This window comes from Xiphophorus couchianus, chromosome 2, assembly GCF_001444195.1.
Source record: "Xiphophorus couchianus chromosome 2, X_couchianus-1.0, whole genome shotgun sequence".
Taxonomy (NCBI): Eukaryota; Metazoa; Chordata; class Actinopteri; order Cyprinodontiformes; family Poeciliidae; genus Xiphophorus; species Xiphophorus couchianus.
The window spans coordinates 14736523-14808611 of record NC_040229.1 but is presented as its reverse complement, the minus strand read 5'-3'; the positions used below and the strand labels follow the sequence as shown (position 1 = coordinate 14808611).

The 72089-nt window shown below is 38.1% G+C and overlaps 1 protein-coding gene and 2 long non-coding RNA genes across 6 annotated transcripts in view; 1 reads left to right on the top strand and 2 right to left on the bottom strand.

Moving 5' to 3' along the window:
* LOC114151918 (uncharacterized) overlaps positions 1-12931 on the top strand; it is a 13181-nt gene extending 250 nt beyond the window's left edge. The window contains exons 2-3 of the long non-coding RNA XR_003597046.1: positions 3784-3876; positions 11536-12931. This is a non-coding gene — a long non-coding RNA (uncharacterized LOC114151918). The remainder of the gene's footprint in view (positions 1-3783; positions 3877-11535) is intronic.
* A 9111-nt stretch (positions 12932-22042) lies between these two features.
* Positions 22043-28455, bottom strand: LOC114157430 (uncharacterized). The gene is made up of 2 exons (XR_003598154.1): positions 23824-28455; positions 22043-23742 (listed from the first exon to the last, which is right to left on the bottom strand). It is a non-coding gene; the product is annotated as an uncharacterized LOC114157430 (long non-coding RNA).
* Positions 28456-33245: 4790 nt separating this feature from the next.
* Positions 33246-43267, bottom strand: nr2f2 (nuclear receptor subfamily 2, group F, member 2). Of its 4 annotated transcripts, XM_028038387.1 has the most exons (4): positions 43006-43267; positions 42781-42971; positions 37737-38264; positions 33246-35977 (listed from the first exon to the last, which is right to left on the bottom strand). In XM_028038387.1, exons 2-4 carry the CDS (start codon positions 42818-42820, stop codon positions 35703-35705), a joined length of 843 nt encoding a protein of 280 aa, XP_027894188.1. In that variant the 5' UTR covers positions 42821-42971; positions 43006-43267; the 3' UTR covers positions 33246-35702. The 4 variants fall into 4 exon arrangements, with proteins under 4 accessions (XP_027894188.1, XP_027894178.1, XP_027894162.1 ...); XM_028038377.1 differs by having other exon boundaries at positions 42781-43267; XM_028038361.1 differs by lacking the exons at positions 42781-42971; positions 43006-43267 and adding an exon at positions 39155-40210 and having other exon boundaries at positions 37737-38282.
* Between the last annotated feature and the right edge of the window lie 28822 nt (positions 43268-72089).

Sequence of the window (72089 nt, the reverse complement as noted above, 5' to 3'; positions counted from 1 at the left end):
GGACTCAGAAAGTGCTTTGTTGATCTGAGTTTTTTTGTTTGTTTGTTTTCGAACCTCAATGTAGATAGAGCTTCATTTTTTTTTTCTGAAAACAGACATTAATACCCCTCCTTACTTCCAAGTTTACAGATTTCACAGGGTACAGAAATTTGCTCTGAGTTTAAATTTGTGGGAGGTAAGTAGGATAATAATCAGGCCACATTACGAGGAACCGATTGTTCATTTTCTCCGTCAGCAGCAGCAGCGGAGCTTTGCCCAGAGATGTGCCGACCTGTGCAGATGGGGTTCAAAGCCAATTTCCATGTTAAAAACTCTGCATGCTTCAAAAATCCTTTCTGACTGACTCTTGTTGATCAGAGTGTGCGACAAGGCTGTCTTTTTAAAGCTAGCAGAGACAGATGTAAGCGAACAAATGTACAACAAACAGTCTAGTTCTGAGTGTAGTAATGGTGTTGTTTTCATGCATGCCCTGAGGCGGTGACATGAAGACAAAAGATGGCTCTGAAGCGTGCCGTCAAAATGCAAAAAATGGGCCATTACATGTGTCATACAGTAATTACACAAGCTGTAAAAAAAAAAAAAAAGAAAAAGTACGTCCTTATTTATTCTATTTTTTCCTCATTTTTCCTTCATCCAATATGTGTCAAGTGTCACTACAAAGCATTAATTCTTTTCAGAAATTCAGTTTAGCCATTCATCATCAGCTCACATTTACATTCGTTTTCCTTCATACACTCTGCAAGGAGAAGAAAGCGAGCACTGGAGTGGGGGAAATTTGTTTGATGAGTTATGAGATGAAAATTTCTTTTAGTATCACTTCTTCCGTTCTGTTATGTTGTTCTTTATATTGCTGTCATTTGCAGCCTTATTTGTTTGTTTTTTTTGTTTCATTTTGTTTTCACTGACACAAATAATTTGCAGAAAAATATAAGTTGAGAGCTGAAAAATCTTAACTACAGTCACATTTTCTTTTAGAGGAAAAGAAAACCAGAGAACAGACCCATTTTTTTCAGTTCTTTGTTCACTGCTATCATAAGACTCTAATGGTGTCTCTGCTATAAGCTTCCAGCCCCCTTCGACGCCGTGCTGGTTATAATATAGCCATTGAAACGCTTGCTTGCTGCAGAGTATTAAGCAATGGCGGAAACACAATCTTTGGTGGGCTCCTAACAATAGATAGGAGGCATGATGACTTATTAAACACAGCCAACCTTGCAGCATAGCTTTTCTCATTATCTTTTCAATTCCCAGCCTCTAAAGCCTACGGGTCTGGCGACAAAACTCTCCGTCGTGTAATTCTCTTGCAGGCTCCTTTCATCAGCCGATTTCGCGGAGAAATATGAAGCTGATTTTATCGCACTCTATAAATTCACAAAAGGCCCCCTCGAGTTGCCCCCATGGAAGGCATACCTCATCTCAGTGATGTGCCACCACTATTGCTGATCCCAGGCATTTGATAACAGAGTCTCTCCTTTTTTTTTAATGATTTGACAGACATCAGACATGAGCCCTACAGACACAGCATTTTTAATACACTTTTCTTTGCTTGTTTACACCAGGCTGCTCAGATGAAAAGAACATATCTAACAAATCTTTCTCACAATAGGTGATATATATATTAAAAGGTACTGCAGCTTTAAGATAATAATCAGTCATGTGACTTTGTCACAAATAAATTTTGCTTTATTTTTGCAAGTAAAAAAGAAAATTAGCTCTGCAAAACTAAAAATATCTTGTTTTAAACAAATTTTCCTGAGACCTGCTGTCTTTAATAATGCCGGTATGAAAATATTTAAACTCATATGTATTCATACGCTGAGCATCTTAAAAGATTTTCATTCAAGCACAAACTTTCTTTTGAAATGGAAATGATAAACATATTTTAAAAGAAAATAAAGCAATGTAAAATGACTATTATTTTTTTAAATCTATATTTGTTCCTCTTTTTCATTAATAGTACTACTTAGCTTGTCAATAATCAATGCAATAATCTAAATTTGGATGTAGAAAGTCCAACTCCTATTGTAATTGCTGATTAACTTTTTCTGTGTATTCACTGATAATATTTCACAATTTATTTTTTGTTTTTGTGATTAGCCCAAAATCTTTGTTTGGAAGAACTCCTTACAATGACCCTAATCTTTGTCTCCTACCACAGAATTTTTATTTTATTTTAATTTTTTATTTATTTATCTATATTATCAGATTCAATTTGTCTAGGCCACTCCAAAAAATTAATATTATTTCCATTCAGAAGAAACGAGTATAAATAAATATTTTTTTTACACATTCTCAATAAAAAAGCTGTGTTTTTAAAATATATTATCACAAATGCCTATGTTTTAGTTACAAAACATTGAAAACAGTCCATTTTGTGAAAAGCACCTGATAAATAGTTTGTTTTTTGTTTTTTTCAAGTATTTCTTTTTAAATAATTTCCTGTTTGGAATTGAAAGTGTTCACATTTAGATTTTTATTTTTTTTAAATGCTACAAAAGTCTTCCCGCAATGCACAAATTGAGTAAATAATAATAGATTGCTGCTATCAAATAATTTAGATGACTAAAATGACATCTTACACAGACGACAAATTAGTTGCCAGGGAATCAGAAGGACAGCTACTGTCACATAATTTTAAATGCAATGCTTTTAAATGTTTCATCTGTTTTTCTCACGTGGGTTCTGGCATGTTTTTTGCATCCTGGCATGTAGCGGAAATTGTTGTCTTTGAAATGCTTTGACTGTGGTGTCACTTTTTGAAAAACTTTCATCACGCTCAGATACCTAATCAATTGAAATGGATCTGCCTTAGCCTGGAGCCCAGGTGTAACTTTGACTAGCTTTCATCAGCTCAGCCCTCGTCTCTCTCTCTTGTTTATGAAAAAAACAAACAAACCAGAAATCCATGCTTTCATGAAAATTTTAGTTTGAAATGGATACTCAGCTTCCCCACCGGGCTGGAGCTGAATTTAAAGTGACAGCATTTAATGTGAAAGCATTTCAGATTATAAACAAAGCTGCATGCATATACGTCTGAAAATGTTTAAAATATTGCTGATAATTGTCACTTCTAACACGTCTGTCATTCAGCACCTCAGTACTAATTAGATTTCCTACATTATAATGTTTGATAATGGTACCGTCCAGCAAAACATTTGTGTGAGCCTTGTGTTAACTCTTTGTGAACCTATTTCATATTTGCTATTTCACCTCCACAGGGGAGAAAATATTATCTGCAATAATCACTGTCATCGTGGTCTGTTGGCTCCAAATAAGTAATTTAGTTGTAAAGCAGCTTCATTTATTTTGCCTATTCATTTCTTCTTCCTATCATATATCTAAATACAAATCTTCATTTTATAACTGACAGCTTATTACCTCTGAGCACATGCTGATAAATTTAATTCCAATGAGTTAGCCTCCATTTTGCCATCCCATTATCCACTAATGTGGCAGCAGGCTGGCAGAGAGGAAACTTGCAGGAGAAGAACTCAGAAATTTTTATTATTATTATTATTATTATTATTACTATTATTATTTTTATTTTATTGTATTATTATTTTAAGTATTTAGTTTATTCTTTATCCTATATTTGTTTTATTACAAAATAAATGTAGAATAAATAAAGATACAAATGCACAAATAAAACACAATTTTTGACATTAAGACACTTTTTAAAACATTTACTTACTCATTTCCATCCTTCCTTAATTGGTTAATTAAAATTCAGACACATCTGAACTAAAAACAGCATTTTTAATGATCCATTTTTCTTCCTTTCAGTTAATTTTGGAGTGGACATCCCTGTCTGAATGCACACTTTCTAACCAAGCAACCTTCCACCTCAGTTGGGTCTATTTTGGTGAAGCAACTAAAGTAAGTAAACAATTATTATTAGCTTTGATGTTGGCCTGAATGGCACTCAATTAACAATGTGGCTAATGAGCCCATTAAGGATGAAAGTGTTCTCAACAGGTATGAGAGGATACTGCTGTTTTTGGAGGCTCAGTTCTCAGCACTGAATGCAGCATAAATGACGGAGCTCTTTCTCAATCGCTTCAAAGGCCAAAGCTCCACTGCCCAGAGAGCAGAGTTAAATAAAGGTTTTCTTGCAACATAATAAAAAAGGAAGAAGAAAAAAACCTAATAAATATTTTACATTTGGTTCAGATTGACAATGTACAAAAGCAACCGACTAACAAAGTTAGGTTTGCATAAAAATTTTCCTCCCGTCCCATTGAAAGCCAAATATTTTTCTTCCTCTCTCACAGCTCAAGGAGGAAATCCAGTTGTGTATTTTTTTATTTTATTTTTGTGCAAAATTTGTTTCAGTTTTGTTGAGCAAATGTTGAGTTTCCCCCTCTGTCTAAGAGTGATTACGTCGCAGTGCAAACAAGGCTTGTCTGTTGTAATGAAAGCAAAGTGAAAGAAAGGGGCTGGGAGCCCTTTTTTTCTGCAGCAGCAGCGTTTCCTCTGAAGGATTTCCCACTAAAACACACTGAAAGCCTCATGTGTGGATTATTTCCACATAATTTGCTGCTGGAATCCAAAAAGTACCCATCAGCTAGCAACAACAGATCTTTTTTTCTTCTCGACTGTTTTTAATACAAACTGTTTCTAACTCCATCAAACACATTCAAAAATGTTTTAATTTTCAATTCTCTTCTGTATTAAGAGTGCAAAAATGCACGTTGTATAAATATTATTTTGCGTTTTAAATGTTTACTGAAGGAAAAGCTGTTTTGATTCCTGTTGTTGAGTGGCAACAGTGTTTCTATGCATTCAGGCAGAAAATGGAACCATTTCTTTAAAAAAAGGCTAATTTAATTCAAAAACATTCACTTTGCACCAAAACGTAACACAAAGTAACAAATAAATATGTCTTTTTGTAAAACCTGCTTGTCTGCAGAAGTTTCCAAATGTTATCACTAGTTTCAGCTCAAGAATACCTTGAGGTGTTTTTTCCCCTTCCTTTTCTGTGTAAATCCGTCTAAAGCTGCCAGCGCTGACATACACAGCATATGCTAAATACAGATAAGAGCATTTTTTTTTAATAGATCGGCAAAAAGTCTCCCCCACATAGCTCAATGGATGTGCTTTGAATGCAGTAGATAAGTTGGCTTAAGCTGAATGCTGTATCCCAGTGCAACATTGTGCGACTGGGTGAGCCCATCACAAAACTAGCCTTCCAGTAAAGACCACTTCCAGGGGAGGGATTATAGAAAAGCCTTCGAGATCAGCTTCATGTCTTGCTGGAGTTTATGATTATTAATAGTGCTGTATGACAGGGGAAGAAAATAGGCGTTGGCAGGGATCATGTGGCAAAAAATCTTTAAGCCATTTATTTACCTACAATGTCAAATGAAATAGAGTGGAAGGAGTTTGTTTGGATGTCTTGCTGCTTTGTTTAGTCAACTTTTCAAGTGTTTTTTTTATGTGTGTAAATATTGATTTCTTCATGAATTGTGTTTAGACTATTAAACTTTACGATAAAAAGTTCACATTTTCACGAAAAGAACTAACTAGAAATGTGTCAAATAAATTATTGCAAATGAGGTTTTCTGGAGAGAGTTTTATGGGTGAGCTGAGGTCATAAAGTTTGATTTTTACTTTGTTACATTACCTCTAGTTGGATTTGTTTAGATAGATAGATAGATAGATAGATAGATAGATAGATAGATAGATAGATAGATAGATAGATAGATAGATAGATAGATAGATAGAGTAGGGACTGTTGGACTGGCTTTGTTTCTTTAAGCTCTCCTCAGGTCATCTGATTATGTGGCCGAAGAAATGAGAGGGGCCAGATAAGCCTCTTTTATTCCTCCAAGCCACTCAAGAGCTGAAGCACCAGCTTCTGTCGCCGCGCTGTGACGAGGGAAGAAAACAAGTCATTTGTGAACAACAAAATTGCTTCTCTCTAAAATGTGCTTGTTAAATCCCAAACACGTGGTTGAGCCACTTTGATACTGTGTCTCTTTAACTTTTATTTCTTGTTTAAAATGAAATTAACTTTCCATACAGTTTCACAAGCTCAACGTGTTTAGAGACACTGTGGGGTTTTAGACTGCTATCTTATGTTTTGAACCGCAGGATTAAGCTTTAAAGATTTCAGCTCCCTTGATTATGGTGCTTTGCAAAAAAAAATAAAAAATCTAAAATTGCATCTCATTCAGTAATATGGAAATGTCCCCAGTTCCTACTACGTGTCACGAGGGCATCTTTTCTCTGCCTCCTTAATAAGGCTGTTCTGCAGGCCTCTACTGTAATATATTTCCCCAATAAAGCAATTCCAAAGCCAGTCTGGCCTTTTGACCAGCGCTGAGAATGTGGAAAGCAGCAGGCTGCCTTTGCTAACTAGGCTTTACTCTCTAATATTAGATACCTGTCCCTTGGCTTTTTCAGAAGGGTGGTGGTGGTGGGGGTGAGCTTAGCAGTTGATATTTTCATTTGGTCCTGCCAAGATGCGACACCCCTGCTTTAATCTTGTGTTTGACGCTAAGCGCTCTGTTCATGAAGAGTCTCGCCGAACTTCAACCTCCGGGTGCTGCTGTCACATAAAAAAATGATGCGAGAGGAGGCGGGGTGAGTGGAACTGCTCTGTGTATCCTTGACCTCTCCCGTTGGCCCGCCAAAGTCTTTCCCCTGCCCTTTTTAATCAGGTGGGACCTTCCCTTTTAGAGAAGAAGATTGTATATTCTCTGCATCGTTTGTTCTAACTGGCACACATACCTACAGACGGAGAGTTTTTAATCTAAACAAACACAGATAAAAATGTTCTCTTTAATTTCATCCTTGATGAGATGCTTGAATCATGTAATATACAAAATGAAAAATTCTGTATTTTGATTATGTCTTCAAGACCAGAGCTGCAGGATTATCAAGCAAACTCTTAGAAACAAGACCAGGGAGTGGTCTGTAGAATTCCTCATTATAAGCAACTACCTCTTCAGTCAGTGACGCTGGCATTGTGCACCACTTCCGTGTTAGCGTTTATCGTGATGTTGAGGACAAACAAGCCACTTCTCTGCAATCATTAAAGGTGTGCTTCCCCTACTGATTGATGTGCTGGAATCAATTGCTCCCCATAGCATCCATGTCAGTCTATTACACCACAGCCGGGTAATGACAGGCTGTTCTCCGCAAGATGAGCATTGTCACAAAGCAACAAAGACTTGCTTCCCTTTTGTCTGACCTGGTCTGTGATAATTGGAAAAAGCTTCATTTTTGCACCAAAGGAGAAAAAAAAAATGCATTGATGGAGGTGTGTTTTTATTAGAAATACTGTTGATGCAGTTAATTGCTTTAATGATTTATGCATCTGAATAAAAGTCCAGAAAATAGTATTTTTTTTTATTTTATATTGTAAAGAAGATTAGTGCATCAAAAATAAAACTGAAAGGTGTGATGTGCAATCACATCCACTCCCCTGTACTCTGATCCCCCAAAATAAAACCAAGTACAAACACCTGCCCTTCAATTCAAAGCTTGGATTCTACTTTATAACCTAATTCTGCTCTAAACTTCCCCACAACTTTGTCCCTGACCTGTCTGGTGCAGTTCTTTGATCTTCGTCATGCTGTTTGTACTCTAATAATCTTTTGCAAGCCGTTGAAACCTTCACAGAACAACTGAGCTTTATTATACAAAACTGGGCTTTGTTTAGGAGTTGGGTGAATTCTGAGGGTAGATGAGGTGTAAGACTAAAAAGGCATGAATATGAATGCACCCCAAAATCTGTAGCTTTTTTTTTTATTTCAGAGTTATATGCTCTTTTGTATTGCTATATAGCATGCAACATTTCAAAATACATAAAAATTCATTTGTCCATTATCTAAATCTGCACGACACTTTTTAAGGCTCTTCTTTTGATGAAACCATGTACCATTTTTCTTGTCAATTTTACACTACTTGTGTTAATCTCACATGAAATCAGGATAAAGTGTATTGACGATAAAAGGGTATGAAATTTTTTTTTAAAGTATTTTCCATCCTCTGTACAATTAAATACTTTGAAATTCATACAACAAAATGTGAAGAAGTTCAAGTTGTGTTTGTAGTTTCACAAGGCACTGCTTTTCTTTAAATTTCAGCAAATGCTTTCCAATCCAAACATATTTGAAATCTCCAAAACAACAGGTGTTTTCTCCCTCTGAGTAACTGTCCTTTTTATTGTCCTGTGAATACCCTGCAGCTCGGTCACTGCCAAGCTGACTTCCATCCAAACCGCCAAGTGCCAACAAGCAACCCTGAAACTCAGTGATGCAGCAAGCAGCCCTGAACCTGATTACACATGATCAAAGACAAATTCTTCAACAATTTGATTATGTTTTTAAGCTTGAATAAGATCAACATGCTTGCAGCTGCAGCGTTCCTCTGAAATACCTAATTGAAAAGACTTTTTTTTTTTTTTACCTTTGCTTGGTTTAATGCAGCAATTGCCGTTTTCCTCAGGTTGACCTCAATCACTGGAGCAGGACTACAGTGTGTGCTGCATTTAATTACCTACAGTGAATTTGATTATCAGGAAATATGGTGCATATCAAGTGAATCCCTGCCCTCGAGAAATATCTTTTCTGTATAGTTAAAGTTGGAAAAAGATGACATGGGAACTTCAGTCAAGACAAAAGGCGCCAGCTAATGAGACTGGTTAGTGATTCAAATTTATGGAAATTTTATTAATTACAGAAACCTATCTTTCATCCGTACCATTTGGTTCGTGAAGTAATTAAAGCCAACAATGGCTGTCGCCGCAGTCAAGGAACCAAACAAGATCAAAGAAGACGGAGCACTGAGGAGAAAGTCCTGCGTATCCTGATCCGGGCCTGGCCATGGGCATCGTGGCCTCATTAAAACCCAATCGTGCTGATCATCAATTAACCTGCTTTGTTTTTGCTTCTGATTTGTAACTTGCACAACAACCGTTCCCCAGTGTTAAAAGTTTGTGCCAGAGGGGAATGAGGCTCATCATAAGTGCTGCCTCTGTGGCATAGAGGGACAACTTTTGATTGGTTGACTGGAAAGAAAAGCTTGACCGATACGTCTCTTTAGTCCAAGGAAATTCTAAACTCTCAGAAGAATCTTGTATCATAATAACTGATATCTGCAGTTACTTTTATTTATTTATTTATTTTAGTTTTGGCATAGCAAGTGAAAATAAGAACAGAAAAAGAAAAATCTTTTATTTTTAATGGGGGGGGGGGGGGTTGTTTTGTTCTTTGTTTTGGCCACAGCAAAAAATTTTATTTTGTAAAACAATGTGTTGTGAATTCTATTATTGTCATAAAATCTGCTTAAATCTTTACATTCAGGCAGAGAGATCTGTAAATTGGTGGAAAATATTTTTTGGTTTTGTTCAGCAATATTTTAATTTTCTTGGATCTTATTATGGTCAAACATTGGTTTACATACATATATATATATATATATATATATATATATATATATATATGTGTGTGTGTGTGTGTATAAAGAGCTAACTATAAGTTGCAACAGAACTACTGCAATTCATGATACAGATGGCATTAATTTCTTTGAGATCACACTAGAGGATTAATCAGCAGTCTCTAAATATTTTGGACAGCGTCTAAAGGAGTTATGTGTACTATTTTCATAGAAAAATATAAGTCCACATTCTTACTCATAAGTAATAAGTTGCCAATCAAACATGTTAGTTCAGACATAAAAAAGAGAAAATCTTTCATTGTAACTTTTAGGTTATTTAAATCCTTTATGATTTAGACTATTGGTCAGAATCTGTTGTCTACCTTCTATTGAACAATCACTTTATAATGTAATTTGAACTATGTCTTTAGACCTGAAGAAGATATAACCCAAAGTTGATCAGTCTTGATGTCAAAATTGTGAAAATTCAGTATGTCTGAAATCATTATCCTGCTGTGAGTGGTTTCTAAAATAACAGTAGATTGCTTTCTTTTCAATAAAAACTGGAACAGAAGTTTGTCAGGGAACTATATTAGGTTCTCTGTTCTTTATATTACTCTCAATCTTCCAGATGTGCATCCTCATACTGACATGCAAGCATACTGATAACAAAGTTGTCAATCTGCAAGGGTATTGCAAAAATGAGAATGTCAAGGTTTTTGTTAAAAATCTATGTAACCTAAACTCAATCCAGGTGAGAATTAATTTTTATAATAAGAGGATAAATACCTGGGTATGAGATTTTGAACAAATTTGAAGAACTTTGTTAAAAGGATTTTTTGAATATCAAAAATGAATCTTAATATTTTAGATGATAAGAAACTGTCTGATATTTAAATGTTCGATGTTTAAACATTTTGAGATAATTTCACATTTGTCTTATTGGTCTCCAGTCCGGTTTCAAACAAACTGATAAATGAGCAGAAATGTGGAGTATGTTTATATCCAAGGATTAAAAATTGTTTCTACAGAAACAAAAGTTAAGAACAGGTCTACTAAGACTGGATTGGTTTAGAAACAAATATTGACTCATGTCTAATTCTTTGTACCTTTCTATCTTCTTTTGCCTGTCTTTTTTAATGATACCCTCAATCTAGCTGCAGCACTTTTTGCAAGTAATATGTTTTCTGTATTTTATCTTTATTTTTGTTGCAAAATGTGGAAAGTCCATCTGTAACAAAAATGTGTTTAATGTGTTGCATTTTTTACCCTACAAGTGTATCCTTATTGTTCTTTTCAACAGAAAAGCTCTGCCTGGAATTGCATCTACAAATTGGTTCTCTCCTGTCAGGCCTGTCTCCTTTTTAACAGTTACTGTTTGTTGTCCCTCTTCAAGTAATAAAAAAATGAACAAATCATTTATTTTTCTTCAACTGAACAGTTATGTCTAAAGTTCTCCACCTAGCTACTATGAACAAAACTTTTTCTTGACTGAAAAGTTGTAAAGATGAACTTAAAGCACTGTTCATCCAAACACATCTCATGACCCCACATTCTGTTCAGATAACAAATGACTGGCCAGTCTTTACTTTTATTATTTGCAGTGGAAGTCATATTTAAAATAAGAGATTAGCTGCTCATCACAATATTGGTGGATTATCAACAACCTCCAATGAAAGCAGCCCTGGCTGCGGGTCGATAAGAGTTTGACTGCATTTCGAATTAATTTTCTTGAGCTTAGAGAGCCGGCCTCCTATCTTGTTATTGATCAAAGCCTTAATCCATAAGCAAGCTCATCCTCTCCTTGTGGAATGAGCTGTAAAATATATAAAACCATCACTATGAGGGGGTGGGGGGAACTCTTGACTGTTTTAAAAAAATGAAGTGATTTTGATTGTATTATTTAGGAATTTATTCCCAGAGCATTGTTTCACTCCTCTGTTGAGGTCGTATTAATTGTATTTTTGTGTGATATCCTTTTAACTTTGTTTGTTTTTTGGGGTTTTTTTTGCATGGGGGAGGTAATATTCATTCAGCTCCATCCTCCTTTTGGGCTGGGCTTGTGTTTACATGATGACAGATTGATTTCTAGGGAAAACAGGATTGGCCCCCAACACACCTCAGCTGCTTTCTGTTTGTCTTTTCCAACAGAGGGACCTCCACTGTGGATGAAATTTAGCCACAATCCCTCTGACCTTTTGGGTTCAACGTTTGTCTCCAGTCCAGTGACCACAAACAACTCCTGGATTGCTGTAAATGTCAGTGCAGCGGTGTCCCCGCCCTATCCCCTGTGAACCACAGAGCTGCACTCAACCTGCACTAACAGGACAATTTCATGAGGGCTCCATTATCAGTTAGACCAGGTTTGATAACTCAGGTTTCCTTCTAATGATGTCTCTATAACCTGAAGAGCTATCATCAGTCAGGCAGTAAAGAGTCTCTTGTACTTTTTTTTTTCTTTTACTTTTATCCAGCCAAAAATATCATACGAGTCAAAGGTAGAAATTATTAAAAATAATTTTGACCTATTTTGTGTACCACCCAGTGTGCACCATCTATCATAATTGTCAGATGTAATAGATTGTAATTTATATCCTGAAGACACTGGTTGTAATGCATTCCATTTTGAAGCACTTTGGCTCACACTTCCCCCCACCCATAAACAGACACGCTCCCTTTTCTCTGCTCCCTGGGCCTCCTGAGGTTGGTGTCTCTGCTTTAGAACTCCATTGTTGCCTGCTGCTGGATAATGCCCTTATTAATTGTACCTCTTTGTAAGGTGTCAGCTGTAGCCTCAGATTGAGATGGATGGATCTCTGGAGTCTGCTTCCCTGGCCCTCCATAGACCCTCTATCTCTGCGCAACACACAGATGCAACAGCGAGCTCTGCCACATATCACTAAAAGCCTTGATAAAACAGGCATTTTAATTGCTGCACCAGAAAGGAAAAGGTATCCAACTAAAACCTAATAAAGGTAATTTTACCTATTTCTAAGGTGAGTCGGCGTCTTACGTAGGATCCATAACAAAGCTGAATTATATCTAGATTTCTTTTCTGTATTGATTATTTCAGTTTATTGCAGATATGCTGCTTAATTAAGCGCATTGAACTCTTTGTGAATTTAGCTTCATTGACATCAAATCCTCCAGCTCTCATTAAAGGAAACAGAGTCAGTTTAATTAATGTATATTAAGCTCCACTGATACAATTTTTTTTAGCTTTGAGTAAAGTGTGGTGGTGCCTCCATTGGGTCCTAAAAAGAAAGGTTTGATTGCTTCCTTAAGAATAAGACCTTTATTTGTTTATTATTATTATTATTATTATTATTGCTCCTTAATCATTTGCAGATGTATTAATTAAATTGCAATATATTGAAATGGGTGAAATAATAAATAAGGATTACTAACGGTATCTCTCACATTAGTTTGTTTTGATTTAAGACAACAACCTACAAAATAATAGTAGTAGCTCTGTCTCCCTCATGTTTTACTGCTGTTAGGGTGTAAAATGTGATTGCTATTTTTTCAATTAAAAAAATTTACTGTGTATGCTGTACTTTTGGCCTTTTTTTATACTAGGCTCCATAGAGTTCACTTTTTTAATATGGCTTTACGCTTGCCAGATTTTGCAAATCAACTCTTTTCTGACGGAAAATGTTGATCTTCAGCCTCTTTGGTGACATGTACTTTCATGACTTCCCTGAACAGTTTTAACATTTTGCAGAATTAATCTCGTGAGATTTATGTGAGAGGTGAGAGGAAGCAGGTTACCCCACACACCTTCAGTCATCCTGTCTTATGTCCATGATTTGTAGTCCACTTTGTTGCATAAGTAAAGCTTGAATACAGATTCACATTTCACCATAAACTGTTGTCAAATTGCTTCTATTGCGTCAAGATATTAGAGTTAAAAGAAAATAAGTTGCAAAAGCAGGATGCTCAAACCTCAGTTTCCTAATTAAAACATCACTTGAGAAATTGTTGCTCTTTAAAATCTCCACAGTTTGAGCATCAGCTCAGAGAGGAAGAAAGAAGCGGCAGGGGATAAAAAAAAGAAAAGAGAAAGCGCACAGAAGAAAATAGAGATCCATTCCCTTCAGATCCCATTTAGAAAGGGCCCTGCACATTTTTAAAGTGTCAATTGTTTTTGGCTCTTGAAGTGTAGATGGAATGTTTGAATTCCAGTATTAACTGTAGTGCCTGCTGAGTTAAATTATGGTCCCTGGGCAGTGGGGTGGGAGTAATCAATAAGAATACACGAGGCGGTGTGTAATGTGTCTGCTCCTAGCAGCAGGGACACCGTCCCCCTTAGCCTGTCCCCCAGCAGGTTAGATAAATATGATACTGAAACAGGGCACACTGGATTATATGATATCAATGTAGAATCAGGGAAGTGCTATTACACTCCCCTAGCCCACTGTGAGTACTATTGACAAGGTTGGCTTTGAACACTGTAGTGTATTCCTCACTCTTGCCACTCTCCGTTTCCTCGCTTTTTTTCCCCCCTTTTCCTCCCTGCATAATGTGAAGAACCCCGAGAGGAGAGGGATCTATATTTCACTTAGCTTTGATTAAAATGCCTGTTTTATGTCTCCGCCTCAAAGTTGTGTTTGCTGGTTCCACGAGTTAATCTGTCCTTGGCTTGCTTTGATCATAACTTACACATTTTCATGTGTTTTTCATATAAATAGCGGGGGGAAAAAACAAACTAATGTTCAATCAATTCAGCACAATTGATTTGGTTTTTCACCATGTGATCCTATTGATATGTAGCTCTTTACTTCTTCCTCATGCTGACCCTGTCAAATGTCCAGCCAATTAACTGTTGTGCAGATGTTGTTTTTTTTCTGCCTACTTACCAGTTGCTCATACAGTAACCTCATATTACTGCTCTGTTCGGACTATTGATTAACTATTGCTCCTTAGTGGTGAAGGATCAAACCTGGCATGACTAAAAGGCCATTATCAGTGTCCACTTCAGATAACCTGGTACAGGTCACAACCCCATCTGCCCTCTCCAGCCATTTAAACCACCCCTCCCCTTCAGAGAGACATCATTATCATTCTTGTCTTAAATGACAAGCAGGTCGGTAAAGATGAGCGTGTCACATGTGAATACAATATGCTTCTGTGAGACACCACCTGAGGCTTTCCTTAAAAAATGCATGAACTCTGATGTGATAAAGGCGCTCCAGGCGAATGTAGCGTGCGCAGGATAATTTGGGAAAATAATATCTCAGATTGTAAAATGAAAAAGCAAACTTTTTAGATGTTTTTAAAAAGTCTAAGTTTCCCCTTGTGTTAGATCTGCTCAGTATTTGGAGTTGAAGTCATCAATGCAAAACTGATGTGTTTTGCATGAATGGTACCCAAGGCAAGCCCCTCTTTTAGCACCTCCATTTTATGGCAACACCAAGATTATTGTTGAAAAAGTGAAGATTTTTGCCCAGGTTTGCCCAGTTTAATGTCTTGCTCATTTATTTTTGCTTTCTTTTAGTCTCAGTCTGAGTTTATCCTAATACCAAAATACATTTAAAATGCTACTTTTAAAAAAAAGTCTTATAAATATTTGTACTTTGAAGAGTCTCTGTGGCCCTAAATGCCTCAATCCATGCTTCCCCACAGCAGCATCTCATTCATTTAATAGACGCCTGTTCATTATTCATTATTCATTATTCAACTTTCGTTTTCTCCTTGCCAAATTTTCTTCTGGCCTTTCAACCTCATGGTTTGGATTTATTTATTTGTTCCTTTGTTGAGTACGTTTTTAAATCTTTAATTTGTGAATTGTTTACTTTCCTCACATTTCTGCCTAACACCTTTCTGCAATGCTTTATGCAATCTGTCTTACACTCTCAACTTGTACAACTTGCTAAGTGCTCAGGTGCCCTTAAGCAGAATGCCATCCTAACTAGTCTGCATTTCAGAAATAAATCAATTAACTAAATTGATTAAATTTGAAGGGCTGCACAGTGGCGCAGTTGGTAGCACTGTTGCCTTGCAGCAAGAAGGTCCTGGGTTCGATTCCCGGCCGGGGTCTTTCTGCATGGAGTTTGCATGTTCTCCCTGTGCATGCGTGGGTTCTCTCCGGGTACTCCGGCTTCCTCCCACAGTCCAAAAACATGACTGTCAGGTCAATTGGTTTCTCTAAATTCTCCCTAGGTGTGAGTGTGTGTGTGCATGGTTGTTTGTCCTGTATGTCTCTGTGTTGCCCTGCGACAGACTGGCGACCTGTCCGGGGTGTACCCCGCCTCTCGCCCGGAACGTAGCTGGAGATAGGCACCGGCAACCCTCCCGACCCCATTAGGGACAAGGGTGAACAGAAAATGGATGGATGGATGGATGGATTAAATTTGAATAACAAGTGAATGTAACAAGGCCACATTTAGGAGGCTTTTATTTTGCTTTTAACTTTTTCAAGTTCATCCATACGCCACAATGTGCTGGACCGAGTGGATGGAGTCTCACTTCCCTGAATGCCGTCAATTCAAGATCTGAACATCCACAACACTGATGCTCAAGATTAAAAAAATTAATGTGGATTAGTTACAATCAGTATCGTCACCACAAGGAATGGTTTAATAAATGCATGTTTTTCATACCTCGTCCAACCCTACTTTGAATGCTTCATTTGGAACCCAACGAGTATGCTCCGTTCGTCACACTCTCACTTCCCAAGGCACAGATGAGTCTTGATATTAAAGCCTTTCAGGGCAGGTATTAGCTGTGCTGTGGTTTCATTCACACAAAAGATTTGGCACAAGCTAATTTGCATGTGAGGTCGAAGTCAAGCTCCTGATGCAAGTTGTGCAGCATCCCTGTCTCTTAGCAACACTCTTTCCTGACTGCTGCTTGGCACTCATCTTTCACCAGCAAAGAATCATAATGTAATGCCATGCAACAACTTGTATCAAATACTGACACCTCTCACTCCCCTCTTGGGTTTCTTTTTTATTTTGGCCCTTAAATTCATAAAGCCGTCAATCAGAAGGGATCTCATTGCTTTGTGTTTGCACTGATTCTCAAAATACTTTAGTGTTGGGAGGCAGCATCAACATGTTTCTGAAGAACAGAGCTAAGATTAAAGGCAAATGAGCAGGTAATTGGAGACACCTGCAAAACAAAAGGGAGTATGGAGAGGTGGTAAGGGTGGAGAGTGATAAAGCGAGGCCTCCACCCATTTATTGGTGAGGATGGCATTTAAAAAGAGGGGATTTTGTGCGCTGAGAAAATGACTTTTGTCCTCTTCCATGGTGACAGGATCTAGATGCTGCCAGGAGATGTTAATAGAGGGTCACATTTGAGACAAAAGTATCCATCATTACTTTCACTCCCCTCCATCCTTTAAGCTGAACGCCTTCCCCCTGGTTAAAAGAAGAGATGTGCTCCAAATTACAGTTTTTGCCAAAGGCAGCCAGCCATAAACTATACTGTAATTACTCCTCTGATGATGATTTCTATCATCCCGGCCACCTTGGTCACATGCGCTCTTTGCCCAGCCCCATTTAAACTTTCCATGACAGGTCAAATTCATACTCATCTATGGTCCATTCTTCTTTTTTTCATCCTTTTTTTTCTCCAAAGCGTAGTATTTCTCTCTTTTTTCTCTTCCCCTCTTGCTCGTCAACAACATCCAAATCGTGGCAGGTGCTGGAAGGACATTAAACCTGCTGTTCTCTGCTTCCAAGCGGGCGGTGCTTCACGACTCATTTCCAGGCGGATTCTGGCGCATCGAGGATGGATGTTCGCCTAAGGAAGCGTCTCTGCGCTGGGAACCATTTCGGCTCCCACCGCTATCGAACCCGCACGCATCTTTAGTCTATAATATATTAAATTTAACAGAAAAAAAATCTTTCATACAGCAAAGCATTATTATAATTATAATTATTATTATTACTTCAAGAAAAAATATTTTTGCGATGTTTTTGGTTAAAGGTTATAATATAATATTTTGAAGATTATGCTTCTGCTTAAAAATTTTATTTATGTGTGAAAGAATTTAATACATGTATGCATATATTTTAATATAAACACATTAATTTAGTTATTGAAATAATTTATTATTAATAGTATTATTAACAATAATAATTTAAAAAAATAAATATTTAATTTCTGACACGGTTTTTTCTTGAAACTGTGTCACCTCCGACACCAGATTATCAAGAACCGACAAAAGTTTCTGCGTATTTAATGTACCCCTAAAACTCTTATATTTTCGTGGTCCTAAAATAAATTAAGGTATTTCAACACTGCGTGGCGCGTTTTGTTCCTCACTTTTAATAACTTTGGAACTTTCTAAAGCATTGTTCTCTCTCCGTCACAGCAGGCAGCCGAAGGCCGACCTCCTGCTCTCGCTTGGCCGCTCGGCTTCCCGACATGAGCCGCCCTGCCGTAGTAAAGGAGGTGGGCTCCCGCTCCTCTTCTTGTCCCACTTTGCTGCTCTCTGCTGACAGAGGTCGTGCAGCTGTGTCGAACGGTTCGAGTATAATCCACACATCAACGAGCGATTTACTACCGCCCTTCAATCCCTTCCCACTTTGTCACTTCTGGGTTACGCGGTGCTTTACGTAAAATGTTACATGTATGGACCTGTCTATTTACTGCAGCATATATCCGCTGCCAGCCGCGTGCGCGCGCGTGTCGCATGCGTGTGAGATAGGAGGATAACACCTGCTCTATCTGCCCATCTCAAGATCATGAGCACACCAAGTAGGTCTAATTTCTGGAACATTCAGCTGGGATGTGTCTCAATTGGGAGCGAGATCAGAGGCTGTGATTGTCTATTGGTTCACATTGAGTCCCTCAGAGCAATTCTGGGAACTTTTATTGCAATCTGCAGATTGCAATGATGGAGAGCCCTCGACGTGGCAGCGCTGATTACATCAGCCCAGTCTCTGTGTCTACCTTTCATATCAGGTATTTATTCGTTCTGGGCGAGCCTTAAATAGCCGCGGCCTCTCTGCGTATTTGTCACTGTCCATATAGGAGCAGGCTCTCCATTACTGGCGCTGAGATTAGTAATCTGACAGTTTCATTTCAACTAGTTATTCATTCATTCAGTCTCTGATCTCAGGCGGGTTTGGCGTTAAAACACACCACATTTTATCACACATTTGCTTTTGTTCCCCAATTCAGGAGTGTTTGGTTCGGAACAATGACATGTGGAGAGTGTTTAACTAAAAGCAGTGTTATTCTTTTCCACCAAAAGCAAATGTACAGAACATTTTGAACACTAAAAAAAAATAGACTTAACAAAATTTAAGCATTTTTCATGATATAACTATTTTGTTGAGAAATTAATACTCAACAAAATATGATCCATTGTACATGGAATTTACCAATTACTTAAAACATACTGTTTCTGAAAACAGAAATGCAAAGACAAAGCGAGTAGATCTAAACTGAAATGTCGCTAAATATGTCATTCAATAATTACTTCAATGTAATAATTCACACATTACACATACACATAAATATCTATATTTATTTGTATACATATATAACATGGAATATATATATATATATATATATATATATATATATATATATATATATATATATATATACATATATATATATATGAAGTTCACTGAGTTAGTTTCCATCTGATAATAAATCTCACTGATCTTTGTGCAGGTTGGGCTCACTATCAGCGTGTGATTTCCAGCCTGTTCCTGTGAGAAGCAACTCTTTGACATATGGAGATGCTTCCTCCCACAGCCACACCTGACTGACTCCTCTGTCTGCACAGATGATATCACACAGCTAACTGCCGCAGGACTCCCAAAAGGCCCTCCATTTGCAGCGCAAAAAAAAAAAAAACATGTCATCTGACCATGTCACTCTGCTAAACCCAAATATTGTGCATTGTTGGTAAAAGAGAGGTCAGCCGACTTGCAAGGCAGGTATTTCAGGCTGTGTTCTCTAATTAAGTATTCATGAAACAGCAGTGGGTGGAAAGTGTAGGTTTACATGACAGTGGTGGATGCTGACTGCACCACTCCCAACCCCCTCTTGCAGGCAGACAGGCCATCATTCCTAGTGTACTTCCAGCAATGATATCAAAAAGGTTTTTTGGTCAAGCCAAAGAGAGGTCACACTAATAATACCCAAGGTCAGTGGTGGGAGCCAGCGAGTCTCCCAGTCATTATTCATTTGTTCACAGAGTTAATGACAGTTGCAGGGGGAATTTGGAGCCAGTAGCCATGTGATGTCACCAACACATGCCAAGGGATTAGGAGGGCAGGCAGGGGACAAGAAGTGAGAATTATACAGAAACTACAACAACCTTTACGGCTCCACTACTCAACTCTCTTCTGTTTCCCGCAGAGCAAACCGTACGACGGCGACAACATGCAAAATGCTGAAGTAAGCCAACGTGTGCACTTTCACAGGAGATGCTGCAGATGTTTGGTGGCTTCAGTTTGACGAGAGAGCAAAACACCACCACAGCCCTTTGGTAAGTGACACAATATTATGAATGTTGCGCATGGTAGGGGGTGATTTCCAGCTTCTCTCATTTGCTTCCGTTTAAATAAATCACACTGCATTTCTAGCCAGCAGATTATTTGCAGCGGAGCTGTGTAAAACCGTTGGAGCCTGTGGCTATAACACATGGAGAAGGAACAATGAACACACCTTATTCAGTCAGTGGGCAACCAGCACACAGCGAACAATGAACCCCTCCCTCCTGTCTAGCACCATGTCTGATAATGACCACATCTACCAGCACTGATAGCACTTTTCTTCTTTTATGACCTACATGAGCAGAACAGGAGCTCAGTAGAAGAGAATATGATCATCCCTTCTAAGAGAAATGCTTACTTAGGTGAAATGACAATAAAACATAATTTTGCTTTATTTTTTTTGTCTAAATAATAATTCCTGAAAGTTTTCTTCTTGTAGAACTCGTTATTCCACTTTATAAATTAATTTTTTCTTTTTTTCTCAAACTATGCAGAAGGATTCCATCCAGTTGGCCTTTTTTCTGTCTGTGCAACCTAACAATGTAGCTACAGTAGATTCCCTGTTCGGACATAAGGTCAGAGAATAAATATGAACTGCGTTTTGCATTACTTTCAGATGAGTGAAGCTGTCAGGCCGATAATATGAGCCTTCAGTCCTACTTTCTGCCACTTCTCCCCCATTCTAGGAGCACGGGGTCATGTGAAAATTGAAAGTGACAGTCAAACCAGCATGTTGAGCAGGCTGATTGGACTAAGCTGTCATGGCCTAGATCAGAGCTCTTTAACACCAGGCCAATCAGGGGTCTCTCTCTCTCTCTATCTCTATCTCTCCCTCTCTGTGTCGTTCCCTCTCTCCTTCTCTGGGGAAACCACTGGATCCAAAATGCAGGGCAGAATTCAAGAAAATAAGACAAACACACACACACATGCACAAATAGATAAACTAAACTGTTTTTGAGAGGAGACAGCAAAGCCATTGGTAGAGTTTGGAATGAGCCAAATGAGAAATTAAGCAATAAGACAAACTTTTATTTAGCTCCATAAACAACAAACTTCAGAGTTCACAGAAGATACATTCCTGATTTCCATCCTCAGCTGAATGAAGTCTAACGGTTCTTCTTTGTGTGCATTTGAATGGAAATGTTTGTATCACCTGTTCTGCGGAGGATTTAATGAGCCCATAATGCTGTCACATAAAAGACTCTTTACTTCATTGCCTGTCAATTTATATTAAATTCCATATGTGAAGAAACAAGCTTCACCACCATCCATTTTGGTGATAATAAATCACGTCATTATCACTTTTCCTGAAAAAAGAATATAATTATATATTTTTTGTCAGGTGCAAGAATAACTTAGGATCTCTTTATGTCCTGCTGAGAACCCTTGAAAATAATAATACACCACAGCAAAAGCACATGAACAGCTCAAAGGAGCTGAGTGTTATAAATCTGATGGGATTTGCATATTTTTCTTTCTCCACAAGGAGCAAAAAAAAAAAAAAAAAAATCACATAACATATGAAGAAGACACACAGTAAGACGTTAGGCTTCAAATTAAGATAGGCATGTTTCTCCACAAGTTACTTGTGATAAAAGATTTGTGGACTTTCAAAGTAAAAGCTTTTCCTATTCTCTGTTCTTCATCTCAGAAGATTATTAATCAAATAGTTAGACATAATGTGCTTATGTGAACTACGGTTCCCCTGTCTTTTACTTTTTCCAGTTTATCTTTTTGATTTGTCTTCTTTAAACACCTTTTACAATTAAAAATTTGTTAAACGAAGTAAAGCTGAGTAAAAAAAAAAAAAGGATTGTCTTATAAGGTTAGCTCCCAACTAAAGAGAAGTCCTGTATTTCTTGTTATAAAGACGTATTATTAAATGGGTTGTTATGCATTCAAAGTTGTCATTTAACTAAAAATGATTAACACATGTAATATATTTATTATCCAAGCGGAACATCATAAAAACTTGGCAGAAAGTTAAGAAGAGAGAATCAAAATGTTGATTAAATAAGTTAATCAAGCTGATGTTCATTCTTAAAAAGGGATACAGAGGAAAAAAATCCCATGAGAATATTTGTCATCTTTGTTCTAATATATATATATATATATATATATATATATATATATATATCACATATGCTTTTATGTGCTTGATTGCATTTTAAAAAATAAGACAAGACACCAACTGTCTAAGATGAAGTTTTATTTTGCACGCCAGCAGAATGAAAAATGCATTTTTAAACATTTAAGTTTTGATTTCTTTCTCATTTCTAAGGTAACTCCCAAACATCATCATTTTCAGACTTCACATCGAGACACCCTTCCATTTAAAATCTACACCTACAACCATGCATTATTTTCATGAAGTTTCTTCAAAGTAATAAATATCAACAAAACAGTTTTTTTTGTTGGTTTTTTTTTATGACTCCCGATACTTACCAATATTTCCTTAAGTTTTATGATCATAACGGATAATTAAATTGTCTGGAATATTGAAATACATGATTAAATGTTCGATCGATTTGTCAAAACCTCACCAACTGTGCCCCCTCTATATTATCGACCAAACTGCGGTTCTGCTTCGATCATGAACCACAAAAGGACCAGAAGTCGCTCCTCATCTCAACAAAATAAAGTTGGACTCAGAGTTCCGCATTTCAACTAATTCTGGAGTCATTTATTTGCATTTCTATTACTTAACAGGGATCAAATTCAGAATGGCAATAGAGCAAAAACTATCATTTTTTAAAAATTATTATTCTATAACGTCAAAACAGAAATTGCGAAACACTTAAGGGTCCAGAGTTGCTTCTTTTAGCTCTTCTGTCGAGACTCGCTTCAAATTTGAGGCGGCAGCAGAGCAGATTTCTGCACACAGGATTCTTTTTTACACACCCGGACATTAGAAACACTGTTGTTCCAACACACAGAACAAAACACTCGGCTTGTCTTTCTTCCCCTCACTAAAGGATCAGGTACATAAAACAGACCTCCAAACAGCACTCTTCCCGTGTCCATCCCAACATCAGAATTCCCCAACCCATGTTCTTCCTTTTTTTTTTCCTCCCCTGATTCCACTGATCTGAGCTTGAAATGCGGAGACAGCAAAGCTCTAAGCCTTCAAACGTGTGATTTTTTTCAAAAGATCTCTAGAAGCAATCTCTCCCTGCCTGACCCCTGACAGCTGCAGATCTCTTTATTTCTCTTTCTGCTGGCACTTCATTTGGTGGAAAAGCTCTCAGATTCGCACCTCTGTCAGGCAGCACAAGTGTTTATTATGTGCATACACACACACGCACACGGAAAGGTTAAAAAAAAAAAAAAAAGACAAATCCAATGTATTGCACACCTCAACAGCAAGATATGTATTGCGTTTTATTAATCATCAAGAAAAATTGTACTAAACAACAGCAAATAGGACACATTTGGAGATTTATTCATTATTTTTATTTTATTTTTTGCATGTTTACGGAATAAAACAACGTTTTAGTGAAATACGTTACAAATTCTCCGATTTACACGAAAATCCGAGTGAGGTCAGTTAATTTATTTTCTTTCGAATTTGCAGAGACAGCCTTTTCTTTTACTTTAAAAACAAATTAAGCCAAATCAAAATTCTTGTTACATTAAAACACTTTGAAGCCTTACACAAAATATTGTTTATTGAAGGGACAACATCTAAAATTGTTCTGCAAATATGCCTTAATGCGTGATCTGGGCAAACAGCGGTTAGATTTAAATACACTCCATCATACATCATAACAAAATTACCTGCATAATGGCACCTGTTCATATACGTGCACTTTTCTTTTTGATTGTAGCTGCTTTTTTTCCGCCGATCTGCTCAGAGTTGCAGGGGCTTTTGCTTGCACGGTGCCTCCCCTCGCTGCAAAAAAATGAGACCGCAGACTCTATCATTAGATCGGATGGCAAGTCTTTATGCAAAGTGTTTTGCATAATTACATACCAAAGCCAGAATAGCCACCCTCAAATTTTATGGGTCACAAAGCATCGACAATTGCCGCATTATTGTCCACCAAAGTCCAGCCCCAGCGATGACAAGGAACCGGGAGAGAGGAGAGGAGAAGTAGAAGGAAAAAAAAAAAAAAGTCGTCTAATCTGATCTTGGAAGATTGAATTTTCATTCCAATAAAAAGAGAGAAAAAAAGGGGGGGGGGGGGGGGGAAGAGAAGATTATTCTCTGACAACTTGTTTACATGTAGTGGTAAAGTTCAGAGGACTGACCAAGGCTGCAGGGAGTTTGATCGCTGAATCCACAACATTGTGCGTCATAAACTGTCTCCATTCAACTGCTTCTTCTTTCCAGTCTCCCATAAAAAACCTACATGGCAAGCAAATTTGGAAGTAATTAGATTTTTAGTTTAAAATATGTGCAATTTTGGTACAGAAACAAATTTTTCAACGTACCTCAAATTTGATTTGATTTCAAATCGAATCAAATTTACCCTCTTTATTATTTATTTTTATGATAGGAGTTTTAATCTTGCAATTGGTCATTTATTTATTTTTGTTTGTTGTTTAGACCAAATATGCTTATTTTATGTTAAGTGCAGAAAGAGATTTAAAAAATCCAGTGTAGGAATAATTGTAATATAAATAAAGAAAAGAAAAATATATGCTAGTGGGATGAAAAGAACATTTACATATTTACAAGAAAACTAATATCGCATGTAGTTTGATATTACTACACATATAAAGTATACTTTATAAGTAAAGTATACTTATTGGATCATATTTAATTTTGTTGGTTTCTTTAAATGCTTGCCCGTGCAGTGCGGAAGTCCTGCAGGAGAATTGCTACAGTAATGATCATTTAGGATTTCATTATCGAAATTCAAAAGATAAATTAGAAGTAAAAATGACTTTTTTTTAATCTAAAGGCTATCCTAAAGTCGCAATAAAGCTCGATAAACAACTATTTTGAAAGAAAGAAAGACATAAAGAAAGAGAAAGAAAGTAAAAAAGAAACAAAGAAAAAATGAAGGAGATGGAAGAAAAAAGGAAAGAAAAGAAGAAAGAAAGAAAAAAAGGAAAGAAAGACAGGAAGAAAAAACGAAACAAAACGAAATATTTGAAGATAATTGCGCTCCTTTTATCTTTTAGAGCCAAACAAATATTTGCACCTTTCCCTTCATGGTCGATGTTTAAATTCCAGTTTTGTTTTTTGTTTTTTCTTGTATGCTTTAAAAACATATTAAAGTGTCTAGAATTCCAAAATCAAACTATCTCCCAGTAATGTATTAATTAAAAGAAAAACTCCAATGGAAAATATTTTGTTTGAGAAAGAAAAAAAAAAAAAAAAGAAGAAGCGGAAATCCAGATGGAGACGACTGAAAAGGAAGAAACGGTGAAAGCACCGCTCTGGTGAAACATGCAGAACAGCGCCATCTCGCTGCAACAGGCGGTAGCTCCCCCACATCGATTTCCTTTTCGCTCCCCACATCTCTACACCCCCCACCCATCCTATCTCTGTCTCTCTTTCTCTCTCTTTGCGGAGACCCTCCGTGAAGATTTGTCCTCTCACAGGGTTGAGCGATTTCTGTGCGCACAGCCAGCTCTGACAGCAGCCCGCACGCCGCTGTCTTTTGGCGGCCACCAGTTCTTACGTGTTATGGCTGTTCATTAGTTCGGGGGGTGGGAGGGTGGAGGGGGGGCTGGCTTGAGTCCCCGGAGCCGCGGGTCCCGGGACCTGCAGGGGTCAGTCAGAGAGGATGGGGAGGACAGGGAGCGGAGTGGGGTGTGGAGGTAGAGGGTGGGAGGGTGGAGGGTAATTTCCCTGTAATCTAATTCAACCCCATGATCACAGTCCGACATACAGGCTTCACCGGTTCCCAAAGTGAGGTCCCGGGACGCTGCGGGGTCACTGAGGAGGGGGTGAAATAAAAATTAATTTCTCTTGAAGGTCGCGTTCGGGGTTCTAGTTGCACATTTACAGCATGTATGCATTTGCAGATGCATGTTTCCGGGTGGATTTCAAGCTCCCCGCTGATCTCTGCTCATCTCCTGGACATAGAGACTGTGAAACGAAGGCAACCCCCCCCCCCCAACCCAAAAAAAACAAAGAAAAAAAAAAACATCAAACACCAGAAAATGTCAGATGAGGGGTATCTGTGGCAATCTCAAGCGGGGATGCGGGGGTTCTCCAAAGCATATCTTTTCGGCGTGTTCTTCATGAGAAAAGGTCTGAGAGAGCTGCGAATTGGAGGTGAAAGACTCCAGACTGTATGCGGCAGGAGAGGAGTTGTTCAAACACTTATTATCTTTTTGGTGTCTGGTTTAAGTGAACCGAACATGAAAGGAAATATAGACTGTACTCTGTTAAAAATAAGTTGAACAAAACTCTACAAAACGTCTGCATTAAAGCTACACTTTTTAAACTAACCAAACCCAATTTACATACAGTTGCTACAACACGGTTGATTTGTTAAGCTTTTTTTTTGAAAGTCCTTATTTAATCAAAATTAAACATTCCTGTCCCACAAAATACATCACCCAGGCTGACATGCCTCTGGTGACATCACAATAGGTACTAAGTAATAATCGGAGTTATTTTAAGTAAACTGTTGGTTTTTACTTGATTTTGCAAGTAAGCTTTTAACCAAATTGCCTCTTCAAACATGTTCTGTAAAACATTTGTGCCTTTTCTAATGTCATTGATCCAAATGCACAAAAATCAAAAGCTGTTGATTTAATGTGAGTTGAAAAACTTGCAATTTTGAAGTCCCATAGTGGGAATTCATATTTATGACCTGGCTGTGTTTTGATGGTCACTGTACATTTGTTAGGGAAAAGAAATTAACCACTGGGCCGCATAAAAGGCCAGTTAAATGAGAGCAAGTACTGATGTTTAACAAAATGCAGTCCTTATTTGTGTTCATCTGTAGAGAAACAGAAGGTGTTTTCGTATTATAAAGTGTTTACAAAATGCCCGAAACAAAAACTTAGTAAAGACATACTGAAACACAACTGACATGATTTGTCAAGTTTTTTTTGTTTTGTTTTGTTTTGTTTTTGTTCTTTTTTACCTGTGAAAACTTTGGAGCATATGTAGGCTGCGGATCATTGTGTGGTGGAAATGATGATGAGGAAGATTATGGCAGCGAGAATGGCGACGGAGATGAGGAAGATGATAAAGAATGGAGGAGAAATAACGCGCAGGGTGTGAGTTTTATTGTTAACGCACCTTCAGTCTACCACCATCACCAGCAGCATCGACCAGCATTTTTGCCAAATTAATTTCACAGTTTGAGTGAGCGCTGCCAAGTGAGCCTTTTGGAACTTTCGGCAAAAATGAGACAAACGCACCCACACAGGCACACGCACGCGCTCACTCTCACACACACACACACACACACACACACACAAACGCGCGCGCTGGGCTGCGTCTTAAGGGAGGAAACCGGGCATCTTCCCTCATCACCACAAAGACGCATAGGGGGAGATTTGCCCTGCCTGCCCATCTAATTAATGCAGAATTGATTAAACAGATATTTCCTTATTTTAACTCGGACCTTGCTGATGTCCATCGTTTTCCCCACATCATGATACATCATCACCCATCTCCATCCGTCATCATCATTTATGGGAGACTTTAGAAAGAAGCAAGTGATTTTACATGAGCGTGCACCAATAAACATGCAGTCACACGTGGAGGGAGCCCTAAAAGGAGACAGGTGAGCCTTCCCCCCTGCGCCAAAACGGCTTTAAAGTGGCGCACCTTTAAATACTCGTGTGGTTAAATACGCCTATGTGGTTCATCGTAATAAAGTGTATTAGAATCGATACAAAATAAATACACATGAAGTAATGCGTCAGGGTTTTGGGAGCCTTGAGGAGGGGAGGCGGATGGGGCGTGGGGCGTCTAATATCCAGGACGGTGTCTGCGGTCTCTCTAACCACTCATCTCCATCTTCCCCTCCGTGTGTGATCGTAGATATTAAGACAAATCACATGGAGTGATTAAAGAAAAAGAAAAAAAAAAGAGCCCTCGTGTCTGTTTTAAAATAGAGCAGTTTGATTCCCACCCACTCTGTCTGCTTCTCTCTCTCAAAGTTTAGCCTTTCAGTTATAAATATATTTTTATTATTATCCTAGATTATAACGGCCACCCATTGAGCAACAATCACTGAAAATGCACGAACAGCGAGGAGAGGTGGTCGAAAGGGGGATCCAGAAAGAACATCTAAGTAGCGACATCTCTTTATGTCTACATGTGGCATAAAGCTGGTTGAAGTTAATCAAATGGGCTAAACAAGCTTGACTTTCGACGTCTTTGTTTAGGGTAAATGTGTACGGGACATTTAGCATGTATACATTTATTTTACTAACTTTTTTTCTCAGCTAAAAAACAAGCCTTAAACCTCCAGGAAACAGACGTCCTTAGAAAGCCAAGTCTTTAGACATGTAAATCCCAAAGCAGAGGGCGCAATGATCACCCTGGACATTCATCCGCAACCTGTGCAGACAATTTCTCAAGTATGCTATTTTCTTTTAATGATTATCTACTTTTGATAAATTTACGAGAGGAAAATACAAACTTTGATGGGTTATTTTTATTCATTTACCAATTTATCCTTTATTTATTAGACTTAGACTTAGACTTAGACTGACTTTATTGTCATTTTGCATGCACAGGGTGTATTCATACCTGGTGTTCAATTTCAACTTTGTCGCGACCTCAACCAGTACTACACTTTTAAATGATGCAAGACATGGGTCAAAAATGTGTGTCTGAACAATGGACACAAAGTTTTGTGTAGATCCAAAGAAGTGAGATTTTTTTTTTGTTTTGTTATATAAGAAAAGGATCAATTGTTAAATAACCATGAAAAAGTAACACAATGTCAGCAATTATCCTTTAGCTCCTGTATTATTATTATTACAGTATTAGGTAACTGTTAACTTAAACTAAAATACAGAATAATTACTGTACAACAAGAAATTATAAAACATTTTACAGACCTGCTGTCAAAAAAAAAAAAAAAAAACTCGACTGTTTACTGTTTAAAATGATAGGTTCTGTTGTACAGTCTGATGCTTTTGTACCAAAAATTGCTTTGGAATTATACAAATATTACAAATGGCTGCAGTAAAAAGAATTTCATTGAATATATCTTTAAGAACATCAACCCACATCTACAAATATTAGGTACTGACAAAATATTTTTACCTGTTAATTATTAATATTGTAATTTAAATGACTATCTCACAATTTAAAACACACAATAAATCTACAGTAAAATGATATTAACAGATTATGCAGTGCAGAATTGCTGACAATAGAGCAGTTTCGCTGTGAAAACCTTTACCTTTAGAGTGACAGTATGTCGCTTCGACAGTCAAGCCATTGAATGCATCTTTAATTTTCAAGACAATAAAAATTATTTACAATACATGTACTAGTTACGAAAGAAATTGTATTTTATAATCATTGACCGTAATATATGTGTGGGCTGAGGTGTCAAATCAGACGGCTTTTGGTAACGTGGTAGGTATGGGGGAAAAAATCCCACATTTTAAACTTCAGTAAAAGCAAAATTCATAATAAAACATCTGAAACTATCGTTTCTGGTTATTGGTGGCCCCCACATCTTGTCGCCCCCTAATAAAGTTTTCTGGTTGCGCCCCTGCGTCATGTGAGCGTGTTTGGTGAGAATAAGAACACTGCACGAGGGTTCCTAGTTCTGCTCTTCGTCAATTTAAACTCTCTTTATCTTATCATATAAATCTTAAAACGCGACTTTTCAGATATTTTTTCTACTTTTAATTTTCAAATGAATGTCGTTTCCTGGTTTATTTTTAATCACACATAAAAACTTAACAAAATGACGCTATTCCACAGCAACTGAACAGATAAGTTCGTCCATCACCGTTTATCCGGAAATATTAGGGGGGAAAAAGGATTATTTGTTTGTGTGTGTGTTTTTTTTGTTTTTGTTTTTTTTAATAAACAACTTCCAAACCAGCCTAATGCTTAAAAAGGAAAAAAGAAAAAATCAAATCATGCTACCGATATTTTTTTTGGGAGGAGGAAGGAGGGAAATTATAACTTTGGGTTACGTTAAATATGCGACAATGCAGATTTATTCCTGGCTACAGTTTTTTTATTATCATTATTATTATTATTGTTACAAATTCATCCAAACAGACTATTTGAATTTTCCTAAAGCCCTGCTCCTCATGTGAACACGGGTTCCCCTCTGCAGCCTATTTCCTGCTCCCTCCTCCATTCATATCCACACACAGAGAGACAGACAGACGCAGTGGGATGTAGAGTGGATGACAGGTGCTTAAAACACACATTACTTGTAAAGTTACAGCCTAATAGCAGCCGGCAGCTGCTTTCGTGGACGTGCGTGCAAGGAGGCGCTACCATCTTTTTTTTTTCATCCATCTGCGTTAGAAGTGAGCTGAGGTCTCCGAGGTCTTGGGATATAAGCTTCAGTTCCAAGGGCAGCGGGTAGATGGCACAATTTTCTTACATTTCTGAAGCGTTGCGAGCAAAGCTGAAGTGAAGGGTGTTTTATTTTAATGGTAGGGGACGGATCGGAAAGGAAAGCTTAGAATGAAGAAAAGGGAAGGAGAATCAATGATTTATCATCGCCTTGAGCAAACTTGCGGTGTAGTGATATTATTACTACGACAAGTAGTACCGCAAATAATAGTAATAATAATAATTTAAAATTCTGCACATTAACAGAAGGAGCAGGTGTCCCAACTTGCAAAGCGTTTGACTTACGGGATTTATTGCCTCAAACAATACACTATATATGCAATAAAGCGTTTGTTGCATGAGCTAATTTGTCATAGTGATGGTGCCAAGGTGAGAATAATGCGTGTGTGTTTTCTCGCTTAACTGTTCGGGTGTCTGCATGAGCAGAGAGAAAGAGAGAGAGAGGCAGAGAGAGAGAGGGGGGAAGGGGGAAGAGAGAAAGAGACTTGCAAACCATATCCTTATCTTATTAAACAAATATCCCCGCTAATAGCCCGTGAGCTCTAAATAAGTTCTCAGCCTGGGTGTGTAAACCCCTGCAGCATCCCCACTTGCAGCCCGCAGAAGCAGCAGCTTTTCCTTCCCTCTCTTTTATGTCGCACCAGCTCGCGTGTCACAAGTTCTCACGTCAGCCGCGAATGTAAATAAAAGTGACGTTGCAGCGAGTAACACCTCGTTAGTTTTTTGGTTCTGCGCTAATAAGTGAGCAGAAGAACAAATGATGGAGTCCCGTATAATAAAATCAGCGTCTGTCAGCCGAAATCAGTCAAGACAGAGCACAACGCACTATGCAGCCTTTTTTTGTAGTTGTTGGTCTGATCTGAGAGTGAACCCGGATCTCCTCAGGACGCTTCTTCACTTTTTCTCTTCTGCTGTGGCCCCCAATTACGGGTCTGATTGATGTGTGATGCCCACCTTTGCATGAGGTCTGCCCTATTAGCTCGTAGGCGTTGCCAAATCATTTTTTTTTCTTGGTACGTGCCCCACCAGTCCCCGGCGATCCCTCTGTGCATCAGAAAGAAAACCGCTCCCGATAAAATATGAATAAAAATAACATAATTTGCAACCAGCAAATATAAAAATGCCCAAATCTTCACTTTATTATTATTATTTTTTTCTATTTTAAGATAAAACATTTTAAAATGCGTTATGGGAAAACAAAAACTCCCCAATGTACTCTCTGTACAGATAAGATGGCAAGTGAAGCCAGTTATCTTTAACCCATCAAAGCTAAGTTTGAGAAACAATAATCAGAAAATTCAGTTTTCTCCAAGTAAGCGTCTGCTTGCGGTGTGATGCAGACCTTTGCATGAGTTCTGCCCTATTAGCTCGTTGGCGATGCCAAATAATACTTTTCTTAGGCTATGTGCTAAGTAGAAAGAATTACAATCAGAAAATTCAATTTTATAAAATTTGAAGTTTTTATTGGATGGAAGCAAATTTAAACATATCAAAAAGATATTCTGTGTGTTTTACTCAAGCATCACCTACCACAGTACATTTGTGGTAGATGATGTTTTTGAGGAAACTCACAAGTTTAATAAGATAGTTTTGCCTGAAAAGTCTTGCAAACCTGTTAAGTTTCTGCCCTTTGTCAGAGCGCAGTTCGAGGGAAAAGATGGTGCACTTAAGAAGAATGTGACATAGGATAGAAATTCAGTGTAAAAGCATATTTAAATAAAAATAAAAAAACGTTTTGCTGCCTTGTATTTTTATGTGAGGTCTATTTTTTGTTTCAGTATAGCCAGATTATTTGAATTAGGTGGAAAAAACGTGTTAAAATATGTACTTGAGTCTGGACTTTTAAACGGGTCTTGTGCCCCAGTCCGACTGTAGGTCTAACAACGCACATGTCCAGCGACATTTGGGCTGAAATGGACAGAGAAAACAGCGGGTGTGGATGAATGGGGCTCTGTGCAAAAATAAACAAAAATAAGCCCATCAGCAGCGCATTGTGATTATCTTTTTCTTCATTATCAGCTCCAACAAACCCGCACGCGTGCACTCACCCTGCACACACCACCAGCAGCAGAAGCTTGGCTTCAATATCAATCCTGATTAAACCTCTTTAATTCAACTTCAAGCCTAACTCCCCAAACTCAGCCAATATCACTAATAATTACAGACAGGCCAAAGGGTTAGAGCATCACTGTTACACGAGTGCCTAGAGCGCAACTGCAACTGAAAACCACAACATTCCACAAATAAATAAAAATAAGGGCGTCTGAACGGACCAGAAGTTCCGATTGACGCGAATAAAATCACAATAACGCAACAACACGCAGTAAGCTCAGTATAGGAATTCATCTCGTCTTATTTTTTTTTTTTTCCTCTTTCATATGACTTCCCTTATTTTGACGCTTGGCTGCAGTATAATTCGGTCTGCTAATATTTATACTTGCACACGGAGAGGTGCGAGTGTATAAAATAAAGCACAGCATTGGGGAAAGCTGAGTTGGTGTATTTTCTGTATTTGAGCGGTCTCTCGTGCTAGTACGACATGTTGTCTTTCCCAAAGTTTAACACAAACAAAGCACGCTTATCTCATTCCAACTAAACAGAAGCAATGATCACAATTTTTGCATCGCCTTAAAGGAAAAAAGTGGATGCGCCGAGCTGGCCGCCGTTTGCCTGATTGATTAATTATTTTGTAATTCATTAATCACTTTCGCAGGGCAAAAGGGCAACATCCTGCTAGAGCAAATTGACTCCAGTACACCCCCCTCCCCACCCCAACCTCCCACCAAACCTTCCCGTCGGCGACCACACACGCATCACGCACGCACTCACGCGCAGGCAGATTCGCACATATATATATATATATATATATATATATATATATATATATATATAAAGAAAAAAAACATGAAAAACTGTTTTCAAATTCATAAATTATAATTTAATACCAAGAACAAATTTACAGCAGAATGCTTGTTTACAATAAGCTAACACAAACAAACAAGAATTGTGTTCAACTATAAACTTTCACGCACACTCACATATATCACTTGCAATTAATAATAATAATAATAATAATAATGATAATCATAAAAAAAGTATCTATACGTTATCAATACCCTGCAGTCATATATTTTTATATATTTATATAAAAACGTGGGTCAGTTTAAACTGTTCATAATTACAATCATGTATCATTCTCTGGTCCATATGTGGCCACGAACAGCCAAACATCAGTGTTCAATCCCTTTCAGTTCAACCACAACATGGTGTTTTTTTTTCTTCCTTTTTCTCCCTGTGTGTGTATGTGTGTGTGTGTGTGTAGGTGCGTGGGTGGGTGTGTGTGTGTGTGTTAAAGAAAAGCTTCAAAACAAGGACAAAACGCAGCTTCCAGACACGCACACACAGCCAACCACACGCATTCTCGCACACACGCACACCACGGCACCTGTCAAAGAGCAAAGGAGCAATGACAGTAAAGTTAAAATATTTGCTCCTTTTTTCTTTTTCAAAAGGAAAAAAAAGAGAAAAGAAATAAAAGTAAAACAAAACAAATCTGCTCACCCTGTTTTGCGTCTGTAGCCTAATAATGAACGTCCTTTTCCTTTTTTGCTCCCCTCTTTTCTGTCTCTTTAAATACAAGGGCTAGTGTGTACTGAATGCACAGATTATATCTATACAGTCAAAAAAGAAAGAGAGAGAATAAGAGAGAGAGATAGAGAAAACATTTACATTTATATATCAAAGGTAAAATAGGTTAGCGACCTGTGGCCATGCATTCACAGTCTAAATATACATGAAAAAGAAAACATTTTCGCAGTAATATGTATATACATTAAAAACAGAACTTTCAGTGCTACCAGCTAAAACCTGCCACTCAATTCTGAAGACGTTTGTATTACCGAGAAAGAAAAAAAAATGGCAACCACAAATTTTTTTTCTTAATCACATATACTTTGTATAAAGGAACAAACTTGTCGAAATGAACTGACCTATATTTACAAGAATACTGCCTCTAAATCAGTGTTTTGCAAGTGAAACTCGACTGAAATTAGACTGAAATCTAATTTTCTTCCGTCCCCCCTTCCCATCCTCTGAAGAAGAAAAGCAAAAAAATAAAATCAAAAATCAAAACAAAAAAATTCTGTAGGCCTACTTTTAACAAGGTTTTGATAAGAAATCACATCATGCTCTTGTCAGGCACTTAATGCTTGAAGTGAATAAAGAGTGACATTTCAGGGAGGCTTTAATAATACTGCTATTAAACGCTGCTCTGGCCCTGCTTCAAAACTTTTATGACTCCTTGACCTCTCCAACTTCTTTTCCAACAACAAGCCGGGTTATGCTTTCTGTTGCTCTTCAGTGCTCTTGGTTTACCTCTATAGCAGCAGGCCTTGGAGACTTGTAAATATAACAAATTTAATAAATGTTAAAAGTTTCCTTTTAGGTGTGTCCAATTTGAAGAAGTAATGCCTGATATTTGCAGCTGGATGAGATGGGCAGTGGGGGGGAGAGGGGCTGATTGAATCATGCAAGCAGATTCAACATTTCTTTAGTAAGAAAAGAAATTAAAAAAACAGCTCCCGTAACTTCATAATAGCACAAATTAATGAAAATATGGGTCATAAAGTTCAACACCTCCCTAGTTTTGCCCCACATGGTATTGGTCTTCCTAAGTGTATAAGTGCGCTTGCAGCATTAAGCCTATTCTCCTATTGCTGTGGTTTTAATTCTCTTTAGAACCTTTTGTTTGTTTTTTTTTTTATTTATTTCTTTACATTATTTCACCATTTTTAAAATAAATCATTGTCTTAAAAAATAACATCACCTGAACTACAGAAATCACATAGGCCGGTTTGTAACCAGAAAGGAGGAACAAAGAAAGTACAAAAACACAGCTATACATGGACACAGGACAAGTCATTTCAGAAAATGAATTTTTTCCCCTTTCTTAACTTTTTTCTTTTTTTTAACCCAATTTTTTTTCCATTTTAAATGCACTTAATACTTAAAATTTTTTTCATAAGGATCAACAAAAAAAAAAAAAATCCCTTCTTTTTTTTCCTCATTTTCTTCTTTCATTAAAAAAATGAATAGGAGCATGTTGTTCTTGCTGAACACTGTGGGAGCTTGTATTTTGAAAGTTCAGTTGGATGTCTTAATTTTTCTTTTTTCTCTCAGAGTAGAGGGGTGGGGGTTGAATTCACAGTCATTTATGTCTTTCTTCATGAAAGCCAGCCCCGTGTAACAGCCGTTTTTAAATCCTTCCACAAAAGCAGCTATAATCAATGAATCCCCCCCTCCCCCGCACACACACACCTTCAGAGCCCCCCTACATTTTTTTCCCCCGTTCAAGTTCGTCTCTTTCCTGGTTTTTACTGAATTGACATGTAAGGCCAGTTAAAACTGCTCCCCGACAGCAACATATCCCTGATGAGAGTTTCAATGGGGGTTTTACCTACCAATCGGACGAAAAATAACTGTTCTATGACCGAGGAAGAGACTGTGCGGAGGGAAGGCAAGCGGAGTAACAACTTCCCAAACCGTGTTGGCTGATTGGGATACTGGCTCCGGACATATTCCTCCAGGGCGCACTGGGACTTCTCCTGCAAACTTTCCACATGGGCCACATCTGAGAGGCCACAAGCATCTGAGAGGGAGGGAGGCGGGGAGTGGGGGGTGGAAAGCAAATAATCATTAATAAAGTGTTCCTCTCACCAGGAGCTTGGTCACCACTGAGGTGATATAATAAATAGCTTTAAAATAAATATTTTTAAAATGCAAAATATGTATTTAAAATATTCACAACACAAATTTTTATTTTTTATTCTTTTTACAAAGTACTGTAGATAATAACTCCGCCTGACTATATATTATTCTGTTTTTAAAAAAATGCAAAACAATAAAGTAACACAAAACACGTCATCATCGTAAAGGCAGATGATTAAAAAGCCATCTCTGCCTCCTCCTTTCATCGCTTTCTGTTTCTCTGACTGCAGCCATTTAAAAGGCGAACTAAATAATTAAGCATATTCGTAGCTGAACGCAGTGGCTTTTTTTTTTTTTTCTGATGGCCCCATCTTTCTCGGAGCAAAGAGAGAAGGGGGGAGGGAGGGGGGCCTGGAGTAGGGAAAGACACGGAGACCTACTGACCTTTAGTGAGCTGAGATTTAAGCAAAAGCAGAAAAACGAGGGGGCTCATAGCCTACGGAATAACCGTCATACTATACAGTCAGAGACTCATAATCTGGATCTGCGCTGCTGTTGCATGTGGGCGGCAGCTGATAATGTGCCAAAAAAACACTTGTACGCGCATTGGTTAAGTTTGTAAAGTTTATGCATGACAACAAGCAAACCACCGAGGAAGCAAAAAGGCGTGTCATTCAAGCTTACAGCTCATGTTCAGTTGGGACTCAGGTATGCGGAGAAGACAAATTATGGCTTGATAGCTCTATAAAAGCCTAATACTAAAGTTCAATGAGCTGAAAATGTGATATTTCTTTTAAATGCCAAGACAATAGCAAACCACGGAGTACTGGGGCTGGTGGCTTGCAAGGTGTCGTTTAGAAACTATTTTGCTGTTTTTTCTTGCACTGTCTCGTCTGTAGCTGCGGCTAATGTAAGAAAATAGCTGGAGGAAGTTTTGGGTCATGACCCCGCGCCTGGAGGGACTCCAGAAGGGCCTCGAAAACCCCCGTTAAAAATGGGCACAACCGTATACTAATTAATAATAATAATAATAATAATAATAATAATAATAATAATAATAATAATAAATAAAACAATCACTGCTCAATATCACACTCTGCTGCATGAACGAGGCATGGATTTTTCTGTGATTAGTTTACTTAAGAGTCCTGCGCGTTTTTGTCTCACGTGTCTCTCGATGACATGAGAGCGCTGAAAACCTTCGCTTTGCTCTCATATACGTTGCGCAAATGGGACGCTAAGGCTTGTCTTTCCTTGCCTGCTCCTTCCCCCTTCTCCTTTTGGAGCCTGACATCATTTATATCTGTCATTTCCTACAAACAAGACGTGGGGTATAAACACATTGATAAATGGCTGGGGGAAAAAAAATCTTCAGGTTATTTGATATTGTATTATAGATTTTTATGATGCTTATGGCAACTGTTAAGGGTTGCGTTTAAGGGAGACTGTTTCCTTGTCACTGCACCCCAGTGTGTCTTATAAATCGGTTCTCTAATTATGTATTTATTTCAATAGGTTAGTACATCCAAAGAGCAGCTGAGTGAGTGCAGCGCTGAAGCTTTAAGCTGATGTCACATGCAACAGCCTTAAACCAGTTGCAGATACATATTTGGGTCAGCGCTGCTTTGGCTGATGTCAGTGTGTGCAGGTTAGTGACATTAACGCACTCTGTGAACTTTGCGCTTGTCTATTGTTCTTACCTGTGGTGAAGAGCACAATTGCCTTTAAGCAGCTATATTCGGCAGAGTCAACGTGCAAAGCTTTGAGCTTCTCCACTTGCTCCTGGAAGATCCTAATGTGGTCCATAAAGGCCACCACTCTGTCCGCCGACATTGGGGAGGCGTGGAGGCCAGCCGCCGCTAGGAGAGGAGCCACATGCAGGGGCATGGAGCACTGCGCGGCGTTGAGTACGAATAACTCACTCCACGTCAACCTCAGCAGAGCCACCTGGTCTGTGATCTGCAGATCCGGGAAGAATGGAATATTCCTGGCCCACTCCACGGCGCTGAAGAGCATCCTGGCCGCCAGCTCGCAAATGTTCTCGATGCCCATGATGTTATTGGGCTGCATGCACTGGCTGCCATAGCGGGACGTCGGGTAGGGCTCCGCTCTCAGCAGAAGAGAGATATATCCGGATAAGTAGGAATGGCAGTGGAGTGGGTCTCCATTTGTCAAGGCGAACTGACCGTGGTGTGGCTGTGTGGGTGGCACCCGTCCCCTTTGCACGGCTGCAGTAAAAAGAGAAACTACAGATATTGAAGCCTGAATTCTACTAAATTAGAGATTTCCTTTTAGAAATACAGAAATTTGGACTAAGAGTGCACAGAAAACACATTTAAAAACAGCATGTTTACAGTTTGTCATCAACACACACATACATACACTCACTGGGTTTAACGCACACAACCATAAGGTTGTAATAAAGCAAATTACGCTCTGAATAATGAAATGTGCCATTTTGCACATATTTTTCTATCAGCTACAGTAGCATTAGCTGGCTGTGAAGGAAACACAAAGACAGACCTTGCATGTTTAACCCTTAACCTACTTAGCAATCCATCTCCATTTTACACACACACGCAGGCCTACTTTCGCTATTTCTTATATGTACATATTTCCCAGGGCTTTTCTTACATTTGTTTTGCGGGCACATTTTACGATAATGTCCAGCTTTACACACAGAGAGAAATAAAATAAAGCGACAGAGATGTTGCCAGAGCACGCTATCCCATAATTCGCCATATCAGCGCAGGAGGCTATGTAATGTAACATCTATTCATAGTGCTGTCTGCACACGAATTGAATAACAATAATATTAATATTATTATTATTAATAATAATAAAAACAAAACCACGGCCATTTTATATTGTTTTTAAATGCAGCTCTGCGTGGAGCTGGATGTGAGGCGGAGAAAGAAAGCCTGGTCTCCAGCACAACACAGAGAGCGGCTCCATTGCCTGCTCCTGCCGCACACCCTTGCATGGAACAGTCGGGGGGGTTGGAAGAATAGGAGAATAGGACTATGGAGGACGACATAATAGCATAAGCGTTCGTGTCGGGTGGTCTGCAAACGCACAAGCACACACACGGATTAGGAAAACCAAAAAATCCCAATACCTTCCCGTCTCATGCCGACTTTAAGGCATTTTTTGAGGCGGCAGTACTGACACTGATTGCGGTGGTGCTGGTCGATCGGACAATTCCTGTTGGCACGGCATGTATAAGTGAGGTTCCGCCGTACGCTCCGCTTGAAGAAGCTCTTACAGCCCTCGCAGGTGAACTGGCCGTAGTGCTTGCCGCTAGATTTGTCCCCGCACACCACGCACTCGATGTGCTGCGGCTGCTTCTCCGACTGCTGCTGCGACGTCTGGTTCGTCGGCGTGGATTGCGCGTTGTTCGGGGGTCCCTGCACCGGAGTCTGAGGGGTCGGTGGGGCGATCTGGGAGGCTGTCAGGTTCAGCTGGCCCGGCTGAGGGGTGGGAAGGGATAGTCCTCCTTGGGTCTGCGAGGAAAGGGCGCCTTGGGTGTCAGCCACATCGTCCTGGGAGCCTCTCCACGCTACCATTGCCATATCTATCAGTCAACGGAGAGAAACTTTTTGTCTGCCGTGTTTGCTGCCCGCGGTGGAGAATGTCTCAAGGAAAAACTCGGGGGACTGTAACAGCCTGGCGTTTGGATCCACTCCGGATCTCCCGAAAACTGTCGGTTTTATTGCTGTTGGAGACGCCCGGGGAGGCACGCTTTCAAAACTGATGCGACGGCGAGCTGAGCGGCTGCCTTGCGCTTAAAGGCCAAGTCCAGGGGCGCTTACAGTCAGCCATCCAGCACACCCATCAATGGGAGGAAAGGTAGGCTGAATATGTCAAAAAGAACCAACCGAGGTAGCATGGGACTGTTCTGGGTATGATGGAGCAGGCTCCCAACAGCAGCACACACATGAACACACACACACTGTAGCAGCTCTACTATCAAGTTCCAGCACAAGTCTTGAAGAAAACCAGCCAAATGATGACAGAAAAATCAGAATAAGCAGCGCCTTCTTCCCGTTTCTCCTTGTGAGGTTGCGCCAAGCAAGCGCGCAGCTGAAGCTCTGTGTTTTGAGAGCTTGGAATATGAAGACAACTCTCTTCCCCCTCCAAAAACCAAAAGCAGTAAAAACAAGAAACCTAAAAAAAAAAAAAAAAAAAAAAAAAAAAAACAAAGATCACAACCTACAAAGCCTCCTCCGTGCGTTGAAAAATAATAGGAAAAAGCAGCGGAGAATCAAAGTGATCAAATATGTTAAAAAGGCGGAGGTTAGGAAGTGATTTGCGATTGGTAGGAGCCGGGCTGGCAGAATGCTTTCTCTCTGATCAGCTCACTGAGCTCTCTATATAGTGAACTTTGACACGACTGCTGCAACTTAGCACACGTTACCATGGAGATCGGCTGCCATATAAGGAAGGAGAGTGTGTTTGACTGGTCAGAGCTCAGGGACCTCCCCCTGAACCCTATTGGCTAGTCGGCACTTGTGCTACTTGGTACCTTGCCAGAGCCAGCATGGAGGTCGAGAGGAGGGCCGCTTGGTCCTAAAAGGAGACGTTTTCTGAAAGAAAGAGCTACCAAAATCCCTCAGACTATATGAGATATAAGCCTGCACACATATAGCTCCACAAAGCTTTAGGAATTACGTGAAGAAAAAATAATTTCCTCCTCATGTATCCGGTTGCAGTATATTAAACATGGTGGAAAATCCAAGGATGTTCCAGTTCCTGAACATGGATTACACTCTAAAATGTTTGTTGTTAAAGTATCACTGTTTCGCTGTCCAATTAATGTTAAAATATTGCTGCTGTACCATTTATGACAGTGGAAAGGCTTAAAGTCCCTACAAAATTCAACATCAATTGTTTTTGCTGTAAATGTTTACTATAACTCGTGGTCCAATTCTATTTTATAAACCCAGGGCATGCAATACAGAAGTTGTTTTCTGTAGCTTAACCAAAAATGTTCAGTTTAGTCAGGAGCAGATGGAGTAGTGGCTATGTTTAGTTTAGTTTCAATACCGTATTCTAAATTACAGCAGCTTAGATGTTGCACTGGAAATCTAAAGGTGAGATAAGGTAAACATTACAAAGTGCTGAGCCGTTAAGAATGCATCTATTTTACCGCGACAACTTTACAGTGACATACTTTGAATTGCTTTAAAAGTAAGACTTTTTGTAAAAACAACAACAAAACAGTATGAAGTGTGTATTATCATGTTACAAGATACAGAGATAGCTCATATTATGAGCCAATAAGTCTCTCTCACTATATAAGGTTGTTGCTTTTTTGGAAAATAATTCTGCACACATTTTGCACAAAACATGCATCAAATTCTGCCATCCACGCTCATTGAAGTTGCAGTGGTTCTATGCAGGTTTAAAAGGTTGTAAGTGCTTCTAACCAGGCGCTGTTTATCACAGTCGTAAAGATGTTATGGCAGTGCACTGAAATCCTCTGTCTGCACATCCCAGAGGAAACAAAGATCTTTCCCCCTCTAATCCAACTGGGTCACAAGGGGCCAAAATCTGGTCCTCCAAAAGTCAAAGCTTTGTATACATGTGGTCAAATAATAATAAAAAAGCAGGAAACAGAGATTGCATCCAAAAATATAAATTTATCACTAGATGTCAGAAGTCACCACCATGCAGGACAGGCAGCAAGACGACATCCTGGGGAATAAAACGAGGCGTCATTTGTGGAGATACTTCCTGACTAAAGACATTGTGCAGGAGTAAATGTCTATTTAAAAATTCAACTCATTGACGCGGACGGTTTGCCTGTCCAAAAGTGTTAGTGATTGCAGGGATAAATGAGCATTTCCAGCCTTAAAAGAAAAAAAAAAAAAAAAAAAAGACAAGAAGCAACAAAACTGTTTCACTTTGAGTGCAGCTTTGAACTGCAGGTGAAACTTCACAGCCGTGGAGATGAACTTCCAGCCAGGTCAGTGTGTTAGGCGACAGAGAGAGCAGCCCTATCCACCAGCATCCACCAGCATTGTCTCAGGATGTATTACAGTATATGGGTGCCCCCTAGCGTATGATTTTTTTTTCTCTCTTCAAATAAGATTCAATTTAGAGGAGCCATCCGAGACGGAAACAGCTTCAGTCTCGTCTCTCGCATCGACCAAGCAAACTAACGAGCTGCAGTTTAAACTGATGACTGTTTTAATTTCGCTCAACACAACACAACCGTGGATGGGAAAAAGCTTTGATAGCTGCAGGAGTTGGATTTACTTTTGCACATTTTCCCCCCCCGCTACTTTTACTAATCTCAGTGGTTGTATCAAACCAAATTACATCTAATATTGAGAGAAATTAGCCGATTGTATATTTTTTGCTTGCATTATTATTTTTCGTTTACAGATCCAGCGAAAGTGGAAACAGTCCCGAAAGACGCTGCGAGGATCCAGTTTCACACAGATAAAGGTGAGTGTTTATAATTCTTAATTATGATTTATTTTTTTAAATTAAGCAGCGTTGCTTTATTTCTCAGCTTTAAATCAAAAACTTTCCTTTAAAATAAGCTGCAAGATTTGCATCAGGAACGCGAATCGTATTCTAGAGGCTGTGCAGCGAACACGGACTTTTTCCACCACCTCATTCATTAATTTCTAAGATAACCGCGATAAGTCTTGCAAGTTTGCAAACAGCCATTCATAAAATTTTTATTCAACATTAATAGCGAGTCAGGAGGCTGTATTCTCGTAGCAAACCTACCAAATGCATATGCTGCTGATTCGTCCGTAGCGGGATGCATCTTCTCCCCTCTCTCTCTTTCTCTCTCTTATTCAGATTAAATTTAGTCTTCCCCTTTTCGACACAGTCCTCAGACTGATTCCTCTCCAACCCAGTCGGGGAGTTGCATGCACCAAAAAGGCTCGCTGTTTATTGGAAACGAAGTGCAATATCTGCTGTTGCTGCTGAGGATGAGCATGCAAAAACTTTTCGGGAGCCGAAACAAACAACTGATTCACGTCATGTGCTGCTGAGTGAAGAATGAGAGGAAACGCAGCCTAATAGGTTGAAGTGTCGTCCGAGCAGAACAGCATGTGTGATGCCTTCTGGAAACGACAAGCAAAGCCGGGGAAGGTTTGCAGCGAGCGGCAAAGATCCTGTGCGCCTTTTTCTCTCCTACAGTAATGTGGCCGAAGCGCGCTCGATCGCCGCTGCTTTGTGTGGGCAATGCTGAGGGGAGAGAAGAAGAGAGGAGAGGAGAGGAGAGGGAGGGGGGCTGGGGGGTAGTGCAGCCAGAACTGACACCTGTCTTTAAGTGGGGCGAGTTAGTAACGTGGAATTGTGCATTTTTGCAAATTAAATGAAAATTGCAATTGTAATTTGAAAATGAGCCACCATGCCATTTTAGACCAAAATTTAAATGCAATTAATATAAATTGAATATATATATATATATATTTAAATACGACAATATATGTCATATATATTGAATTCTGAATTATTATTATTATTAGTATTATTAGTATTGCAATAATTATTTCATGGAATTTGTGTGGGATGCAGAAACATTTTCCAAATACTCTTTTTTTCCCACCTTTCTCTTTTCTTTTTTTTTCTATTCCTCGGCTTCCTCTGCGTGTCGCCTTCAAGCAGAGGATAAAAGTATTAAATGCTCAGCAAGCCACCATGCGCACAACAATAGCGCTGCCCAACGGGATCAGTATCGATTAAGTTGAGACAGAGGATGTCGCCCGCACTAAATATTTACTGATCACACACAAATAGCTGGGTCTTTAACGATTTCTCATGCTCAGGCTGAGGGAAAAGGGAGGGGAGAGAAGAAGAAGAAAAAAACAGGACTAAATCACTTTATTATTGTTGGTGAAACAAAGCGGGCACCCATAATGTGGAAGACAGCAAAGGAGATGTGCTGATTGGGATGATTGCAGTTAAATTAATCGATAGAGCGACGGATAATAGTTGAGATTTACGATCTTGCCAAGAGAAAAAGCTCCAAGCGCTGCGTGAGGTGGAAATAGCTGGTGCAATTCATACCGTTTAACTGGAAATGCAGTTTTATTCCAAAAATACTCTGAATAAAAATAAAAAGGAAAACAGCAATAGTAAAAATGAAAATATTTAGCGACGGCTCAACGTCCGTTATTTATGGTAAAAGTCAAAATTTCTATAAAAAAAAATTGCGTCTGACTTATTTGTGGTTTCACCAAGTCCTCTTTCATGCAGATAGAGGGATTCTGACCCGCAGGTCTCCAAGTTCCCGGCCCGATTAACCCTTCCACTGCCGCATTGGTTCAAAGGTTAACCAGGCTAATCAACTTCAAGAGTCTTATTGAATTAGATGCCTGCGGAATCGGGACAGAAACTCGTCTGAAACATTTACAAGAAAGAAAACATTTCAGCTAAACTTAAATGTGGAAAACAACCGAATAAGTTGCTCAACGATATAACCCCCAAAATATGTAACACACGTCTTTCAAAAAAGCTTGCAGATCATCATGACTGGTTGTTTCTTATCAAATTTATCTGTAGTGTTTCATGATATCAGTCTGGTGCAGTAGTTTCATCGCCTGTCTCTTTACAGCAATGCCTAATGCTGATAGATGCTGAGCACTGACCAGTTATTTGAAAACTGTTGGTTGTGTCTGAATAAAATAAATTACAAATCAGTATAATAATTCAAATAATGACAATAATCTATTTTTATGAAATTGATTAATTGATTTTTTTGCATGCAGATTTAAAATAGCTTGACTTTTCTCCTAAGTTGTTCAGTTTCTCACATTGTGTACCTTTATTGTTAATTAATCATATCTCATGAAAACATGAGTAACAATAAGAATGACAAATCTTGAGCACACCTCATTAGAAATATGCTTTTATTGTGAAAATTGTGTTTTTCTGCTTTATTCTTGCAGACTACAAAGAAGCATAGAGTTTGAAAAAATACGGACACTTAGTAGTTTCACTAAATGTAGCCACCAACATTCACTCAATTTCACTAAATGTAGTCACCAACATAGATCACTTTCAGTGTCTGTTTTCCTCTGACGGCTGCTGTCTAAACGGCCAACAGATCCCAAATACAGTATATCTGTGTTCAATTCACCAATGAGTGATTACAGTGCCAATTTAAACAGATAGGGATCAATTTGTCTCAATGATCACTCCTCAGGCTGACTGCCAGCATGCTCTTAATGTATTTGCAAATACCTATTGTTTGAATTATTGCTGCTGGGTCTGGAGTGATCCAAACTGCAGAGGGAAAGATGAGTGGAGTAAATGATGTGATGTTTTGGCAGCTAAAGACTGGATGGATGGAGCGTACACGACGATTACTTCAGGCAGCAGCATTGTAGCAACAATGGCCAGGGGGTCAATGATTTAACTCGAAGGACTTGCTGGGAAAGTCTGGATAGAGGGAATTGTGTGAAGAGTGCACTCTAACCTCACAGAAACTACTGCTGAAGTACCCTTTGGCAAAAGCAGCTTAAATCCCATCTGTCCCAGAGGAGCAGCATAGTGACCATCAGTGCAACTTTTGAAGCTGGACCAGGCTCTTGTGTTGTGTGCCTCTTTGAGCCCTCTCTTTTCTTTTTTTTTTTCTCTGTTAAATGGGTGGGAAGGGTGGGCTGTCCTCTCACCCTCTCACCTCACACTCCTTTTCTTTTTCATTTGCTAGGAGTGAAAAAAGTTTGAGAGAGGAGACAAGAGAGAAAGTCGCGACAGCACTCTGCGCAGAGCCAGACGTGGCTCACATGTGGCCCCCCTAGGCTACAGACGGGGTTTTGGGTTACTGTAACTCAAGGTGTGTTGTGGTTGTAAGGGTGAGTATGTAAAAAGTACACACACGTATGGAGAGGCGCATTTCAGTTTCAGTTTACCCTTAGAGCTTTTTTTTATGTCACTTATTTTCAGGTATAATCAAAAGAGATGACGATACAGTGATAAACACATATTAGAGCCATCAATGACATCAAAGTAATGTTCCTTTTGAACAATATTCACACCATGAATACCATGATACCAATATCTTCTAATAAAATTGCCATTTTATTAGATCTTGAAATAAAATCAAGGCAGCCATATAAACAGAACCCATTATGGCTTGTATTGTTATATCTGCCATGTTTACCCTGCCTTATATATATATATATATATATATATATATATATATATAATTTTTACCATAAGTGTTCTCTTAAAGCGAGGGCACATTGCCAGACATGAAGACATACTGGGACACAGGATTGATACAAAAATATATCAAAAGTGTATTTAATATGCTGAGAAGGTGGTTTGCCAACACTGAGAATAAAATATGCAGTTTAAATAAATGATCTCTGTTTAGTCATTGATGTTTCTGAGTTTTTTGTCACATGTTATGTCATTGTATCACTGGTCAAATAAATTAAAAACTGCTTTTTGGGGGGTTTCCTAAGTTTTGTCTGCCTCTAAATTGACTTAACAGATTGTATCTTTCTTTTCCTCTGAATGTCTCAGAGACAATGTTTTGGTAAAAGTAAAGATGAACTATGTGGATGAAGTAAAACTCTTATGAAATGGCAGATTCAAATTTTATCTCCCAGCTGAACTAACATTAGCAAGAACAACTGAAGAAACAATCAGAAAAGAAAAATCATATCCAAAAATCACACAAAGAATTGAGCAATGGTACAAAAAGGTCCTTCAAGAAACAGGATGTGTCTTGGCAACTGAACTCCATGCTGATAGCTCTGAACAAATCTGACAGCTGTAAACAAAGGTAGCTACCCTTTAATATTTTCTCTGGAATTCTTCACTTCCACGGGAATCAACTTTTAAATCTCAGAGCACATGTTTTCTTATTAATATTAGGATTTAATTTCATTTGATTGATCATCATTGTTGATTGATGGCGGGAATATAACGACAACGGAACAAGAAGGGAATTTACCAAGACCTCAACAAGAACAGTGGCAAGGTAAGAAGGAAGAAAAGTTGTGTTTTTATGTGAAGCTGACTCAAGAAAGAAGTGTTTTTTATTTTCACTTTCAAGTCAAGAAAAAATATTGAAGTTACTCTGTGGATACTAAATTGATAATAGATGTGTTAAGAAATTCTTCATGACTTATTTAACTTACAAATCTTTAAAACAAAATGAATGAAATATATATTTCAATTAAACAAATAAAGAAAAAACAGGTTCCTACAGATTAAAGTTCTGTCTTTCAGATGTTAAAGAAAACACTGGAGTTTTCTCTTTCTGTAAAGAAAGTACTCCTCCCCCTCCCCTACTTGTTGCCATGCACAATGCATCAGCTGTCTAAAAGAAGACAACTACACTTTTCTCATGCTCACAAATAAGATAAATCAGACTGTTTAGATATAGTGCTGGTTGCAGAAATCAAAGAGAGTCATGGTGTGGAACCTAAAGAGTCCCACCTGCTAAGAAACTGTTCAAACTACAGTTTTATATAAATACTGTGGTACGTTTAAACTATAATACTTTTTTACTCAAAAATAGCAGCTTTGTGTGTCTAGGCACAGGCATTTTTAATAAGTGTGTGTTCCAGTCCATGGACATAATTCAATTATTATGATATGCTCAATCATTTTGGCAAATATATATTGGGGGTTTGGGATTTGTTGGGTTAATAGACTTTAATATCAAGACAACATAAACATCTTTTGCAAAATTACTACAAAATTCTTCCATATTGATTTTAGAAGTATACTCTAAAATAAGTCCCTTTAATAAAAGAAAACAAGAAGATTTTTTTTTCTATTTCAACAATATAAAGTTCTAAAATATGATGTAACATTGATAGGGAACTAACTTACATCAATATCTGTGGCAGTACTACATTTAAAAGCCTGATTGCGTCACAGATTAGAGTCAAAGCATTCAGTTTCCAGCATCAGCGGGGGAACTGGGCAGGTGTGTGTAAAACCGTATGAACATGAGGAGGTGGTGTAACTATCAATGCTTAATGGCAAATAAAACACCTGATGCTGACACTCGATAGCTTCTTCAGTCAAATCCGATGATGGGTGTTACTTAAGCTAATTTGCTTATTGAAAAAGGATTTCTAAGAATTCAAAGTAATATTCTGCAAGCTTCACACGTGTTGAGGTGGTTTCTTTTTTCCTTATTATTTTTTTTTCTGTCAAATTCTGAGGTACGTACATTTGTCCAACTAGAACATAAACACAAACTACCTGTTCAAACAAATTGTAAATGCCACACTTCAAATTGCTTATTTCATGTTCTTTAGGATAAAATAATCTAATGTTCTTTAATATGATTTTTAGTTAGATAGCATGAAATGAGCGCTACACTTTGTCCCTATTATCCTTTTAGAAGTCAAACAAATAGGATCCCAATGAGGCTGCCGTGTTTTCATTGCAGTACATAAAAAAATAAATACAGTTACCAGAACTACTTACAAAAGTGATTAAAAGTAAGAGAAAATATGAAAAAAGAACTTGTAGCATAGTTAAAGTGAAGTAGTGAACAAATAGCATCATGAAGGTCAATGAATGAACTACGGAAAACAGAAAAATACTTGTGGAGAAGATTAAAGTGGGGTTAGGTTCAGGTTCAATCCATCATCTGAAAATACAGTATGGCATAAATGAGTTACCAAGACATGGCAAAAAGAAATCATTGTTGAAGAAGACTATACTGTTTAAACATGCAAAATGCTATTTAAAATAACTAATCTAAACAGAAGGAGAGAGTTACCGATTAAAATAAAAAAGGTTTCAGATTTTTACACACATTTCATGAAGACCAGCTTTGGGCAGAGTTATACTGCTGGTAAACCAGTAGGCTGATGCTGAACAACTATCACCAGGTGAAAAGAGATGTGGTGCATTTTATTATACAGCTACAGCCACAGTCACACACAAAGTCTGGTTAGAGTCAGTAAATAACATTACATGGTTTGGATTCTGAGAGGAAGCTGGAGTAAAGAATGCACAGGATGAACATGCATTCTCCACACAGCCTAAATTCAGACAGGGAAGATGCAATGGGACACGACTCATCGTCACACCTCAAGCTAACAAAACTATGCTAATTATTTTTTGTAAATATCACAATTAGCATGATTTGGCTTAGTAAATGGCAGAGTATGACTTTTGTTTTCCTTAACAACACCTGGTGTCTTTATTTCTTTCATTGTTCATGCTTGGTGAGCGTTGCCTCATTTCACCAGTCTCCATCCAGGAAATACAAGTCATGTTGTTTAACACTTCAACACACAGCGTGTTAGAAATGTGTGTTTGCCCTTAAAAGCTGTAAGATATCAACTGCAACACACACACACACAAAAAATAATTAAATAATTAAACATGCAGTGGGTTTTCATTAACTAGCGCACATGTTAAGCCCTAGTAAAAGATATGCATTTTTAAAATTTCACTACAGAAGTCTCAGTATAGTAAAGAATATGTATCTGTACTGTAGACAGTTCTTGGATGATACTCTTTTTGCACGGATTACAGTATTACATCAATGTAGCGTGGCATGGAGGCAATCAGTCCAAGGCTCTACTGAGGTGTAAAAGAAGCCCAGCTAGCTTTAATAGTGGCAGTCAGCTGGCCAATGTAGCACTGTGATACCATGGTCACAAGAGCATGTATTGTTACTTTCAGCAGTGTGGGCAGAAACCAAGTTGTGAAATGAGCATCTCCAGAAACCTCTTCTGCTGAGAAAAGCATGAAGTGCTCTATGTCCTGACCCTGAACTCAATAACACACTGTCAACCAACTGAAACAACTCATATGGGCCCCTAAGTCATCACTGACTGGGGTAATGTCACATTAAACCTTAGGAAATTTGGATTCTTTGCTACACATCTCTTCCACCATCCTCTGGGACATTGATTTCCATATCAAATATTAAATTTACTTTTAACTGAAAAGAGAAGTTTGGGCCACTCTCCTTAGCCTTAGCCTAGGTCAGAGACTTCTTACATTGTTTCTCATTCAGAAGGGGCTGAACACGAGGAATCCGACAATGGGCTGTGTATGTTGGGACATTGAACTGAAGTCTACGCTGAATGGAGTTTGCTTCACATCTTTTCAAGACTGTGGTAGTCTTTTTGTTTGTGTACCTTTTTGTTTTTTAAAAAAAATCACATTTTCCTTCCACTGAACTTTCTGTTAATATTCTTAGATAAGGCCCTAAAAAACAGTAAGTTTGTTTAGCAATGCTCTTATGTGGATTATCCTCATTGTGGAGAGTGATGACTGCTGGACAACTGTAAAGCGAGCAGTCTTCTCTGACTGTGAAAGCCTTGATCTTTTCACGCAGATATATTCTTTCATTATTGGTCAGATACATTATACACTTTTTCATAACCTTTATTTTTAGTTTCTACTGGAAGAAAGCTATAAAAATAGAAACATACAACAGTAAAAAATTAAAAATATTTTACCTTGCGTGCATTACAATTTTTTGATTTAATGATTTGATTATATTCTAATTTAGTGAGATGTCCCTGTACAGAATCAAGTCTAAAACTGTACACAAGGTAATTTATGTTAGATATTTATATTTTTGTGCCAGTATGTTATTAGAAAGCTGTGTTTGTTTACAGTACATTGGTCACTATTTTGCAAGTCGATCAATATCAAAATTATATACAGCGTTACATACAATTGTATACAATAAATATAAAGTACATACATGTCTTCATGCATCATTTGTTTCACTTTTCAGATTGTTAACTGAGTCCTCGCAACATTTTAAATCCAAATTTTACTGTAGGAATGGCAAGACAATAATGGAGCTCAGCTTGCTAAAACAAAAAAACAAACAAAAAAAAAAACAGGGTGTGATTGATCTGTTCCAAGAAACATTCAGTGGCGGAAAAAATCTGTTCAGTCAAGTTGAATAACGGACACAACAGAAAGTCCACAATGCAGAGATTGGATGATGTAAAGGAAAACGTGGAGGGAAAGTGGAAACGTTGTGTACATTTGTTCAGAAAGACCATTTGTGAAAAAAATGAGCACATTTAATGTACAAGTAAGTTAGTCATAACAGAAGGTGCTAATGAAGCTCAAATATGGAATGAAATAATCACTAATCACTAGTAAAAATTCTTGCATATCCACCAGCATAACTTCCACTCTCATTACAGAGTCTCAGCAATCTAAAAACTATGGTGTGATATTTGCCACCTTGGGAAATAAACGCCTCTCTTTACTTCTAAATTCTGTAGTGATAAAATGGTGCCATTCCAGAGAAATGTCACAGTTTATTTAAACACCATATTGTTTGCGGCTCAAGGTGAAAATAATACCATAAACTATGAGGATACCCATAATAATATGGCTTTGCAATACCCGGCAGCAGTTAGAGAGAAGAAAAAAAACAACTAAGACCCGTTTCATCAAGCTAATTGCCTGTTTGTGAGAGAGAGCAAACTTTTCTGCCGCCACTCTATTACAGAGGCTCTTTCTTAATCATAAATAGGGCCCTTGTGTCCCAGAGGGAGTTGCAGTTCTAATTTACAATTGAACTAAAGACCAAAGCTATCAATCTTTCACAGACATTTTATTTCTGCCCCCCTTCTCTCTTGTAATTGTGGTGACATAACCATAAACAACACAGAAAAGGCTGCTTGTGACTGATCTGTGGAAATGACAGCATTACTACAGGAGCTGCACAAAAGTGCTCCAGTCCACTTCACACATGAGGCAAGCACGCACACACACACACACACACACACATTTACAACCTACAACCTTATTAATACCTCTGAACACTACATAATCACAGCAGGATTTAATACGCTTCAATGATTTGAATGTGCCTAATGTAAGAAATGGCAAATTATCAAAGATAAGAAAGTGTTTAGATAGTGTCTTGCTAAGGTTTTCATAGATCTTTCATTTTGTTACATTTTATCACAATACAATCCCAAGCACCAATGCATTTTATTTGTATTTTAGAAAAGATAAAACTTTTGTAATTCTAAATGATTTGATGTACATTTGTTTTGAACCATTTACTCTGATGCTACTTAAATAAATCCACTACCAAGAACTCACCTGTGTGTAATCTAAGCTATGAATACATATAGCTAATCCGTAGAGATTTGCTAAAGGACAACATCAGGTTTAAAAAAAAACAAAAAAAAAACACAATAGACAGGGCAGGGAAACTCATGGATAATTTTAAAGAGAAAACAATATCCCAAGCTTTAAACATTTCACTGAGAACCTTATAATCCATCATTTGAAAATGGAAAGAGTTTGACAACACTACAATGCGTGGCTGGAAACCAACAATTCATACATCATGTGGAATACCTCATCCCCACAGGAAATATGGTGGTGGCGGCATCATGCTGTGAGGGTGCTTTTCTTTAGCAGGTCAGAGTTGATTGGAAGATTGATGGAGATAAAGACAAAGCAACTTTGGAAGAAAACCTGTAGCAAAAGACCTGAGACGTCGGTGATGGTTCACGTTGTAGCAGAGTATTGATGAATGTCCTAAACATACAACATAGTTAAAAAATAGAAAAAAGTTAAAATAGAATAATTTCAGCAGGAGTTTGAGTTTGTGTAAGGACTTTGTATGAAGTCATTTATAAAGTCAATTTATCAATTGACTTTATAACTTAAATTGATAAATTGAAGTTATCAATTTCTTTTTGTGGCAAGAAATTGATAACTTCAGACACTCTCCAGACACTCTCCATTTGAAATCTGAGTAAGTTTGTGTTAGTCTGAAAAGAATTGCATAAAAAGAGAAGAATCTATAAAAGCTATGTTATTTGTCTTCCCTTTCACAGTGATGTTATTCTTTATGTTGGTATATTACATGAAATGCTAATAAGTAATACTGAAGTTTGTGGTTGGAAGATTCAATGTTTTTTTCCTGAAGCCTACATAAATGCAGAATTTGCACCTATTTTTGTTCATTGGGTAAACATACAGAGCGCTGCATGGCACAACTGGTAGTTCAAATCTCTTACCCAAACACTGGGTTGGAGTTGTGCAAGTGTATTACAGTGTGATGTTTTCAACGTAAGAAAGAGAATGGTGAGATAAAAACAAGGTATTTCAGATAGCATAGAAGAAGTGATTACATTGCAAGGGTTAGTGTTCTTGACTTTGCAGATGTACAGAGAAAAACTACACAGAAAATGATGATCATGTATTTGCACTAAATCATGTTATAAAAGTTGGTCCAGGTAACATCATGTCACTGAATACATAATCCAGTTCAACTGAACTAATTTCTTTTAATCAAATTCAGTTCTGTCACAATTAAAATCCAATACAGCCAAGTGGATGTTCAGTCCAGTAAGTTCAAGCACCCATCCAGTTTAATCTATTTTCGTCATCTATTTTTCATGATGAAAATTAGTAAAAATTTAAGGAATTTGAAAATGAAAAATAAACCTTAATTTACTTAGAATTCTTCGTTTAAAAATGAAAATATCAAAATCATATTGATAAAGAAAAACATGGGGAAAAAATTAGAGCTGCTGCTTCTCCACATCGAGAGGAGCTAGTTGAGATGGCTCTAGCATCTGGTTAGGATGCCTCAGTGGTGAGCTGTTTCAGGCATGTCCCACTCGGAAGAGACTCAGAGGAAGACCCTGGAGGGAAACACCAAGGATCCCCCACAGAGGATTTGCCCCAAATGGCTGCGGAGAGGGAAGTCCAGGCCTCTCTGCTTGGGCTGCAGCCTCAGCAACCTGACCTCGGACAAATGGAGGATAATGGTTGGTTGGTTATTTGGACAGACGATTGGACAGAAAACAAGATAAATATGATGTCCTGATAGGCTTTAAGCAAGAAGGAGCACAATTACAGAGTTTTCTGAGATGCTCTTATAACCAAGGAATCCAAACAATAATCTAATTACCATATCTTACAAAAAAATCTGTGATTTATTAACACCAATAAAATGTTCAGTTGCTATTTCTCATAATACACTGGAAAAGGCATAATGTCACATATAAATACAACATTTGCCTTCAAAACACAAGATGCGAGAAGGGAACTTGCTGATGCGACAGCTTCATGTCTTCAACAAAGCACACAGAAGCCCGCCGACGTTTGGACACATTCCTGCCCGCGGTGGCGGAGCCATGTCACAGCCGCCGCACCCCGCCCGGTGATGCCTTTAATGATGAGACGTTTCATTAATGAGTTAATGCAAAAACTCTCAATGTCATCAGCAAAGATAAGAGGGAAGAAAGCGCCGCATTGTGCACATAATAACGGGCTCCCTGCATGTCCAAGAGATGTCACGGGTCAGCCATGTTAAGAATGTGTGTGCCCAATCATCCACTGATCTTTATCTGATGGGCCTGCAGCTAACCATGACATGGGTCCAATCAGGGGTGCTGATGAATGGACAAAGGGGGCATTGAATTGTTGAAGCTGTCACATGACTGCATCTCTACTAAATCACACTGACGTTAGCAATCAATACATCAATTACCGAACAAGATATTAAGAATGTTGTGCTAAGCAGTGATCTCTGCAACAGTACAGTAAATAATCTGCAATTCTGAAATTTACAGAATTGTGACATGGCTGGCACAATGCTGATTTTTATTTTAGCACATTTCAAACTAAAATCAGATAAACATACATATAAAATGAAAAGGATGGGACTTGTGATTTGAGGTCACATTTGAAGATTTCTACAAGTTTTTCTTCTGAGTTGTGTTCAGACTTGTAGCTCATAATGGTAACATTTATTTCCATGACTGAAATCGCAAAATATGTTTCTAAAGAGCATGAACATAAGGAAGCAAATGCCAGACAAGAATTCAGCCAAAAGTTACCAAAGAGAGATGATGTTACATCTAGAACAACAACTAGGATATCAAAGCATAACATGATATGCACCCAAGATAATATTAGTGAGAAGAAAGTTGCCAGCTTGTATGTGAATTAACAAATTTAAGATTCATAGTGTAATCTACCCAGTCAGACAGAAGAAGTCAGGAGAAATATTGTCCTAGTATAGAAGATAGGAGATTTAACGAAACACCATCTTCTGAAAGAATTATTTGGACAGAGTAATTACTGTTTTTTCTTTCTGACAGAGGACACCGAAAAAGCAAATTACAGCAAAACAAGTTTTCCCTTTGGAGAAACTTTGTGCTCATAAAAAAAACATCTGTGATCAACTTTATGATCTGGCTGTTGACTCGGGCGATCTGTCGTAGCCAAAGCATGAGTGGTGTTGTGTCTGGTTGCCTTATATAAGCCCCAGATTCCAGTTCCTTATAATCCTGGGGGAAATGTGGCTACCAACAGGTTGACTATTCTAGGTTAGAGAAAAGATACAAGTATAAAGAAATATTAACCCAAAAGCTTTTGTTTCTGTTTGTCAAGCCAACAAACCAATTTTTGTCTATTGTCATGGAAAAACAAATTATACAAGACTGTGCCACTTCACAAACTGCAACCTTATATAAAAGTGTTTTCTGTTTTGAGGTGCATGACTTGGAATTTCCTGTTTAAGGCAGAAAAATGTGTCTTACTAGTTTGTAAAACAGTTTTGATATTTGATGATTTGATGATGTTTTAAATATTTTTATATTTTCCATCTCTAAAATATAATTATGTGTGCTTCAAAACAACTAGCTAAAAAAGAAAGTCAGTTAACAGTGAACCTTAACTTAAAGAACATTTGTCATTAAAGAGTAGGGTTTATAACATATTGATTTAATACATCCATCTCTTTAAAGTAACTTTTGTTGAACAATGCATGAAGGAACAAATTAAGATCTTAGTTGGCTTTGTAAGCCACAATGCGGTGGAGCATAAAGGATTCCAGGAATAAATTCCAGACACCGCCAACATCGTAAAACCTGACAAATTGTTATAACGGTCTGTGTAATCCACACCACTGTCATTCTCAGGACTTTAAGCTCTCCCTGACACAGTCTTAGTATCAGATTTAAGTCTGAAGCCAAGATTAGACAAAAACGGTGAAAAAAAAACTTCCAGTCCAGTGACATTTGTCTCATACTACATTATCTGAAATCAAATGCTCTATTCAACTCCCAGCGTTCCATATAGAACAATCAGTCCAGCCCTAATGTGGGAATGTCTGTAATCCTTACAAAAGGACGCTGACATTTATACCCAGCAGAAATGAATTAGATAGGGACTGAATTCTTCCAGTGGCTTTGTGCATGCTACACTAGACTGGATGGATAGATAATGACACTTTATTACGGGGTCATTATGGCAGGTAGCTCTCAACGATGAATAGGTAGGTCTAGTCAGCATGTACAGCTGTGAGACAGGTGACCCAACATGTTAACAAATATGGCAAATGGGCATTATGAGACTAATGAATTCAGAAGACGCTCTAGGGGAAAGAACAACATAAAAGCAGAGCCCTTCTAAGAATTCCCAAGAGAAATGCAGAGCTTAAGTCTGTTTTAAGGAAGTTTTCTCACCTACTGTGACCTCACTTTCCCAGATTCTGAAAAGATGAAAAGAGAAAAAAAATGTTACAAAGAAAGTTGTACATACTTTGCAATTGTGCTGCTGACTGAGGGTGTTATCATTGTGGCTGGTATTATTCAGATTCTCATTATTAAACCACTGTATTTGTGTTTGTTTGTGCTAATAATAGCACAAACAAACGTGCCCTTCTGGGCATTATTTCTTCTTTTAACAACAAAAAAATTAGTCTTGAAAAGCAAAACGATTTCTAATCTAGCTTTCATATTCTGTGATAAAGGATTTGAGCTACTCTTCAGTTAAGGGTCTCCTTTGTTGAACACCTTGTAACAAGACTTGTCACTGCAGAGAATGGACCCTTGTGGTAGAAAGGCATGTTCAGCATACTTACTTTTAGCATTTTGTTGCTATTAATAAAGACAAAATCTTGGCTGATAAAGACGACATATTTTGGTGTACCCACTTTGAACATGAGATTTCATGTCATTTCACTCGTTTTGTATCCTATTTTTTACTCACACATAGACCATTCTAGAGAGCTAGCTTTACTTGATGCATTAACTGTAATGTCAGGAATATTAGAATACCTACACAGTACTGAAAAGTCCAGAGAAGAATGAAATTAAATTGTGTTGTTGATGTCTTTTTCTTTATTTCCTGCATTAAGGCTTACCTTTTCCTGCATTAAGGCTTACCTTTTCCTGCATTAAGGCTTACCTTTAAATGCATGTAAAGTACATTATGTGCTAATGAAAGTGCCATCATTTCCCTTCTTTGGCCTCTTGAAGCCTGTGTTTTGTAAGCTTGGTCTAACTTGCCCAACAAAGCATTGACAATCCAACTTTTTTGAATTTTCATAACTAAATGTATGAACTAAATATATCAACTACATCTGTCAACAGATCAAAAGATATGATCTATTTTATTATGACTTTGCAAAGAAAAACTTTACAATAAAGTAGGAAATTATTGTAGTAGTACTAATAGTACAAATTTAATACATCAATATATGATAGATTATGAAATAGATCTTTTCTAAGTTCGTGAATATGTCAAACAGTAGTAAACTGTACCTTTACCACATTGATGAATTGTAAGTAAATGATGTACGTAATTTGCATGTGTATTGAACATCAAAAACACAGGATGATGCAGTACAGAAAAAAACAGATGTGCAACAACAGAAGTGTTATTTTAAGCATTAGCAAAACCGAGTCAATGATTGTGTAAATGCCAGAAGGGATGTAAACACTTACTAATATTGGAAGCAGTGATGTTTATAGAGTCTGACAGCTTCTGGGAAGAAGGATCTACAGTAACGCTCCTTCGTTCACTGCAGATGCAACAGTCTGTCACTAAAGAAGCAAAAATAATCAACAGTGAGAATGATTCAAAGACATTCAGTTTGGTTTAAGTGAGAAATAAAAAGGTATAATTGACCATCTGAGTTTAAAATTACAAAGCTAGACGTACAAAAAGCGTTCAGTTGTTTTTTTAACATACAGAATTGATCAAATCCCTCAAATGTAACTGTGTGAACAAACCAGTGGACTCCTGAAAAAGAACACAACAAAAAAGCTCATATTTCAGAGTGAAATTTTAAAATGGCCACATCTACTTCTATGCTACTCCCATCAGCCACATGGTCAAATTTCTGTTGATCTAGTGATACCACTTGCCGAAGTTGGATGTTCACCCTTTTCTTTTGTCAGACTGCCAAACATTCGTCCAATGAGATCAGACCAGGCAGCTGCAAATCCTATGACATGAGATTAGTCCTTTTGCCTACAGAGACAATATAATAGCATTAGCTAATGTACGAACAACAGAATACCACTGTGTGCATTTTGACATCAGACTGAAGGAGAAACTCTAGCACTTTGTTCTCACGTTAACTATTTGCTTTGAATTTTGTGATTCTAGCTTCAGGTGCAGGTCACCATAGTCTTACTGTTTAACATTTGATCTGTTTTTAACCAGACGGAAATTTGTATATGTAGTTAGTGGTCTACTGATGTTTATAGTGCTACTCCCATCAGCCACATGGTCAAATTTCTGTTGATCTAGGGCTTTACAATAGGTTTAAATTAAAACAAATGACAAATAAATAAATTATACAAGGGCACCATACTATGTATAGTCTATAAAGAAGAGAAGTCATTTTAGGATATAATTTCTTGCAAACTTATTAAAACCTCAGAAATGTTTTACAATTTTATCATAGTACAAACAGAACTTTTACTGTGTTTTATAACAACTCAAAGTCACATATTGTGAAGTGTGAGAAAAATAACTTTTGGTTTTGAAGTTTTTCCTTTTTGCCATTTTTTTGCCCCAGATTCCTAATTTGATTTAAGACTGTGTCATTCTAACACATGAACATACTCTAATTAAAGCTGTTGTAGTTCAGGTTTTCTTCTTAGGATCATTGTTCTGCTGGAAGAGAATCTCTAACCCAGTCTCAAGGCTTATCAGCCTTAACCTGGTTCCAGGATTGGCCTGTATTTAGTGCCATCCAACTTTCTATCAACCCTGACCAGGTTCCCTGAAATGCTGTGTTATTTTTCTTTCATAGTGCCTACAGTATGTGTCTTATAATAAAAGCTGACTTGTGCTGGAAATTGTCACCAACCTGCACTTCCCTGGGGATATTTATGGATAAGCTGGTATAGACAACAGATGGACAGAGAGATGGATGGATGGATGGATGGATGGATGGATGGATGGTTCAAAGCTTTGGATATTATTTTATATCCTAACTTCTTCAAACTTCTCCACAGTTTCATCTCTGACTTGTCTGCTTTATTTCTTGATTTTCATGAACCTCTAAGATCTTCTCTGAACAACTGGTTTTAAGCTGAATGAAATTGCACATAGGTGAACTATATTAATCAGTTAGGTGACTTAAGAAAGCACCTTCTTGAACTGAAAGTTTCAGAAACCTACAAGGTTTCAGAAATGATGTCTGTTTAGCAGTAATATTTCAACTGCTTATTGTTCAAAAGGGAATTTTGGCATTTTGAAAAGAAAAAAGTATTCATCAGCTTCAACATACATTCAGTTATGTACTACATAAGTATACAACAGTATACACACATTCATGTGACTGAATAGAGGTGATGTTTTAATAAGATGTAAACATTTGCAAATTACGAGGGAAAAAAAGGAGGAGAGTTCAAAGTGAAAGCAAGAAAAAAAGTCCCCTGGCCAGCGAACTTGGTGACCTGTGAGCGATCAATGTGATCCCGACCAATAGGAAATGCCTTAGATAATTTGAATCAAGAGGAGGTGTGTCTCATTCAAACAGATTTGGCTGGAAAGGCCTGCCAGAACAGCATGCCCAGCCCCTGACCAGATGTGTGGACTTCTTTTCTTATTAAAGAAGAAGCTGATATTTGCAGGTGCAAGGCTAACACGAGGTCCAGCTACACGGGCCTTCATAAAAGGGATATCTATTGCCAGTGTTTAATCAGAGCCAGTGGGAAGGGATGGGATTCATTGCTCTTTGATGGAGAGCACTGTTATGAAGATGGACAGTCACTTTGCTCCCTAAGTGAAGCCATCGTTTAGCCTCAATTCCCAGGGAAAAAGGCCCATTTGTTATCCACAGGGGAGTGCAGCAGGGGTGGTTAAGCTAGGTGGAGACTGCATGCATTTTCCACACAATTACCGTGCATAGGCATACATTTATAGTCAGAGAAAACTGACTGTGCTAAGCCAAAGTAATGCACAATATAGACTCTGAATATCACAGCCTGCAATATAAAGATTGGACCAACACATGCAAGCTTTGCTGTATGGTCCACATGTAGGAATCAAAGTCCCAGTTGGAATATATATATATAAAAATATAATATAATGACTTCTCTTCTTTATAGGCTGTACACAGTATGGTGCCCATGTATATATACAGTATATAGTGCAGTAAAACTACTTCTGGAAGTACATCATTTACAGCCAGAGATACAAAAACATTTATTTGTTGGAAAAGTTCAGACAAAAAGCTAATTGATATTCATGTATGGTCTCTATCCAGTTGAGCTTGATATTTCTTTTTTTCCTTTTTAGCAAAAAAAGAAAAACAATACTTTTTATAAACTTTTGATGACCATGCATCATTTTCCTTACACCATGTTGTGTTGGTCTGTCAGTGAAAATCCAATAAAAAATATTTTGAAACTTGTAAAAACCATGTGAAAAAGTTCTAAAGCACAACTACTTGGTTGGAGTGCAGAAAAAAATATGCTGCAACTGCATGTTTGAAAAACTCTTAATTTCTGTTAGAACAAATGATGTAAAAATATTTTTATTTATGGTTGATCTTTTTGGAAAAGGGCTACTTCAGAAACAAAAAAAAAAACAAACAAAAAAACTGCAATTTTATCATTGCCCCATTGACATACTAAATACACTTGGGCTCAGAAAAAGCACCAGCACATTTAGATCCTTTTAGTTTCACATTTGGACCACATTACATAGATAGTATAATAAGCTGTGTGTACTGGACTGGCTTTCCAAAGTGACCATAGTTTAATTCCTCATTGTGTTTCTTAGAAGAATTGTTCCCTTTTACTCTTTAAGATCTCGTCTTTCTATAACAAATGGTTTGACTTAAGGTAACCTGTAAAATGTGTCTGTCAGATTTTTCATATTATTTCACTTTCTATACCACTTTTTTTTTTTTACAGTGGTGCTGGTATATGATAAAAAAATAAATATAGGTCTAAAAGTATTAACAGTAACTGTATTCATTTTTAGGTATGACTTCAGAAGAGGTTGTTTTTTTCCCCTTAGTTTTCTGGCACCTGCAATTTTTGCGTGATATAATTTTTATTAGTGCACAGGCACCACTCTGAGCACCAACTCTGCACTTTCCACCTCTCTGCAAAGAAAAAAAAAAAGGGAACTACTTCATGTGTTGGCCGTGAACATTGGCGCTGAACGTAAATCATTAAGTGTGAAATCATCCAGTGTAAATGTAATTCCCGGGGATACTGAGCTGAATCATTACCACTTTCCAAACTCAAATGGCAGATTAGATGCCTATAAAAAGTCTGTTCTCCTAAAAGCCTGCCCACTGTTAACGGGGCTGACCTCCACAGGTCTGTTAAGATTATTTCGAGTACGGCTTCATCATACAGTTTTATTCTCTAGCAGAAAAAGAATGACCGTTCCTCAAAAGGAGGGATACGGTGACGGAGACAAGTCTGGTGTCACTTTAATTCCTTTACTTAGTCACCCAGCGAGGATGAGAATTACACAATGTATCATTCTGAGAAAGAAGCTCCACTCACCTCATTTGTGAATTTGAAGTCTGGCTCTAATATGCTAAGTGGGAGTGTGTCTGAAAGGTTAATATATAAGGGGGAAAAGCCTTTAACCTGACATGAGTTATGTTTAATGATGATAACTAATTTAATTAAACAAAAATTAATTTATTGCATGAAGTATGCATAGTGCAGTTGACTGCACATATCTACATGTTCATATTTGTGGCACTGAACCATAGTGTTACTTCTCTGTTCTTTGAATCCACTTTCAGGAATTTTCCTTATCCATTGTTTGGGATCCTCTAGGCTCGGCAGGCTTGCCACAGACAAATGCTTTACAGTATCAGTGTATCCGTGCCTCTTCTGCCACATGTTGTATTTCACTCTTACATTGGCCTGCCTAAACCATAATGCCTTTGTTTAGTTTAATGGAATCTCCAGCCTTGGACCACTGATACCAGCTGAGCAGTTAGTGTTAGCACTCCTCCATATCTATTACAATTAGTTTTTGATTAAGGAAGCCTGTACGGCTGTTTGAAGCCTTTAATGTTGTGTCAACTGGATGATGATGGAGAGAGCAGCCTGGATGCCTCCTAGTTACAAAGCAGCCAGTAAAATGCTCAGAATGAACCATTTTATCTTCCTAATGGAAACCAGATGACCTTTCTTCTCTTTTTTCCCCCTCTTGCTCCTTTTGAATGTTGAAGTTTCTCCTGATGTTATACACACTTTAAGTGTTCTCTCACTCCATTTGTAATTCAAGCCAGTGTTTCGGGCAGTTTCATTCACCTTTTGCTGCAGCCAGCAACTTAAGAAAAAAAAAGGATTGTTTTTGGCACTAGTGGCATTTAATGAACAGTAAATTGACAGGGAAGAGGGTGGAGAGAGAAGGGGAAGACATGCAGCAAATGGCTCGAGACTGGGAATCAAACCCAGGACAACCTCGATGAGGGCTGTAGCCTTTGCACCTGGTACGCCTGCTCTACCAACTGAGCCACCCAGCCCCCGCAGCCAGCAACTTTGAGGCTGCGTGAAACCAAAGGCAGCTTTTAAAACATGGATGACCACTTGTATCTTCACACAGATTATGTGGTCAAAATGAAGATTTTGAAACGCAACCCATGCAAAGCAGTTTTTAGCCATTTCAGTGTAACTGTATGTTTTGCATTATTGTCTTGCTGGAAAGATAACCTCTGCCTTTGTCTCAATTGTTTGTCCTAATGAAATTTTATCCAGGATTGTCCCTTATTTTGCTCCATCCATGTCCACCTCTTCTATGAGAAAATGACCTATTGTGTCAATGTCCCTATTGAGAAAAATATCATAACGTTCTCACACCATGACAACCATTGCTAGGTTTTTGTGACATATAGTGTTTTGTATGTAAGCAAAAAAAAAAAGTTATATTTCTGTCTCATATGACCAGAACTTTCATTTTCATCCCAATGTTTTCTAACTGAGCTACAGGGTTTGGAGCGACTTCTATCTGAAATCATTATGTCTTTCTACTTTCTTCTTATTACTATTCCATCAAATTTGTGTTCTGCATAGCTGATCGCCATTGTGTCAACAAATCCTACCACTTAGTTGTGAATCTCTGCAGCTCCTCCAAAATTACCATGGATGATTTCCAATTAAATTTGGGTGGGCAGCCATGTTTGCAGTTGTATCCATACTCTTTGAATTTTTAGATGATGAATTGAACAGTACTCAATGAGATGTCCAATGCTTGGGCTATTTTTAAGACATGACTAGGTGTAATTAAATTAGTTCTAAGAGCAGATAGAGGCACTAAGATTTATTTAGCAGTACAAATGTAAATCTGGTAAATATGCCTGCATGTCTTGGATTTACAATTTTGATGTCAAGAAGACAACCTTAAATGAAAATTGATTGTTTCCATAATTAAATACAAAAGCATTGTGTAAAGAAAGCTATCAATATTGAACATAGTAGATCAAGAATCAAATTTTAAAAAATAATTAAACACAATGTTATCAAACATCTCACCAGCTAGATTTTCTTCCAAATTGATAAAGCAATACTTTTTCAGACCTCCAAAAAGTTTACTACCGTTCAGTCACAAAATATATGCCATTTATGTATTCACCATATTTTTTTAATCACTTTTCAGAGTAGTTTCAGGAGGATCAAGTTTTAAACCCATCTTTAAACATTTCTTAGTTAGAGACAGAAAAGCAGGATTTCATAAATAAACATGTCAAAAAAAAAAAAAAAAATCCAAAGGTCAAAGATTCACTGACTTTCTCTATTTTAATATGCATCAAAATATTGAGAATTTATGTCTGAGGCAGCCCAGTGGTTTGAGTGATCACATGTTGAAGTCATTTACAGAAAACAAGCTTTTCCAATTCTGCTCAGCTTGGCTGTCAGAGGAAAGTGAGGAAGCAATGTAAATAGTTCTCTGTATTTCATCTAAATAAACAAAATGATCCTAATAAAAGCTGCACTGACGTTTTGTTGAGACAAAGAATTAAAGTGCCATTTCCTGCTTGACCAAAACTGCGATTAAGGACCGTGTTTGCTGTTACTCATTCTGACACTGAATAACCAGCTAGCTGAAGTTCAGCACAATCTCTTTCAGTTATAGATGATAAATCAGCTGGGTAATCAATTACTGATTAAGGTAAAACAGTTCTTTGCTTCTCACCTGACATATCACACATTCACTTCATTACTGTTTTTCCGCAAGCTGCTAAGAACACCTGTTTTAAAATAGGTAAAAATGAATTTTTTAAATAAAATAATATTAATTCTTAACTTTTTGAAGGTCATTCTGATATTTGATGATTTCAAGGACTGGGAGCTCTCTGTGTCACATTCACAAACACAAAGGGGAGATAAAAAAAAAGTGCTGGCATGCAAGCAAGTCTGATAAGTTGCAGCTTGTGTAGTTTTGTTTAGTTTACTTAATCCTTGAGCTGGAAATGACCTTGTGAACTTAAGCTGGGTTGAGTGTTTTTTTTCTTTTCTCTGCCTCCACTTTTCTCTTTTATTTCACTCAGTCAGCAGCTAAGTCTCTCAGCAAAACCTGCATTGCAATTTGGATCGTTTTCAACTATTCAGATCTCACTGGAGTAGTGTGCGTGTGTTGGGGTGTGTGTGTGCATGAGGTGGTGGTGTGTGTTTGATTTTGTGGGGATGTGAGGGGGTGTACTGTAGCTGCCATCAAGTGTCCGCATTCTGCTGCCGTTTCATTCCCCTGCATTCACACATCTTGGGTCAAAGATCGCTGTCCTCGAACAATTACATTCACTCCTTTAGCACCAGCCTGAACCTGCTTTCATCAAACCTGCTTTTGTGCACACATGGCCTCTAACCTGGCCAACCTTGGTTTAATCATTACCATGACCTGTTTATCTGATTGTCAAGCAGGTAACCATTAATACGTGTTTACTTCCTGATGACCTCTGTAATGTGCCTGCCGCCTTTGCCCTACAAATGTCAGGTCTATCATAGAAGTTGAACTGTGTTGTTTTTGTGTAGTTTCAAGACTTTTATATTTGCAGATTTAAAGCTAAGAGCCACACTTTTCTGTAAGGTCAATCAAATTTGCTTTAGATAAAGATGACTAACCTTTACATTTGCATGTCACAGCTGGTTTTGGATTTTTTTTGTGTTGTAAAATCTATTTAACCTAAAATAAAATTAATTCTCTCATAAACAAGTTTCTAAAAGCACACGCCTCTGGTGACAAGATATGAAGTTGGCTACAGAATGTGACTTCTACTCTTTTCAAGAGTGACAAATTGTGCAGATTTAAACTCTGGTTTAAACATGGATGCTTCAACACATACACCACAAGTCCTCAAATGGTTTCCATGCTCCGGACCATGCTCCATCATGAACAAAAATAATTTAATCATGCATCTTTTACCGGGGATCAGTTACAGTAATAAAACTTACTATGTACAACTTCTCTAGAATTGTAATTACGTGCTCTTATGGTCCTGAGTTGTGTTTTTCTTTATATGTTGTGTATATGGCGGCACCCTATAATTAGCAGTCATGTTCTCGCTGTTGGCATCCACAGTCACTGTGAGTGAAGTAGGTGCACCAAATCATCGCTGTATTCCCTGCGCCTCTGCTGTCTTTCCATGAGTCTGCTAATCCGTTTTGTGTACTTAGCAGTAGCCAGCATGAGGTCTCATGATCTGGGTAAATGAAGACCTTGAACTTCAGATTCTTGATTCAGTAGAAAGACTCGAACCATTAACCCGAGTGATTCAGGACCTGCTATGCTCTGCATAGAAGCCAGACAGTGAGGCTGTATATAGAAAAGCCAGAAGAAAATAATACAATATTATCGGAGAAAACACTCTGCATGGAGAAAAAAAAACTCTGCATGGCTGTCTCTAAACAGCAAATGATTGGGAGGCCACAGACAGGCTTTTATATGGACGGAAAGGATTCCTACATGTTTTATCTTTTTGAGTTTAAAACCTGTTTGTGACTTAATTCCTAGATATAAAGATTGTTAACATTGTAGTAAAAAACACTCTTACAGAAATGAAAAAAAAAAAAAAACATCGTTCAAGAATTCAGCCCTACTTCAATGTAAAGCCAAAGGAAGAATTGCTATCAAAGAACAAAGATTTACAGAATTACCAGGTTGCTGGTCTTTGACAGCAAAATAAAAATTTAATGAACTCAGTATGTGCTAAAAAAGTGGATAACTTCAGTATGTGCTTATTTCTTGAGGCTTTTTACAGGTTAAAATGAAAGAGACAAAATGGTCTGGCTACTTCAAAGGAACATATAACAAAATAAGCTATGAGTAAGAATTTATCCACAGACATGTCTGTGCAGATAAGATTTCATTGCAAAGGAAGTTATATTTTTAAAAATGCACCAAAAAAGTTTAAAACATGCAAGAAAAATGTCATGTTACTGTCCAAACTTATTGTCTCAAATGTCAACATGAGCTCTGAATTAGAATGTGGTTTTTCAAATCACTTTGAAGCTATTGATTGAGGAGTTCAGAATCAAAGCAGATAATTAAATTTTTTATACATATTGTTCCCCTGTTGGAACTCATTGACAACATAATCTTGTGACCAATGATGATTTTATGTCGTGCAACATGGCAGGTAATCTCAATGAACTGTGATGTAGATGGAATGCTTTACAATCTACGTTGTAATCTGTCAGTCAAAAGTTGCTTATCTGCAACAACGTTCACTGATGCCTATGCTAAGCTCAATTTTTGTACTTCTTCTGTTGTCATAAACCCACATACAAACAAAGCAGAAAGAAAGAAAGAAAGAAAGAAAGAAAGAAAGAAAGAAAGAAAGAAAGAAAGGGATTTGGCTGAGCAAAATATTGGTTTTGAGAAGTCCTGCCCCTTCCCAGTGACCAGCAATGTTGCTTGTCATGTGTTTAGCTGATGCAGAATGATAACTCACCAGTTGTCCTCCTCAGTGAGATGGATAATATATAGCTAGGATGTGTCCTGACATAGTTATATCTGTTGGTGTCCTCGAAAAGACAAGGAGAGTCAATTACGATGGCAGAGCAGAATGCCTGTGCGAATGTCAACTCCCCGCACAGACGGCTGTGATAAATAACACCTGACCTCACACCAGGCGGTGGTTTCTCTGCAGGGCCCGAGACAGACCTGCGCAAGAAAATGTGAAAATCACGGCAGAATGTGGGGCACTTCAGGAGAAGAAGAAGGGTGGAGGGCACTGCACAAAAGGACAGGGGACGTCTGAGTGAGCATCGAGACTCGACGAGGAACATAGTGCTGTTGCTGTACTTGTGTTTACTTCATGGCAATACTGTGAAGATATGAAGCTTCACTTAGGGGGGTGTTGTGGCAGGCCCTGCTGTTATTCATACCTGTTTCTGACAAGAAAAACAAAGCTCCATTCGGTCTTGCACATCCTATGTTTGGCTGTGCGAGACATTAAGCTGCAGGTTGGTCTTCCCGGGACTCCCGTCGTGCTCTTGTCTGAGTGTAATCTTTGTTGACAGAAAGCAAGTGCAGCTATCAGGTCACTTTCCGTGGCTTCCAGTAATGCACCACCACAGACTTCTCCATCCAGCAGCGACAGCATACAGATTGCTGATGCTTTGGGTGCACAGCCCCTGTTCTTGGTCATGAACAGATTGGATTACTTGGTCCCCAAGCCATGCAGACAGTAGGACAGTGATGGTAGCATCAAGGAGCTGCAACAATGACTGCAAGTGAAGGTTCTCATCTTCCGTATGCATGTGTATGCTCTTGTGTGTAGGCATGCATATGAGCACCTATGTGACATGGCAGAGCGGGGCAAGTGGGGGAGTCCTAGGTCCCACGGGAGACACACAGGCTGAAAGAGAGGAGGAATGAGCAACAGGCAGACACAAGGGCACAGGCAGATGTGTGGAAAGATAAATGAGGAGATAAATCACGGAGTGTCTGGGCCCAAGGCATTTGCATTCCTGAAATGAAACTCCAAGGAGAAACACAGCAGCGTATAGAGCTTCAGTGACTTAAAAAAAACATACAGTGTGTCTTGATGTGTCATGTGTTCATGTGTGTGAGAAGGAGACACAAAAGTGTTCTATTTTCTTTTTAAGCTGATTGTATCTCATTCCTTAATCAAACATTCAAAAAAGACTTGATATCCCACATGCTTGAAGCCACCCGACTGTAACAAAAAGATGATGAGTCTTAATCCAAATAAAATATTTAACTTGAGTAAACCAGATATAACAGCAGTTCCAGTCATTTCTCAGCTTTGGATTGTTAGAATAGAAGGTGGGGGCAGTCACCTACACATGGCTTAATTTAGACAGGTCATGTTTCATCTGTGGAGTCCTGGAATGTCTCAATGCCACAACAAAGATCACTCCCATTTCAGGATCACAGAGCTCACCATTTCCTCAAAAGACAAATTTAAACCAGTTAATATTTCAATCAGGTTGTGTAAAGTAATCGTCATCGATAGTTTGCTACTTGCGATAAACATGTCATATTACAGCAACCTTGCAGAAAAAAAGTGAATAAATCCTCAGAGTAACATTTAGTCAGACAACCCTTAGAGATAATGACTGAGGGTTTGTATGCTTATCTATTAAAAAAATAAATAAAACAACATGAGGTGCTGTAGTGGCGCAGTAGCAAAGCACGACCCAAGTATGGAGGCCTTAGTCCTCGTGGTGATAGTCGGAGGTTTGATTCCCGGCCTGGTGACATTTGCCGCATGTCTTCCCCCTCTCCCATTACCTCTTTCCTGTCAGACTACTTTCAAATAAAGGGCACTAGAGCCAACAAAACCTTTAAAAAATAAATAACCAAATCAAAGTCTCACAAAGAGCCACCCATTTCCACAAAGCTCCTCCCCGGTGCTGCAGTCTCCAGCCAAGCCTCAGCCTCACAAAGAACCCTTCCCCCACAATTTTGCCACTCAGCTCCTTCAGACTAGTGGCAGCAGCAATTAGCAAACACATGGTGAAATTGCACATCTATTAAGCTTATCATAAAAGCTACTTCTCAGTCCCACATTTCTAAGAACATTGTTAAAAGCTTGACGGAGAAATGTTGTGATGATTTCCTGCAGATGGAGTGTTGGGAAGAGCAGGTGCTTCTTAAAGAGACAGAAGCCCGATTTCAAGGCGTTAAATTGCAAAGTCAAATTTCTTGTCATGTTTCATATATACAGCATTGCATAACAACTGAAGGTAACATAGCCACTTGATAGTGGTATAAAATGGCAGCATGTGACTTGAAAATGAATAATACTGCACCATTAAAATGTATTAGCAATCATATATAAACTTTGAGGCATAGGAACAATATGTTTATGATCTTATTTAGGATAGTTTTCATCCTACATTTTGGGTTATGCAAATCTAAAACACTGAAAAACGATAATGCCCTTCCTACACATTCACTCTGGTCATAACTTTAAGCAGCACTGGGACTTTCCCATGAAACTAAGCAGGTCGAGAACTGTGAGCACTCATGGTGGGAGGCTCTGGGTGTGTGGGAGGGAGCATGAAGGAGAGACTGTCATCACTAATTCCTTGCCAGGCAGCCGAGAAGTGTTGACTAACTAATGACTGTGTTTAACAAGTGAAGTGTATCATGCTTGAGGAAACACAGCTGGATATGGGCCCTGTGCATTGAGTGACTCAAGGAAAACAATCCATTGTTTCCAATACCGTCCACCCACAAACTGGTTTTTTAAAGTGAAAAGAATACACTCTAGTGAATGAAGGAAAAAGATAGAGCTAAAGCAGTGAAGGGAAACAGCTGGATTTGAACGCCGTGCGGTTGGAGTTAGGGTCAAAGAGGAGCGTCTCTAGTTCTGCAGTGGGAGTGGAGGATAAAACAGTAGTTTAGGATATGTTTGAAGAATAGAAGCATAAATATGAGAGTTCAAAGAACAGGAATGTAACTCATCTAATGGAAATTGTTACTAAACAGCTAAGAAAATATATGCTGTTCTTTATAACTTATTTGATTCATTGAGTTGAGTAACAATCAACAGCAACTGATTAAGAGGTAAGATCTCTTGTTTGATACAAGTGTCACTGAAAGTCCAGACAAATTAGGAGGGAGTAATTTGAAAAGCATAAATTTGTCTGGGGAAAATGAAATCCCCTCTGCTCCTCAGAATATACCTCAAAATTACTCAGGACTTTAGCATATGTTATCAACTTGTTTCACAATTATCTCAACTCAAATTTGGCACTTGGCAGCCACACTAACATGTGTTGGGATGATGAGGTGGAGCCAAGTTGATGTTTTACATTATAACTACAGCACTCCTGGCCAGACTAAAGCTCATGCTGTTTTGTATTCCTCTCAAGAGTGTGTGCATAACTCATTTCCAATGCCAACATTCTGTTTGCCTGTAATGAGGGAGGAAAAAAAGGAGAGAGATTCCATTTTACAGCGCTGGTTTACTTGAACGAGTGCTTTTCTTACATTTTCGTTCTAATGAGCATTTTGCTCCTGATCCTTTATGACACGGCTTTAGTTGCCTTTAACTGTGCAGTTTAAAAAGTGTCTCTACTCATGGTCTAAACTTTACATGATTACCTCCTTCATGCTCTATGCACCAAATCAGCTGAATGGCAATGTGCACAACTAACTGTTGCCTGGAGCAATTGTTTTATATGCTTTCAGTTTAGAGGTAGGTGAATTTATAACAAATTCAATGACATGTTAATCACAGCGGGAATCAGTTATGCTACTTCTTGGGGCTGAATTCTAACATTATTACATAATTAGTATATAATCAAGTTTTAAATATAAATACACTGACATTTATGATATGCCCAAAAATATAATGCTTAAGTGGTGGATGGTGGTGGATGCTGGGATGAAGTGTGTTTGTCTATCTTCACAAGGACTTTGCAACGTCTTCCATTAATTTTTCATAACTCTGACCTTTACCCTTAACCTAACCAAAATTCAAGTCATACCTTAGTCCTAAACCGAAATCCTAACCTCAAACCAACAATTCTTATGCGGTCCAGGCTTTGAGTCCCAAAGGAGCAAACACAATATATGTGTGCATACTTTGAAAGATTTAGAAAAATGGGACCTTCAAATATCAACAATGGCCATGCCTCAACCTTTAAATATTACAATTATTGTTCTTACATTCTGCTCAGAGCATTTACCATAAGTATCTTACTATTTGAATCACACATCTTGTAGAGACTACTCTCACACAACAAATCATACCACAGGTGAAAATTCTTATCTTACGACACCAAGTTGTAGTTGCAATTTAGTAAGCTGCACTTAACTATGTTTTGGTATATATGCAAAGACCGTCTAAAAGTCCAGCAAGTTTTCACTTGAACCATTATCGCACATATCAAAAAGCTCTGAATCGGTTCTATAAAAACTGCTCATTCAGCTGAACTTTGCTAGCATCTTAAGAAAGTTAGTAATTTGGTACTAATTTGGTAATTAGAGAACTAACTAAAAATGGTTTGGCCTACAATACTCGGTCCCACAACACTTTGTGAGAATATAATAACAGATATGCAATAACACCAGCAAAGAACACCTGCTTTGTTTCTGGGATTAGAGACAATCTAAAACCTATTTTTATGTTGTCAAAATAAAAACAATCCTATGAGAGATGATTTAAGTGTATATGCACATATCCATTGGAAAACAAATTGTAAGAACTCAGTGTGGCTTGCAGACTTTGATTCAAAATGCCACATGCCATCCCCAGCCAACTACACACACACACACCCCAGCATTCTGTGAAGAAGCTGTCCTAAGCCACTTAAATCAGAGCTATTTGATAGTGTTTGTGAAACGTTTACTTGTGACCTACGCTCTCAAACCCCTTAAGCCAT

Excerpts from the sequence above, each read along its gene's own strand:
- nr2f2 (XM_028038361.1), bottom strand. The coding sequence starts at position 39,608 with ATGGCAATGGTAGCGTGGAGAGGCTCCCAGGACGATGTGGCTGACACC. Across the intron at positions 38,283-39,154 it reads AGTCGGCATGAGACGGGAAG|TTTCTCTTTTTACTGCAGCC; the intron begins GTATTGGGATTT and ends CAATATCTGTAG. Across the intron at positions 35,978-37,736 it reads AATTGTGCTCTTCACCACAG|ATGCTTGTGGCCTCTCAGAT; the intron begins GTAAGAACAATA and ends CCTCCCTCTCAG.